The 72089-nt window shown below is 39.4% G+C and overlaps 1 long non-coding RNA gene across 1 annotated transcript; it reads left to right on the top strand.

Moving 5' to 3' along the window:
* The first annotated feature begins 15694 nt into the window (after window positions 1-15694).
* Window positions 15695-38015, top strand: LOC119526183. The gene is made up of 3 exons (XR_005215139.1): window positions 15695-15821; window positions 17163-17210; window positions 36412-38015. It is a non-coding gene; the product is annotated as an uncharacterized LOC119526183 (long non-coding RNA).
* Window positions 38016-72089: the final 34074 nt, after the last annotated feature.

The following is a 72089-nucleotide window of genomic DNA, read 5'->3' as shown; positions in this document are numbered from 1 at the left end:
TCCAACCTAAACAAGTTCACAAACTTGCCTGAAAGTCATGGGAGCTGGCCAAGACAGTGTGGTGAAAACCCTTCAGGAGCAGGCACTAAGGGACCTTGACTTAGTTGCTGTTTTGCTACCTACAACTGTATGATCTTGAGTAAATCTCTTAACTCATTTAGCCCTCAGTTTCCTTATTTCTAATATGAAGGGCTTGAACCGGGCCAGTGTTTGTCAGCACCAATGACTACACAGATGGTTCAGACTTAATGCAAATGCCTGATTGATTTCATGCAGGCCTTTGATCTTTATTGATAATTATTCTTTTTTTTTTCTTTTTGATAATTACTCTTAACTCCTGTTCTCAAATTCTTGAAATTCATCTAGATAGCATCTTAATTTGCATATGACATATGTGAACTCAAAAATATTATATATAGTAGGAGATACCAGATCACTATGCAGAACCAATAAAGAGGTATTGAAAACTAGTTTCCCAACTTTTATCCCTCACCCACTTTGGAATGCAAAAAGATTAACATTTAAGAGGTCAAGAATGGATGGTTGGGAATGGAAAGGTTTCCTTAGAGCAAGTTGTCAGTGTGCTGTTAGTAACTTCTATCTGTGGAAGAGAGAAAAGGGGGTGCTTTTCTCTCGCCACATGACTTGTGAAAGGGCTTCAGGGAGACCCACTTGGGGTACTTGATTTCTGTTCCTTACAGTTTGAAGGGGTCTACTTCACCAGTCTCTGACTCCAGTTTGAGAGATCTAAGGAAGAGGCTGGCTGAAGCAGCCTGAGTTGAAGAGTAGATTGTGGTTTGGAAAGTAAATGCTTTCCTTCTGAAAGAAAGGCCAAAGGTGCATGCTTCTTGTGAACCAAATGCAGGCTAAGAAAGAGAAAGAGCTGGTTTGGGGTTGTCTTAGGTTCTATCAAAGAGGGCTACCTAGGAGAGCAAGGAGAACTCAGGAGAAAGAAGCTGGAGGTAGGGGCTAATGGAAGACACATAAATCATCAATCTTAAGATGTTCCTTTACTTTTTCACTGAAACTGCAAGTGAAAGTTTGCAGAGGTGAGAGTCTCCCAAGAACTCATGAAAACACCCCATGAGAAAAAAGAGTTAACTTTACACTTACTAGACCCTGAGAACACCAATGCCGCCTATGACAGCACCTGTATAGTAAGACATCTTTCACTCCCTTTTTTCCTCCTGACCTTTTCATCCCAGAGTTGTCAGAAACTCCATTGATTAGCTTGGGCAAAACAGGCAGAAGAACAAGGTGGGAAGCAAAAGAATAATGCAGCCCAAACCCTCTTTCCCATTGCTGGAGCCCGGCCTGAAGCAGTTTTAACTGGGGAAAAGGAGATGCCTTAACTTTGAAAGAGGTTCAGAGTTTTGGTTACGATGGATTTATCAGAGTAATAAGTGAACTGAGACTGTTTGGAAGAATACAGTGAGCAAAAGACTCCCCCCCCCCCCCATTTTAAAGGAAAAAAGAAAAGGGGAGACCAATCCTAAAGAATGGGTATACAGGAGCAAAGGGGAGAAACAAATAAACTTATTTTCTGTTACATGCCACAGGTCTTGCATGTGAAACACAATGGTTATATCTATGTACTAAAAAAGTAAAACATAAATAAATACTATTTTTCTTCATTCCCAATACATTGATTAGAAAAGAGAGTTCTTCAATTTCAAAAGCTTGAAAACCACTAAAACCTGATGACCTTGAAGGCCTTTTTTTAACACTGGCATCAATACTGGTTATTACACAGTGGAAAAAGAACAGCAGGACTTTTTTTTTTTTTTTTTCTGTCACCATTGTGTTCTCATCCAATTAGATCTTTTGGCATGAAATTGAAGGAAGTGAAATTGTTTACTTCTCCATAAAGAGATGAAAAAACTTTGATCTTGGTCACCCCGTCTGCCCATCCCCCAACGCACAGACAGTAATAAATCTTACACGTTTGGGTGAGGGGGAGAGCAGAAGAGGAAATAAAGAAAATGGGTGGAGGAGGTAATACAAATAAGGTTAAGGAACAGAAAGGGAAAGAGGAAGTGGGGGAAAGGTTACTGTGGGCACAGAGCCGCCTCCTGCTCAGCAGAGGGAAAGGGAGGTGGAGCCTCCCGGGGCAGAGCTGCGGCAGCTCGGCTCACCACGCCGCTTCCCAGCTCTGCCCACTGCTCGCGTCTCCTCAGTGGATGCAGGAACACCCCACCTGAATAAGCCTTCTAGCTTTGCACAAACACTTTGGTACTCATTTACCTCCCCCTTAAGTGTCTCTTTCCTTCCTCATGGGGATCCTGCCTCTTTCCTTAATGCCTTACAAAGCCCCTTACCCCAGACTTCCTTCTTCATCAGGCTGGAGCAGCCACAGGCTATAACGGGTGCATCTTCTTAGAGCATGGATTTTATTACTTGCTGCCCAGTGATTTAAAATAGTTCCACGTTAAAGTAAACTTGGGCATATTATGGTGTAGAATGTAGAATTTGCATGAGTGTTTAAATCCAGCAGGAGACTTGATGTAAATGCTGAGCTTTCTTCTGCTTCAGACTTAGTTCACCCAGCTCTACTATTAGAAGTATTTTCCTGGAAATTTGACCCAATTTCTTTCTCTTCTTGGGAGCATCTGTAATGGGCTCTTGATTACCAAAAAGTATTCAAGAACTAAAGAAATGGCACTCTAGTGGTAGAGATGAAGGCAGTTTGATTGGAGGTGGAACAGATCACTTTTGGTGGGTGTGTGAAGCTACTCTAATTTCATACATTCTGCCAACTGACAGGGCTAGCTCTGTTTATAAATTTGTGTGCGGATCAGGTAATAAAAATAGGAAGCACTTAATGAGAGTTTATTAGACCAGCTTTTCCCACAGTATGTTTCTTGGAATTCTAGTCCTATAAAGTGCCTCAAAGAAGAAGGGTTCCACGGTCAGATAAATTTGGAAGACACCCTATCCCCCTCGTGGAGAGTCATTAAATATAAAGGCCCTGAGAAATTTTGCAGCAAAACAAACAAACAAAAAGTTTGTTTGACCCAGTGTTTCCTAAGTATAGAGGTCCCAGAGGTCTTCTTTTTACAACTCAATTGTAATTCTTTAGAATTAGTGTTCTGGGAACATGCTTAGGAAAACATACTAGATTATATTATAGACCAGAGTCTCTTACAACCTCTTCATCACACAAGACAACTTTTATTGTTTCCCCTTTGTATCTCATGTTTTCAACATTCTTTTTCTAGTAAATAAAACCATATTTATCATGCTCATTTATGGCAAATGAGGCTATGCAAGCATAGCAATGTATAAGTACTTCTCATTGCTACAGATTACTTAATTTTGGTTATCAACCTGTACTTAGCCCTAGGCCCATTCCGCTGTGGGTATTGGGTTTGGAGATTACCACCTGACAACAGGCTGACCCTCCCGTTTCATCAGGGGAATGTCTACGATACCATCAACAGTCAATCAGAACTTTTGACCAGCATAAGCTGATCGGTGTTGCAAGACCGAATTGATATAATTCTAGCCCAAAGCAAAGAAACGTGATGCTATCTCTCTCCTTTAAATAAATGGGCCATGCACAGTTGTTTTTAGAGGTTAAAAAATATTAAAAATAGCCCCAAGATCTCTTGCTAACTTCACAGATCCCTCAGCGTCCAGGTAATCTAGGCTGAGAACTACCCTGTCACCTTTGGGGTGTGCTCAGCTTGGGGGCCCAGAAGCTGGGAAGTCGGAGCAGTCTGGAACTAACTAGAGCCCCTAACCAGCAGCCCTTCCCAGCCGTCCCTGCCTACCCACCTGGATGCTCTTTTAATATGTTTTCCTTCTGTTTAAAATAAAGTTGGAAGAACTGCCCCCCCATGACATTCAACAAATGTCATATTGCATTTATATGACATACATTGCTTTTTTATTCAAGATTCTATCAATCTAAAGATGACTTCATATTAAGTAACCCCCAAGATCACAGAAAAGTGATGACATTAAAACAGGTATGAAAAATGTAAGAAAATTATGAAGTATGACTAACCATTGTACTTTATGTAGAAATTTTTATTCCCTGTTAGTTGAATATAAGGACTTTAGAAGAATCACATCCATGCATCGTGTTTTACAGATGATAAAGCACTTCTGCATTACATATCTCACTTGATTCTCCTCGTCATCTGGTGAGCTTTTTTCAGTACGCAATTTGAGCATTGAAGAATGTCACGTTATATGATTTTTAGGACCTTTTGGTTGCAAATGTTAGAAATCCAATACAAACTACCTAATACAATAGGGGCAATTTACTGTAAGGATACTAGTTCGTTTTTCCATAGAATTCAAGGAAGCATCGAATAGCCAAGACAGGAAGAGCAGAGATGCAGCTAGGTTATGAAAGCTTAGAGCCAGAGACCAGAATGCGGTCTGGATTTTTCTCCATCTCATGTTCCTCTCTGCATGTTGGCTTCACTCTCCCTTATTTCAGACTGGCTTTCTCCGCTTAGTAGAAGACATGCTTGCCAAAAGCACCTGAGTTTTACATCTAAGTATAGAGCCACTAGAGAGTGACTAGCTCAACACACATTTCATCCCAGGACCACAAGCCACAAAGAAATAATGTGGCCCAGCTTCATTCAGGTGATAACTTGTGGATGAATTAACAGGAGCCAGAGAGGAAGGCTTTAAGTTATATGTATGGTTGCTACTGTGGCAAAAATGTAGGTGAGGGGTAGCTGTGAGAGTGGGAGTGGAGGAGGCAACCAATGTTTTGAAGAGATGTTCTGGGCAGATAATTCCCTAGGTAGCCACTCCATATTACACACTGAGGCCCGTCAGCAGAACTCCAAAGCCCATAGTAGCTGAATTTATGCTCAACCATATCAGAAAAATAATCATACATTAATGGAAACTCCATGGGTCATGACCTTCAAGGTGGCCAAATCTTCCCTATCTCATGCCAAAAAGAATGCAGCTGTGGTCTATTCAGGCCTGGGATAAACATGGTAGAAGTTTGCTCTTTAGCTCCTCTTTTGAGGGTAGGACTGCTTAAAAAAGAACTGTGAGGAAATAACTCATGACCCGGAGAAGAGACGGCATCCCTGTGTCTGGACTATATCCTTGTATGACAATCGGCAATGAGATGAGGATGAGGGTTTCGGCTGGACCTTACACTCTGACTACCTAACCTGTTCTTTTCCCAGGAAGCTTGGTCTGCAGATGTTTCAACCCCTCCTTCGAGGGAGACGGTGTAAAAAAAGGTGTGGGAAGGAAAATCAGCAACTCAAGGATTAAAAAGAACTGTGTGTGTAGGCATTGTTTGGTTCCCTGGTAGGTGTGGGGTGTAACCAGGCCTACACACCTATAAACTTGTAGACAATCATAGAACCAGAAATCTGTTCTTTAGAAACTTGGCAACGTGTGATGTTTGGATTTTCTGTAATCATTTCCTTTTATTTCTTTTAGTATTATTCTTGAAAGCAAGAGCCTGTATCCACAGAGCTGAAGGGAATTGCCACCCCAACCATTCCCCCAAACCCTCTGCCCTTCGGTGTCCATATGTTATGGGAGGAGTGTCATATCCACAGGGATAGTTTCGGTAATAGTTCTAGAGCAGAAGTGAGAAAATTCTAAGGGGGGGAGAAACTTCCCCTTTTGTGGTTAGTAATGTTAGCGATAGAAGGAGCCTGAGCTATTCTTACAATCAAACCTTCCATGCAAAGATTGCCCAGACAAGAGTTCTTCTTAAATCATGGAGAGTATAATTTTTTTCCAGGATTTAACAACCTAGCGAGGTAGAATTTGAGAATTTAGGGAGGAGAGGGGAAGAGGGTTCCAGATTAAAAGAACAACCCATAATGGAAGCGTGTGGGAAAGTGAGGAGGGAGTGGGTCAGTTTAGTAGTACCCAGGAAACATAAAGGGAATTTAAAAAATAATTTATTTGATAGACTTGCATGGCCTTGATTGCCAAATTAAAGAGTTAGGCTTTTTATTGTATAGGCAAACTGGAGACAATGAGGATTTTTCAAAAAAGGGGAGAGAGATTTGGAGGGAGAGGAAGCTGGCAATACAACAGAGTGTTTTGGAAGGAAAACATTGGGAGTAAGGAATCCATTTGGGAAGTTGTCGTAATTCCCCCCATATTTATTCCTTTATTCTTTTGTTCACTGAACAGTTATTGAGCCCCTGTAAGTACCAGACATTATTCAGCTTAAAGAAAAGTAAAGCAACAACTGTGCCCCCAAAGAGCTCACCGTTCTGGGGCAAGATCTGTGTGGTGGAAGCAAATGATTGTGGAAGTATTTCCCAGCCTTTAAGTACTTAGGCCTGACTCTGGTCCCCCTTCAGATTTCGATGCAGAACTGAGAGTTGGAATTTTTTGCAGGTCGCTTAATAGAGTGGTACAAAATACTTTTGTACTCTGCTTATGCAGCCTCTCAAAATAACAGAAGACCAAGATCCACAACGAACAGGGAAAACTAATCCCAATTTTTATGGACCTGGTATATACTTGAGACCAGTCAGTGCACAAGGAGGGGACATTTGCCTTGGGATTAGGACCAGAATCAGAGAGGATGCCTTACCCTCGGAGGAACCCAGGGCAGATGACTCCAAGGATGGGCTCCGAGCCTAAGAGTTTGGACTTGGACCTGCAGCCAGAACACAGTGTTTTATTATCTTTTATTTTCACAAAGCTTGTGTTTATTCTTCTCTTACAAAAGCCAAATCTAAGGTGCACTGCCTATTTTATTGAGAGATTTTTCCTCTTTGGACAGCTGGGCACTCTGTACATGCCCTCTGCAGGAGGAGGAGGCCTGGCAGAGGAGAAGAGTGCGCGGCTCTGAGGGCTGGTCTGGAAGGCATTTCTGCTGCCCGGTGATACAAGCAGGTTCAGTGAAGGGAGGTTACGTTTTGGTCATTGGCTCAGCACTATCTCATGAGCCGGGTTTCTGGGAAGTCAGGCAAACTGATTGCACTTTACAACTTGGTAAATGATATACTCCAAGGGCTCATAAAATTAATCCAGACACATGCCACAAAGTTGATACCAGGAAATAATGAGCAGAGGCCACCTCTCTATTTGAGTCCAGGATGGAGCAAGCCGTGTGTGGATCTACAAAGTACTGAGGAGGAGAGAGGCTCCTTCGACTTAACTGTCCTTGTTGGAACTGGCCCAGCTCAAAACGCAGGGGCCCTTTTTCCTGTGCCATAGACAGGAATAATTTATTAGATTGCCATGGAAGCGAGAAAAGCTGCCTTTAGAGAGATTTCTAGCGTGTTCCCCAGTGTGGTGCTCCTTCCAGTCTCTCTTTTCAATTCTGTATAATAATAAATGCTGTTTACCAAGGACCCAATATGTGCCAGTTCTTTAAATGTTTTCGTCTCAGTTTAATCCTATCATATTTCATGTTCAGTGACATTATACCCTGAGAATGAAAAAGAAAAACTTACAAAGTTTACACAACTAGAAAACGAGAGAGTCAGTATTCAAACTTAAGCCTACGTGCTACTGCTGCCCACACTTAATGAAATCTGCCTTATTCAAGGCAATGTCTGGGTCATTTTTACTTATTTACTGTGAAAGTGAGATGCAGGTCCTACACTTGTGTATATTTCTAGTGGAAGGGAGGGAAAGGTCTAATTTTCTTCCTTCTAAAGATTCTCTGTTTGTCTCTGTTGAGAGAGAGTGCAGGAAAGGACTATGAAAGAATTTTGAGTCAGCTGTTGTAAGCACTGTGTCAATTTTTTAGTGGCAAGAAAATATCTAGAGAGTGACTTGATATTATTAGAAATTAAAAATTTATTTAAAAAGAAGTAAAGAACAGTAAGATATATTTTCATTAGAGTCAGCATCTTTGCATATTAGCTTCTAGTATTTTTTAACAGAAATTTTTTTTACTATTTTAAAAAAAATGATATGATCATTAAACTATTGAGGAAAGTAAAAATGAAAAGAGTGAATCACCCAGAACCCCACTACTCAGAAATTGCCATAGTTAACACTGGAGGAGATACATCTTTCTATGCGTATAATCAAATAGAAATACTTCACAAAAATGACATCATTCTATAGGGGCTAATTCACAGTAAAAACCTTTGGATTTTATAGAAGAAAAATCAAATGAAGCCCAACTAGAGGAACTGTCAAACTTCAAGTAAGTGCTTCTTTTCCAGTAGGGATATTACCTAAAATATAAAGTTTATAAAAAAGTTTGTGAAATACATTTAAAAGTACATTTTTTCCCCCAGTTTTAGGTGGTATAAAATGAGAACATGAACTCTGTCACTCTATCATCCCCACGTCACTTATCTCTTAAATACTGTTAGTTATATTTTAGGTTCAAATTATCCAGATTTATAACATTCTGTAATTATAATTTCCATTGTTTTAGTAAAGCTTCTTTGTTTCAATGGAAATGTTGTTCCTCACCAGGCTTTGTGCCATAGCTTCTCAGCTCTTTACTTTGATTGATCTTTTAATTGTTTGGATTTTATTGTCAGGTATTTTTTCGAGGAGGACACATTAGTGCTGTATTCTCTGGTTCTTTCGTGTTTGAAAGTATCTGTTGCTGCCTTTATTTTAGAAAGAGATCATGACTAAATCAGTGCTCCTTGTCACTGTTTCTTTTCATAGGACTTTGTGGGTATTTCTCAAGTCTTCTGCCTTGGTGTGTTGCAGTGGAGACATATGAGGCCAGTCTGATTTTTGCCACCTTTGTAGGTAATATGCTTTCCTGGACATATGAAGAATTTTTTCTTTGTTCTTGATGTTCAGTAGCTAAAAGGGGTAGTGTCATTTTCTAGAGCCTGCTGCAGCAAATTTTCTTGGAACTGAAATTTAAATTTTTTCCTTCATTTGAAGTGGGGGTGTGAAGATATTTTTTCCACTATAACTTTCACCTCAGCTTCTGCTTCATTTGTAAGTTTAGTAGCACACAGACACCAATTAACATTATGTTGGATTTTTTTCTTTTTTATCTAATATTCTGTATTTATTGTTATTCTGATTCAATTCATATTTTGCCTTTTTCATCTGCATTCTATATCAATAATTTCATTTTCTGTTTTGGTTTGCTAAAGCTCCTGGAATGTAATATACCAGAAATGGGTTGGCTTTTACATTGGGGATTTATTAACTTACAATTTATAGTTTTAGGCTATGAAAATGTCCAATTCAAGGCATCAACAGGACGATACCTGGACTCTGAAGACAGGCTGGCAGCTGGGATGCCTCTGTCACGTGGGAAGGCACAAGGCTGGCATCTGCTGGTCCTTCTCTCCTGGGTTTTGTTGCGTTCAGCTTCTGGCTTCAGTGACTTCCTCTCTGCTTTCTGTGAGTCCTCTTTTAGCTTCTCCAGGGCTTTTCTCTAAACTGAATTTCATCCCTTAGTTTCTGTATATGTTTTATTCTCTTATAAAGGACTCCATTAACAGGATTAAGACACACCTTGAATGAAGTGACCTAATCAAAAAGTCCCACCTACAGTAGGTCTACACCCACAGGAATGGATTGAAAGAACATGGCCTTTTCTGGGGTACATACAACTCCAAACTACCACATTTTTAGTGGGGTCTATTCTTTCTTTGCCATTCCTAATTCGTCTATTAGCTTTGTAGTGATATTTGTTTCAGTCAACTCTCCCTCTTAATCTCATTCTTATGAGGTTTTTTTTATCAACTTATCTATGAGTTCATATTTTATTGAATTTATATTCTCATCAGTTTATTCTATGTCATGAAGCAAATGTTAGCAATTTCCTTCTGGTTCTCAAGTTTTTTTTTCTTCTATATTGGTTTCTTTGTCCTGTTTCTCCCTCCCTCCTTCCCTCTCTCCCTTCCTTCCTTCCTTCCTTCCTTCTTTTCCTGTAGTGTGTTTTCAGAGTTGCCATTATATTCATTTCTGTTTTGTTCTTGTTTGGTCAGTTCTGTACTGGCCTTTTAGTGACTCTGTTATGGTGTGGAAGACTTCTTGACTGTCTTTCCACTGTATCTAATGTAATTTCCTGTCTGGACAGGAGTTTGAAGCTGAGCTACTTCATCTTCTATTTGTTTTCTGAAGTTAGTATGACTTCTGGGACCTAAGCTTAGAGTTAATAGCTGAGCTAGGCCAGCTCTTTCTTGTTTCTTTTAGAATCTTCTCTTTCTTTCCTGGCCGACAATTTTTGAAATATGGTATTGGGTTATACCCCTTTCCTTGTTTGGTGGACTTTGGTGTATCTATGCTTAAGGGTGTTCCTAAATCTGTATTTTGCTCATATTTTATGTTTGGGGGGGGGTTATTTAGTATTTCCTTTCCCCTCCCCTCTCCCCTTCTTCCCCCCCACCTCTCCCCTCCCCTTCTCTTTCTTTCCCTTTTCTTCCCACTGTATTTTCAGATGTCTTAACTCAGAAGGTGGAAGTGTGTGAGAAGGAACTAAATGAAGAAATTGTCTTTGCATTTAAGTCAAAGCAACATTTTTTTTTTTTTTTTTTTTTTTTAATATAGGGAGTACAGTCTCATTATTATACACGGAGACTGCTGTAGAGGGAGAAAGAACTGAACTGAGCATCAGAAAATCTTAAAATTTAGCCCCCAGCTCTAGTATACAATCGAAATTAGGAAAGCCCTTCTTTGACTCTCATTTTCCTCAACTGTAAAATTGGGTAATCGTATCTACTATGACTACTTCACAGAGCTTTTGTGACACTCAAATTAGATGATTAAATAAAAGGGCTTTGTAAGTAGCAAAATGACATTTAATACAAGATGTCTTTATCTTATTATTATCATCATTATCATTGTTGAAGCTGTATTTGTAGAGATCATAGTAAAGATAGTTAAACTAGAAGTTCTTAGGAAGTGGTTTTAACAGGATGAGGGGGGTTTACTACCTGATTAAGCTAAGGAGTTTTTCTAAGGTTTCACATTTCCCCAGCCCCTATTTTGATAAGGAGGTATGAGCATAGTTTTAAAAATGTCTTTAGCTTATTCTATATTCCATCTCTTATTACCATTGAGAAATAATAGGTTTAGAGCTTCACCCACCTGAGTATAGGTGACAAAGTTTTCTCTTACAATTCTGTGCTATTGTAAATATTGGTAAAATGACCAAGCATTCAATCAGATTTAGTAGAATTAACCACATTTAAATAATTTTCAGTTCCCTTTGTATTTTGAGAGATTTGATGCTGTTGTTTTTAATTTTAAGATTTTTTTCAAAACATAGGTGTGATGGTTATGTTTATGTGTCAACTTGGTCATGTGATGGTGCCCAGTTGTCTGGTCAAGCAAGCACTGTCCTATCTGTTGCTGCAAGGACATTTTGTGGACTTAAATCATCAGTATGTTGATTACATCTATGGCTGATTACATCTGCAGTTGGCCAGGGAGATTGACTTCTGCAATGAGAGACATTTAATCTAATCAGTTGAAGGCTTTTAAGGGGGCGGGTGATGAGTTCAGCAGTGAGAAGAGAGAACTTTCATCTCTATTTCAGCTAGCCAGCCTCTCCTGGGGAATTCATCAAAGACCTTCATCAGAGCGCCAACTTGCAGCCTGCCCTCCGGAATTTGGACTCATGCATCTCTACAGTTGTGTGAGACATTTTTGTAAAATCTCATACTATTCACAAATATCTCCTGTTGGTTCTGTTTCCCTAGAGAACCCTGGCTAATGCAATAGTCATGAAAAATATGCCTCTCCTAACTTGAAGAAGAGCTGTGAAAGCTTTTAGCAGTAACTGAAAAATGAACCTTGTTTGTAATAATACTAAACTTGAAGCACGCAAACCAAATTAATTTGCTTATTAGTTTACTTTGCAAACTAAAGTTTTATTTATTCAATGTACAGCATTATTGAGTTTTTTTTACACTTCCCTTTTAAATATGCATATTGTTAAGCCTAATTGATACACTAGACTACACATTTCATACCTTCACACATGTTGAAAGCTCATGGCCATCATTGGTTTTGCATTCCACTTCACTTGTGATTTCAAAAAAAAATCTTGTTCTGGGTAGAGTTAGTATTGGATTGAAGAGTTTTTAAAAAGAAACCATTTAAATAGGGTTTATAATTTTCCATTTTAGTTTAAAAATTGATAAGCTGCTTTGCCTTCATTTAGCCTACTCTAATAAAAAATCTATACAGGCATAATTTTTTTTATTGTGCTTCACTTTACTGCATTTTTCAGATATTGTGTTTTTTACAAATTGAAGGTTTGTAGCAACCCTGTATCAAATAAGTCAACCCAGTGCCATTTTTCCAACAGCGTGTGCTCACTTCGTGTCTCTGTCACATTTTGGTAATACTTGCAATATTTCAAGATTTTTCATTATTATTATATCTGTTATGGTGATCTGCGGTCTCTGATGTTAGTACTGTTCTTGTTTTGTGACACCATGGACTATAACCATAAAAGATAGTGAACTTAATTGATGAATGTCGTGTGCGTTATGCCTGCTCCACCAACTGGCTGTCCCCCGTCTCTCCCTTGCCTCAGGCCTCCCTATTCCCTGAGACACAACAAGATTGAAATTAGGCCAATTAATAACCCTATAGTGGTCTCTAAGTGTTGAAGTGAAAGTAAGAGTTGCACTGTCTCACTTTAAATCAAAGCTAGAAATGATTAAGCTTAGTGAGGAAGGCATGTCGAAAGCCAAGATATACTGAAAGCTAGGCCTTTGTGCCAAACAGTTAGCCAAGTTGTGAATGCAAAGGAAAAGTTCTTGAAAGAAATTAAAAGTGTTACTCCATTGGACACACGATGGATAAGAAAGCCTTATTGGTTATTAAGTGGTCTGGCTAGAAGACCAAACCAGCCACGATATTCCCTTAAACCAAAGCCTAATCCAGAGTAAAGCTCTCTCTTCAATTCTATGAAGGCTGAGAGAGGTGAGGAAGCTGCAGAAGAAAAGTTTGAAGCAAGCAGAGGTTGGTTTATGAAGTTTATAGAAAGAAGCTGTCTCCATAACATAAAAGTGCAGGGTGAAGCAGCAAGTGCTGATTTAGAAGCTGCAGCAAGTTATCCAGAAGATCTGGCTAAGATCATTGATGAAGGTAGCTACACTAAACAGATTTTTAGTGTAGAAAAAAACATCTATCTATTGGAAGAAGATGCCATCTAGGACTTTCATAGCTAGAGAGGAGAAGTCAATGTCTAGCTTCAAAGCTTCAAAGGACAGGCTTTCTTGGTAGGGGCTAATGATGCTGGTGACTTTAAGTTGAAGCCAATGCAAATTTACCATTCTGAAAATCCTAGGGCCCTTAAGTATTATGCTAAATCTACTCTGTCTGTGCTCTCTAAATGGAACAGCAAAGCCTGGATGATGGCATATTTGTTTACAACATGGTTTGCTGAATATTTTAAGCCCACTGTTGAGAACTATTGCCCAGAAAAAAAGATTCCTTTCAAAATGTTACAGCTCACTGGCAATGTACCTGGTCATTCTGATGGAAATGTGCAAAATGATTATATTGTTTTCATGCCTGCTAACACAACCTCCATTCTGTAGCCCATGGATCAGGGAGTTATTTTGACATTCAAGTATTACTATTTAAGAAATACATTTTATAAGGCTATAGCTGCCATAGATAGCAATTCCTCTGATGGTTCTGGGCAAAGTAAATTGAAAACCTTTTGGAAAGGATTCACCATTCTGTATGCCATTTAGAATATTCGCGATTCACTGGAAGAGGTTAAAATATCAAATTGATTCCATACCTCATGGAAGATTTTGAGGGGCCCAAGACTTCAGTGGAGGAAGTAACTGCAGATGTGGAAATAGCAAGAGAACTAGAATTAGAAGTGGAACCTGAAGATGCAATCTCATGACAAAACTTTAATGGATAAGGAGTTGCTTCTTATGGATAAGCAAAGAAAGAAGTTTCTTCAGATGAAAACTACTCCTGGTAAAGATGCTATGGACATTGTGGAAATGACAACAGAGGATTTAGAGTATTACACAAATTTAGTTGATAAAACAGTAGCAGGGTTTATGAGGATTGACTCCAATTTTGAAAGAAGTTCTGCTGTGGGTAAAATGCTATCAATCAGCATCACATGTTACAGGGAAATCTTCTGTGAAAGGAAGAGTCAACTGATGTGGCAAACTTCATTGTTGTCTTATTCTAAGAAATTGCCACAACCACCCCAACCTTCACCACCCACCACCTTGACCAGTCGGCAGCCATGAACATTGAGGTAAGAGCCTCCACCAGCAAAAAGATCATGACTTGCTGAAGGCTCATATGATGGTTAGCATTTTTTAGCAATAAAGTATTTTTTAAATTAAGGTCTATACATTGTTTTTTAGACATAATGCTTTTGCAAACTTAGTAGACTACAGTATAATATAAGCATAATTTTTATATGCACTGGGAAACCAACAAATTCATGAGTCACTCTATTCACTTTATTGCCGTGTTCTGGAACTGAACCCACAGTATCTCTGAGGTGTGCCTGTACAATAATTCTTGCTATGTAATCTTGGAACTCAATGGAAGCTACAAAAATGGAGTAGTAATATTCCAAGTAGGGGACTGAACATTTGTAAATATCGGCTTGAAATGCAATGCTGAAGATGGTCAGAACCTAAGACTATACTTGCACTTAGAGAATGGCAGCTTCAACATATATACAGGTTTGGCTCTGCTGCCATCCTAAGCCCTACTTGTGTTAATGAAATGGTCCTCTCAACTCAATGTTAAGCAAGGCTTAAATGTTTATTACAGTAACATTATTCCTAGTGCTGTAGTAGCTCAGGGAGCCATTCACTGAAATTTATAGCTGAGATTTATAGTATATTTTTGCTGTGTTTGTTTTTAGGACTTAGGTTATTTTGAAATAAATCCATCATATTATTTGGAAGGGTGTCTCTTATAGATATGTTTTCTTTACTACTTATCAGCATAATCGTTTCAAATCTGAAGTAGAGATTGAAAATGGGGCATTTGATTTCAGTATACCATAAGGAAGGCCATTATTACAGAATTTATTACACCATCTTTGTGCCATTAGAACAAAAAGAAATAAAAAGCCTTCCTCCTTTTTTCTGAGAGGCCTCTTCAGAAGAATTAGATATTCTCTCAGCCTTCAGCTGATTTGGCAGGACACACAGGGTGTGGCATTTTGATTCAGTGAAGCCAATAAATTGTTTTTGTTTCAGATTCAGCATATCTGAAGTTCATTCCCTGGGTTGTCTTCATGTATCACAAATATGAAAAAGGCTGTAGGCAATACAGATTGAGGAAAACAAGTACTAATGGACACTAGTGGAAATATCAGATCAAATACTCAATGAGTGCTTTCATCATGGGTAAAAAATGTGATTTGTGGTCAGGTCTGTCAAGATATACATATTGTGCCTTTTGACATTGCTTCACTCTTTTATTCTGAGTTAACAATATTTTTTTATAAGCCTTCCCACATTCTTCTCTTTTTAGCAGCACGATGGAGCCACTGTGAGTGAAGAAACCTAGGGTTTGGTCACTGTGGTAGGCGGTAGTCTTAGCAGAGTGTATGGCCTTTCCCGGAGTCCCACAAATGCAGCCTGTGCTCAGGACCAGGTGTGTCAGCCTGGTGAGATAAAACACACAACCCTGGTAGACAAGGGGCCTGCTGGTACATTCCTTCCCCTATTGTCCTGAGCATATGTAAACATTCACAGGAGACAGTCTGACTCTGGTGGACATGTTTTATGACATGCAGCTCACACCCTGTTGTGGGGGGAGCTGGGTTCCTCCACTGTGGCAGCAAATGAATACAAGAGATGGGTGCTGTGCGTATATCTCCCAGCATTGGCCCTGGATTAAGACTCACTGGCTATGGGGGACAGACACCCACCAGTGAAGCTGACCTTGCTCTGTCTCTTCTCTATGTGAGTAAAATATTTTTCCATTAGAGCCTGTGAGTTGTGCTTTTGCTGGCGAACCAGACACCTGTATTGGAATCTCTTTAGGTGTCTCTCCTTCTGACCTACAGTCACAGATCAGCAACTTGTGTGGGTCATTTAGCCTTTTTTGCCTTCAGTTCTCCATCTAGGAAGGAGAAATTCTGGGACAGGAGTGTGTCTCATGAGGGTTTTCTTGGAATCACTTTTGCCTCAAGAACCACTCAAAGGGGCAGAGCAGGTAGGAATCGAGGCTCTCCCACTCCTTCTTTAACCAGAGCAGTTTTATTTTTATCTGTTTATTATATTGGGCTTAACTATAAGATTCTGTATATAAAAGGAGTTCTGTTGAGAAAAAAAATTTAACCAAACTCTGACATCCACTCTTCTGTCACTATAAATTAGATTGAATTTTCTAGAATTTTCTAGAGTTTTATATAAATGAAATCATACAGTAAGTACTTCTCAATTTGGATGTCTTTTATTTTTTCTTCTTGTCTTAAACCTTTAGCTAAGACATCTAGTGTAATAAACAAAAGCGAGAAGGGAAGATATTCTTGCTTTGTCCCTTATTTTAGGGGAAAATAATCTTTCACTATTAAGATTATTAGCTACAGGCTTTTTTACAGATGCTCTTATCAGATTGAGAAAGATCTATTCCTATTTAGCTAAGAATTTTGTTTTTATCATGAATGGATATTAGGTTTTGTCAAATGCTCTTTCCACATTTATTGAGATATCCAGATTTTTTCTATTAATATGTTGGTTTCACTGATTTTCTAATGTTAAATCAACCTTGTATTTCTGGGATAAACCCCACATGGTCATGATGTATTATCCTTTTTGAACATTTTTTGTTTCAGTTTGCTAAATTTTGTTTAAAATTGTTGTTCATAAAGGATATTGGTCCATAGATTTCTTTTCTTGAAATGTCTTTTTGTTTGTTTTGGTTTTAGCACCAGAGTCAAGCTGGCTTCATACAATGAATTGGGAAGCATTTTCTCTTCTTCAGTTTTCTGGGAGATTTTGTGTAGTTTTATCATTTATTCCTTAAATGTTTGCTAGAACTCACTATGAGGCCATCTGGGCCTGGAGCTTTCTTTAGGGGAAGATTTTTAACTAAAAATTCAATACCTTTCATAGACATAGGAATATTCAGGTTCTCTGCTTCTTCTAGAGTGAGCTTTCAGTTTGTGTCTTTCAAAGAAATTTTCCAGATCTTCTAAACTGTCAAATTTATTGACATAAAATTGTTCAAATATTCCCTTTTTTAATCTTTTAAATATTTATTCAGTGACATCACTTTTCTTATTCCTGATATTGGTACAGGCATACCTCAGAGATACTGGAGGTTGGGTTCCAGACTACTGCAATAAGGTAAATATCACAATAAAGCAAGTTACATGAGATTTTTGGTTTCCTGGTGCATATGGAAGTTTTGTTTACATTATACTGTAGTAAATTAAGTGAGCAATAGCATTTTGTCTAAAAAACAATGTACAGGCCTTAATGAAAATGTGGCACAGAGACATGAAGTGAGCACCTGCTGTTGGAAAAATGGCAACAATAGACTTGCTCAACACAGTTTTGCCACATACTTTCAACTTGTAAAAAACACAATATCTGCGAAGTGCAATAAAGTGAAGTGCAATAAAATGAGATATGCCTGTAATTTGTTTTGCCTTTCTTTTTTTCCTGAACAGTTTTGCTAGATGTTTATAAATTTTATGGATCTCCGCAAAGAGCCATCTTTGGTTTCATTGATTTTCTCTCTTGTTTTTCTGTTTTCTATTTCATTGATTTCCACTTCGATCTTTATTATTCCCTCCTTCCTTCTGGTTAATTTGGGTTTAACTTGATTTTTATTTTTATTTTATTCATTTTTTGCAGTTTCTTAAAGGAAAGCTGAGGTCATTGTTTTGAGACCCTTCTTGTTTATTAATATATGTGTCCAGTGATAGAAATGTTCTTCTAAATACTGCTCTAGCAGCATCTGCATATTTGTGACATGTTTTTTCATTGTTTTAGTTCAAAATAATTGCTAATTCTCCCTTTGATATCTTTTTTGAGTCACGGGATTTTTACTGGTGTATTTAGTTTCACAATTTGGAGGGATTTCCCGTATATTTTTCAGTAGTTGATTTCTTATTTAATTCCATTATAGTCAGAAAACATACTTTGTCTGATGAATTCTTTTAAATCCACCAAGACTTGTTTAATGATTTAGAATATTGACGATGGCAAAAATTCATGTGCACTTGTAAAGAATGTGTATGATTTTGTTGTTGGGTGGAGGATTGTATAAATGTCAATTAAGTTAAGTTGACTGATAATATTACATAAATATTCTTTTTCCTCTTTATTTTCTATCTACATCTTTTATCAATTATTGAAAGAGGGGTATTTAAATCTCTAACTGTAATTGTGTGTTTGTCCTTTACTCATTGCAGTTTTATAAGTTTCTGCTTGATGTATTTTGAAGCTCTGTTTTTAGTTGCATATAAATTTAGTAGTTATGTCCTTTTGTTGAATTGACCATTTTAACATAATGAAGTAACTCTGTTTATCCCTGGGAATATTCTTTGCTCTGTCTAATATTAATATAGATACTCCAGTTTTCTTTTAATTAGCATTAGCATTTTCTGTTTCCGTATTTACTTTTAACCTATGTTAAAAGTGTGTCTTTATATTTAAAATTGGTTTCTTTTAGTCAGTATATAGTTTGGTTTTGCTTTACATCTAATCTGACAATCTCTCTCTTTTATTGGTGAGTTCAGACCATTTACTTGTTTTTAAATTAAATTCTGTTTTATTGAGATATATTCACACATCATACAATCATACATGGTATACAATCAACTGTTCATAATACCGTCATATAGTTATACATTCATCACCCCAATCTAATTTTTAATTAAATTCAGTTTTATTGAAATATATTCATATACCATACAATCATCCATGGTGTACAATCAGTTGTTCACGGTACCATCATATAGTTATGCATTCATCACCCCAATAAATTTTTGAACATTTTTGTTACACCAGAAAGAATCAGAATCAGAATAAAAAATAAAAGTAAAAAAGAACACCCAAATCATCCCACCCTATTTTTCATTTAGTTTTTGCCCCCATTTTTCTACTCATCCATCCATACACTGGATAACAGGAGTGCCATCCGCAAGGTTTTCACAATCACAGTGTCACCACTCATAATCTACATTGTTATACAACTGTCTTCAAGAGTCAAGGCTACTGGGTTGGAGTTTGACAGTTTCAGGCATTTACTTCTAGCTGTTCCAGTACATGAAAACCTAAAAAGGGTTATCTATATAGTGTATAAGAATGTCCACCAGAGTGACCTCTCAACTCCATTTGAAATCTCTCAGCCAGTGAAACTTTATTTTGTTTCATTTCTTATCCCCTTTCTGGTCCAAAAGATGTTCTCAATCCCATGATGCCAGGTCCAGATTCATCCCCAGAAGTCATATCCTGCATTGCCAGGGAGATTTACACCCCTAGGAGTCAGATCCCACGTAGTGGGGAGGGCAGTGAGTCCACCTGCCAAGTTGGCTTAGCTAGAGAGAGAGGGCCACATCTGAGCAACAAAGAGGCACTTGGAGGAGACTCTTAGGCACAATTATAAGCAGGTTTAGTCTCTCCTTTGCAGTACTGAGCTTCATAAGTGCAAGCCCCAAGATAGAGGTCTTGGCATACCAAACTGTCAGTCCTCAATGTTTGTGAGAACATCAGCAACAATCCAGGTAAGGAAGTCCAACACTTCCATATTTTCCCCCAGCTCTTCAGGGGTCCCTGCATATATATTTTTATTCTCTGTCCAAATTACTTTGGAATGTGTCGCTATTTCACTCTAACTTATGCAAACCTACAAGGTCTCACTTCCTATTCAAAGTTCCATGTAAATATGGTGTTTGAACAAACTGACTGTAGAAGTTATATTGTTTAGAAAATACAGATCCTGCACCAAATAAATATCTCTTCCCTTGGTCTCATATCGAAGTTGATGTTTTAAAACATAGTCAGTTTTGATCTTTATCCTTTGACCCAATTTGCCCTAGTCTTAACCAGATCTGCTTCATTCATATCTCTAATTGAAGTCTGGGCTCTTTTTCAGCTTTTTTTTAAACAGTTGCTGTATGCACTAATGCTGACATTCATATCTGCCAAGCTCTAGCTCTGAGTTTCAGGTGTTTCAGAGATATGCATTGTTCCAGAGACCAATCAGGTTATACACTAAGGGATCAGCATCTCAAAGTTTAGAGATAGGCATTACAATTCAGGAACAAATCCCTAGTACCTGTACATGTGATCTTATTTGGAAATAAGGTCTTTACAGATGTAATCAAGTTAAGATGAGGTCATATTGAATGGGCCCCTAATCTAATACTCTGGTGTCCTTATAAGAAGAGGAGAAGAGACACAGAGGCACAGGGAGAAGACAGCCATGTGAAGATAGCGGCAGAGACTGGAGTGATGCATCTCGGAGTCAAGGAACATCAAGGATTGCTGATAAACACCAGAAACTAGGAGGAGATAAGGAGTGATCTTCTCCTAGAGGTTTCAGAAGGAGCCTGGCTCTTTGACACCTTGATTTGGCCTTCTAGCTTCAAGAACTGTAAAGAGCAAATTTCTGTTCTTTTAAGCCACCCAATCTGTGGTAATTTGTTACAGAAGCCCAAGGAAACTAATACAGAGGGTAAATTGTGCTACTGCTGTTTTGTCTTGGCCAGAAACAGAAGTCTGTTAGGAATCTTTCAAAATGTTACTCTTGAGAGCAAAGGATGACTTTAATAGGACAAAGCCATTGGTAATATAATTGAATATATATATGTTTGTGAGATGTTTCATAGGCTGTATGGGATTTTGTGCCAAATAAAGCATGGGGAGTGAGAGAAAATCTCCAGTCCTCATAGTGTGGCTTAGAGCTATGAACCCAAGAAAAACATATTCTTAATCTTACTCCATTCTTGTGGGTGTGAACCCATTGCAAATAGGACCTTTTGATGAGTTAAAGTGTGGCCCAGATGAAATCAGGATGGTTCTTAATCTTATTACTGGATTCCTTTATAAAGAGAGTGAAATTCAGACACTTCTCATTCTCTATGTCCTGGCTTCACCATCTCAGAATACTCCTTCTGGATAGTCAAGCCCACTAGTGTATGCTATTAGAGAGTTTGCAATAAATTATTTATGGTGGAAAAAAAAAAAAGAATGCACTTTACAGAGAGAGAAAGTCGTGGGAAGAAGCTGGAAGTTAATGGAAACCAGAAAAGCCAGGAGAGGCTGCCATGTGCATTGCCATGTGCCAGAAAAGTCAAGGATCAAGGGTCACCAGCAGCCAGCCCCAGAACACCACAGTCTTCTGGGAGAAGGAATCACCTTGATGACACTGACTTTGGACTTCTCCAATATTCAAAACAGTGAGCCAAGAAACCCCTGTTGTGTAAGCCAACCCATTGCATGACATTTGTTTTAGCAGCCAGGAAATTAAATGTCTCACTGCCACATGGCTGTGCGTGATGATGTCATATGCTGCATTAAGGAGTGGAGGTGATGAGATTCAGGTTTGTACATGATCTGTGGGTCATCCAGATGGAGACGTCCAGGAGGCAGGTAGAAATATGGATCTGGAACTCAGGAGAAAGGGCCAGACTAGAACTAAAGACTCTGGAGACATTCTGTAGAAAAGATAATGCCCAGTTGAAAAGAACTATTTACCTCAAATTTTGTGAGTAGTAATTAAATGTGAATAATTTGATAATGGTTACAATTATTCCACTTCAGTTTTTGAGTGTGTGTCCATTTTCTTTTTTTCCCTAATAAATGTTAGAGTGACAGGAAACAAGAAAATACAAAAAGTAAAACCTCAACCCTAAGGACTAAAATTTTATAATGTACTATCATATCAACTAGTATCTACAATTCTACTTTAGAATTTATTATACAATAATGGAAAAGTTGACTAAATGTTCTGCTTTTCTCCCAGTTTCTAAAATTGCATGTCTGAATGCCGATTCAACATACATCAAAAAGTTTATAACAGCAAAGAGAAAAAATGGCAGTTTGTTAAGTTCTTTGCTATCTCATTTAGCTCCTGAATTCACTGGAATTAAGTGAATAAATGAGAGTGTTATTAATATAAGTCTTACAGTATTAGTCAAAACCTGGCTCAAGTTGAAACTTTCAGTATTATAAATTTCTGCTTTCAGTACTATATATTTCTCTAGTCAGTGGTTCGGAACCTGTGTCAAAAAGATGAGGGAACCTAGGGTGAAACCTATTCATTTAAAATAGCAGTTCGTCTATTTAAGCAGAGATTGGACGCATTTAATTTAGATTATATGAGAGCTTGGATCAGTATATTTCCGTTATTTAAAGAAAAATGTAGAGCAAAATATCATCCAGCTGCTGGGTCACACCACTCAAGAACCACCACACATCAAGTCTATCCTGTTTGTATGGAAAATGAGCATTTTGAAGACAGTTCTATATTTTCAAGGAGGCAAAAACACCTTAATGTAGGAGGATCAATTTTCAATGCTAAATAATATTCTTGCATTTCATTTTGCGTGCAGTCCAGCTGACCTTCATCAGACCAAGCTCTCCCTTAATCACAATGGTCTTGGTGCTACTGAGGGGATTTTAGCTCTTAAACTAGGACAGAAACCTGTATATTTCTCCTTTATCACATTTAATAATATCTGTGAAGCTTATTTTAAAAGGTTAATTATAAAATTTTAACTTTTTGTTGGGAATATCCTTTGTAAACAAGTTTGTATTTGCTATGCACATTTAATAATTGAACTGGAGAAAAACCAAATCCATCCATAGAGAGAAGCTCAAATCTGATTTACCGATGGAATTGATGTGGCAGCCTTAGTGAGAGGATTTTGGAAAACATGCCATTCAGGATGATGTTGATTTCTTTTTGGTTTACCTCATTCTTTGTCCTTTCAATACTTTAGAACTATCAGTACATGGTCCATACACCTCTTAACTTAATTCTGTTTCCTAATAATTTGTTTGCTGTTTAGTCAAGAGAAGTATGGGGATGTCTCTCATGCATCCACAGCAAAGTGCATCTCATGAATTACTACATTTTTTGGTGGTAATTGAAGCCACACTTTTCACTGAAATTCTAACCATTTAATTCACTTTAATATAAATTATTCTAAAATGCACTATGGAGTATGTCTTCTTTTATAATACCAATATAAAATGAATAAGGATGAATTCCTGAACCCCTGCCATATGACAACTGATTCCATTTTTGCATTTTCTCAGACTTTCTTCCATATGCATGCAGAGTTGTAAAAAGTTATTATTTAAAAATATGACTGATATAATTTAATTATCTCACAGTGGTTCATGGTCATCAATATTAATTAATGTTTTTCAGAAGGGCCTCTGGTTTTTATTCTGATAAAATTATTATTGAGAACACTGTAAACACTGGATTTTAATTCCAACAAGGCATTTGAAAAGTCTCTTGAAACAGTCTTTTGGACAAAATGGAGAAATGTTGGTAAGATGATAGTTCATTTAGGTGTATTTGTAACAGAAGAAACAACCATAAGTCCGAAGAAAACATTTAAAATAATTTTTAGAATAACATTGTACTTCCCCCTTATTTGAAAAGTAATATGTGCTCTCTGAGATGTTTTGGGAAATACATCCAAATACAAAGAAGAAAATGGAAATCACTAATGCAAACCCACACCCACATCTAACCACTGTTAACATTTCAGTATATATATCCATGTAAAATTAAATTATACCTTACTCTTTTTAGAAACTTTTTTTTTTCCATTTAGTACACCACAAGCATATTTCCATGTCACTAATTATTCTTCCACAACATCCTTTTTATTGGATGCCTGGTATTTTATCATGGGGAGGTACTCTAATACATTTAACAAATCCTCTGTAGTTCTTTCAGTTTTTTTGCTATTAAAACTAGGGCTACATATTGAATTTTTCAAAGGCCTTTTAGCATCAATTAAGTTGATCAAATGATTTTTCCCCTTTAATATATTGTTGTGGTGAAATATTTTTAATGTCAAACCATTTTTGCATTTCTGGAAACCCCCTTATTTGGTCACGGTACTTTTTTAGTTTTACTTCATTTTAGTTAAGGAAATTTTCAAATGTACTCCGAGGTTGAGAGAATAACATAATGAACCCTCATGTGACCTACACCCAAATTCAGTAATTATCAAAATTCATGTTTCATTTATTCCCTCCCCCATCTTTTTGGTGAGTATTTTAAAGCAAATCCTCAAAATCTACCTTTTTATCTATAAATACATTAGTATGGCTCTCCAACAGACAAAGACTTTTTAAACAGCACAATACCATTATCACACATTTTAGTTGCCTAGGATGCTGACGCAAATACCATGAAATGGCTTGGCTTAAACAATGGGGATTTATTAGCTCTTGGTTTGAGTCTGGAAAAATGTCCAAATCAAGGCATCATCAAGGTGATGCTTTCTTCTCCGAAGACCAGCTGCCCATGATCCTTGTCTCTTCTGCCACATGGCAAGGCACATGGTGGCATCTGCTGGTCTCTCCCTTCTCTTCTTGTTGATTTCAACTTCTTGCTTCCGTGGCTTTCTCCTCTCTCTGGGTATTCATTCATTTATTAAGGACTCCAGTGAGAGGATTAAGACTCATCCTGAATGAGGTGGGTCACACCTTTAACTGAGGTAGCCTCAGCAAAACTCCTACTTATAAAGGGTCCACACCCACAGGGGTGGATTAGATCTAAGAACATATTTTTCTGGGGTGCATACAGCTTCAAGCCACCACACACACCTAACAAAACTATCAATTAAGAATCATTTTTTAGAGTCATCTAATTATCTTTCCAAGTTTAAATTTCTCCAGTTGTCTCAAATATTTATTAATTGTTGGCTTGTTTAAATTAGTCTCTTAATCTATGAGAGTTCTCTCTTTTTAATTTTTTCATATTTATTTCTTGAAAAAAATGAGATCATTTGTTGAATCTCCTGCATTCAAGATTTGATTTGATGGCATCCTTGTGGTTGTAGATATAGTCTTTCCCCTGCATTTCTTATTAGCTGGTATTTAGACTTAGAGTCTTGATTAGATTCAAGATCACATTTTAGGTAAGAATATTTCATAGGTGGTGCTGTGTCTTTGATTTTGCATCATATTAGGAGGCACATAATATCTGGTGGCCCTACTTCTTGTGAAGTTGGGATTGATTAGTGGTTTCAGATGTAGTCTGTTTCATCTGTTTTAAAGTTCTCCATCAATCATGTATCTTCTTAATCCAGTGTTGTATTTAATTGGCCATTATTTTATTTAGGCTTTTTCAGGTATAGTTTGTAAGTGAACTATTTCTCTTGCTTTCTTTCTGTGTATTACCTTTGACAGGTGTAGGTAACATGATTTAAGAAAGGGGACATTCGAAGAGGATGGTACTTTGATGTCAGGCAACCTGTTTACCATCTCAGAAGACTCTAACGACCTGTCTGGGCTAGGCACAGAACTCCAGTCCCTCAGGCAGAAACTGGCAAAAATATGGTCAGAAGCAAGGCATTTGCCAGTCCTGAGAAAAGGGCACATAAGTAGGGGTGATTCAGAATGTGCAGACAGTACTTTGGTCTACTATTAGTCAATGAGGTCTTGATTTCCAGATGTAGTCAGTTTCAAGAATTCGTGAGGAAACAATGCGGGGGACCCATCTCCAGCCTGGCTGTGACAGCCTTCACCACATCCAGAAAAAAAAAATCATTTTTTTTCTTTCTATGTAACAAACAGCCAATTGTTTTGAGTTGGGTTATTTCAGGACTTCAACTATTTACCATTTTCCTCACTAATTGTTGCCTGGAGATTTTTTCTTTGCTGCTAGATACTTTAAGAAATATTTCTCATTGCCAGAAGGCCTACCCCTTGACAAGAAAGGTGTTATATTTTGCATTTTGTTGCATTTTGTACAAGTGTGTGTGTGTGCGCATGTGCTTACGAGCATGAATTTGGATTATCTTGGCAGTTGACATCCTAAGTCTCAAGTATCCTAAGGCTCAGAGGGATGTGAGATGGCTTGAAGACATAAGTTCTCTGGGGCTGTGGAAAAGGCACATAAAATCAGCAGGAAGCCCGTCCCACCACCTTTGCCTTCCTTCGTCATGTTCTTGACCTAGGACCTCCAGAATCTTCATCATTCCTTATCTCATAAAATCCTGATGCTTTGGGTCATGTGCTTTAAGAATGTTCCAAACATACTTCTGTTAACAATTTCATCCTGAATATCCAGGCAAGTTCATTACTAGATGTGTTTCAGGTCTGGTTCCTAAGCATGCCTTCCATTTTTGACCATTATTAGATAAATATTTATTGAACCCTTACTTTTATGCCAGGCACTGGCTAATAATACATCACGATTAATAAGACATGCTTACTACTTGCCAGCAAAAAGATAGAATATAAGCAAAATAATTACAACAAATGTGAAGAAGTGAAGAAGGAGACGCTAACTCTCCCTGGAGGAGGTGATGTTTCATCTGGGCTCCAGTGATTCTTTTGGTCTTCCCAACTCTTGTATCTCTACTTCTAGCATTCTCAATGGGCAATTTATTCTGTCCTTGTGGTCTGGGACAAGAACAGGATCTAGGCAAAATACCTCTAGAAAGATTGGCCCCATAGGGAACAATAGAACCCTTTCTCAATATCCTATGATCCAAGCAAAAAAATTCCCCTCTGTTACCTCATATGAAGGGCGATAGACAAAAAGACTGTTCTTGTAATAGGTAGAATGTCACATTCAAACTTATGCCACTGTTCCCCTTTTTGCACTACAAAAAATTTTTAAAAGCTTCTCCACTGTCCCTCCTGTAGCCTGGCACATACAAAAGCTGGTATAATAGAAGGGGACATTGGTAATGTAACTCAAGTTTGGGAAGGATCAGACCCTCTTTTGAAATAATAACCCACAGGAGATATGCTAAGAGGAGGCCCATGATGGCAGTGTGAAAGATCAGATTATCTTGTATTTGTTTTTTGCCTATCCACAGAAGCAAGGATGACACTAAATCCAGTCCCCTATCTCCCAAGTGCAGTGGAAACTTGCCATATCCATGCCTGTGGGATGAACTTAATAAATGATAGTCAAGCATATTTCTAAAAAAACTGCTGTTGCTTGTTTATCAACAACATGGGTATTAAGACTAATACCCATGCAGTGGGATTCCTCATTTTATTCTAAATGCCCTCTTTCACTTCAGCTTACAGTGATGCTCCCAAATGGAAAATCACTTTATGTCCCTATGTACAGATACTAATTTGGAGGGGGGTGGAAGTAAAATGCAAAGCAAAGGAGGGACATCATGCTATGGTTCTGCTCAGCCTCTCATTTTAGAATTATCCTAACTCTACAGAAATTTTAAGAAGCACAGAACTGTCACATTCCCAAGGAAGAATATTTTTCTTGGGAACCAATGCTTTAAAAAGTTTCTTCCAAGTAATATGTCTGTCTAAATCCCTGTTCTGATCTTGACATTTGGTAGTACTAGGAAGTTCACATGCTAGTCTAAATATTGACCCACATGACCCCTTTTTAAAAAGACAGGAAGTGAATCATTTTGTTTTTATACCCAACATGAACTGAGAATTAGAAAGCTTTCTGTGCAATGGGCACACGCTGAGACTGCAATTTTTGAAAAGTCATTGTTTTTGCTTCTCACACTCACAATTATATAATACTTTCAGTCTCAGATCACAGCACTCTGGGAGGGGCTTTATAGCCTGTTTCTGTGTTTGGAGGAGGAAGACTAGAAGCTTGAGAGAATTCCAGTAGGAAGACTGTCATATGATTGTGACCCAGGGGAAATCTGAGGTCTCACACTGTGTAAGGACAGAAAGAGGGTGAATTCTAGAGGAGGTTTAATTCATTGAAATACAAAATAATAAAAGATGTTCATAAGTATTAAATATTTTTATTTTGGCTTTTTTATCACCAACTTTTAAATTATAAACTAGTATCACTCAGAATCCAGTTGAGAAAACAGAAACCACACTAGGCATTTTAAACAGAAGGGATTTTTTTTTTTTTTAATCATCATTTTATTGAGATATATTCACATACCACGCAGTCATACAAAACAAATTGTACTTTCGATTGTTTACAGTACCATTACATAGTTGTACATTCATCACCTAAATCAATCCCTGACACCTTCATTAGCACACACACAAAAATAACAAGAATAATAATTAGAGTGAAAAAGAGCAATTGAAGTAAAAAAGAACACTGGGTACCTTTATCTGTTTGTTTGCTTCCCCTACTTTTCTACACATCCATCCATAAACTAGACAAAGTGGAGTTTGGTCCTTATGGCATTCCCAATCCCACTGTCACCCCTCATAAGCTACATTTTTATACAACTGTCTTCGAGATTCATGGGTTCTGGGTTGTAGTTTAAAAGTTTCAGGTATCCACCACCAGCTACCCCAATTCTTTAGAACCTAAAAAAGGTTGTCTAAAGTGTGCGTAAGAGTGCCCACCAGAGTGATCTCTCGGCTCGTTTTGGAATCTCTCTGCCACTGAAGCTTATTTCATTTCCTTTCACATCCCCCTTTTGGTCAAGAAGATGTTCTCCATCCCACGATGCCGGGTCTACATTCCTCCCCGGGAGTCATATTCCACGTTGCCAGGGAGATTCACTTCCCTGGGTGTCTGATCCCACGTAGGGGGGAGGGCAGTGATTTCACCTTTCAAGTTGGCTTAGCCAGAGAGACAGGGCCACATCTGAGCAACAAAGAGGCATTCAGGAGGAGACTCTTAGGTACAAATACAGGGAGGCCTAGCCTCTCCTTTGCAGCAACCGTCTTCCCAAGGGCAAAACCCATGGTAGAGGGCTCAACCCATCAAACCACCAGTCCCCCATGTCTGCGGCCAAGCCAGCAACCATGGAGGTGGGGTAGGCGAATACCCCCGCATTCTCCACAGGCTCCTCAAGGGGGCACTACATCTTTTTTTTTTTTTTTCTTTGTTTGTCTTTTTTCTTTTTTTTTTTTTTTTTAACTTTCCCTTCTTTTTTAAATCAAGTGTATGAAAAAAAAAGTTAAAAAGAAAACAAACATACAATAAAAGAACATTTCAAAGAGACCATAACAAGGGAGTAAGAAAAAGACAACTAACCTAAGATAACTGCTTAACTTCCAACATGTTCCTACTTTACCCCAAGAAAGTTACATAATATAGCAACATTTCAGTGAACTTGTTCCTACTACATCCATCAGAAATTAACAGACCATAGTCATTTCTGGGCATCCCCAGAACGTTAAATAGCTTATCTGTTCTTCTTGGATTATTGTTCCCCCTTCCTTAATTGCTCTCTACTGCTAGTTCCCCTACATTCTACATTATAAACCATTTGTTTTACATTTTTCAAAGTTCACATTAGTGGTAGCATATAATATTTCTCTTTTTGTGCCTGGCTTATTTCGCTCAGCATTATGTCTTCAAGGTTCATCCATGTTGTCATATGTTTCACCAGATCGTTCCTTCTTACTGCCGCGTAGTATTCCATCGTGTGTATATACCACATTTTATTTATCCACTCATCTGTTGAAGGACATTTGGGTTGTTTCCATCTCTTGGCAATTGTGAATAATGCTGCTATGAACATTGGCGTGCAGATATCTGTTCGTGTCACTGCTTTCCGATCTTCCGGGTATATACCGAGAAGTGCAATCGCTGGATCAAATGGTAGCTCTATATCTAGTTTTCTAAGGAACTGCCAGACTGACTTCCAGAGTGGCTGAACCATTATACAGTCCCACCAACAATGAATAAGAGTTCCAATTTCTCCACATCCCCTCCAGCATTTGTAGTTTCCTGTTTGTTTAATGGCAGCCATTCTAATCGGTGTTAGATGGTATCTCATTGTGGTCTTAATTTGCATCTCTCTAATAGCTAGTGAAGCTGAACATTTTTTCATGTGTTTCTTGGCCATTTGTATTTCCTCTTCAGAGAACTGTCTTTTCATATCTTTTGCCCATTTTATAATTGGGCTGTCTGTACTATTGTCATTGAGTTGTAGGATTTCTTTGTATATGCAAGATATCAGTCTTTTGTCAGATACATGGTTTCCAAAAATTTTTTCCCATTGAGTTGGCTGCCTCTTTACCTTTTTGAGAAATTCCTTTGAGGTGCAGAAACTTCTAAGCTTGAGGAGTTCCCATTTCTCTATTTTCTCTTTTGTTGCTTGTGCTTTGGGTGTAAAGTCTAGGAAGTGGCCTCCTAATACAAGGTCTTGAAGATGTTTTCCTACATTATCTTCTAGGAGTTTTATGGTACTTTCTTTTATATTGAGATCTTTGGTCCATTTTGAGTTAATTTTGTGTAGGGGGTGAGGTAGGGGTCCTCTTTCATTCTTTTGGATATGGATATCCAACTCTCCCAGCCCCATTTGTTGAAAAGACCATTATGACTCAGTTCGGTGACTTTGGGGCCTTACCAAAGATCAGTCGGCCATAGATCTGAGGGTCTATCTCTGAATTCTCAATTCGATTCCATTGATCTATATGTCTATCTTTGTGCCAGTACCATGCTGTTTTGGCAACTGTGGCTTTATAATAAGCTTCAAAGTCAGGGAGTGTAAGTCCTCCCACTTTGTTTTTCTTTTTTAGAGTGTCTTTAGCAATTCAAGGCATCTTCCCTTTCCAAATAAATTTGATAACTAGCTTTTCCAAGTCTGCAAAGTAGGTTGTTGGAATTTTGATTGGGATCGCATTGAATCTGTAGATGAGTTTGGGTAGAATTGACATCTTAATGACATTTAGCTTTCCTATCCATGAACATGGAATATTTTTCCATCTTTTAAAGTCCCCTTCTATTTCTTTTAGTAGAGTTATGTAGTTTTCTTTGTATAGGTCTTTTACATCTTTGGTTAAGTTTATTCCTAGGTACTTGATTTTTTTAGTTGCTATTGAAAATGGTATCTTTTTCTTGAGTGTCTCTTCAGTTTGTTCATTTCTAGCATATAGAAACATTACTGACTTATGTGCATTAATCTTGTATCCCGCTACTTTGCTAAATTTGTTTATTAGCTCTAGTAGGTGTATCGTTGATTTCTCAGGGTTTTCTAGATATAAGATCATATCATCTGCAAACAATGACAGTTTTACTTCTTCTTTTCCAATTTGGATGCCTTTTATTTCTTTGTCTTGCCGGATTGCCCTGGCTAGCACTTCCAGCACAATGTTGAATAACAGTGGTGACAGCGGGCATCCTTGTCTTGTTCCTGATCTTAGAGGGAAGGCTTTCAGTCTCTCACCATTGAGTACTATGCTGGCTGTGGGTTTTTCATATATGCTCTTTATCATGTTGAGGAAGTTTCCTTCAATTCCTACCTTTTGAAGTGTTTTTATCAAAAAGGGATGTTGGATTTTGTCAAATGCTTTTTCAGCATCTATTGAGATGATCAATTGATTTTTCCCTTTCGAGTTTTTAATGTGTTGTAATACATTGATTGTTTTTCTTATGTTGAACCATCCTTGCATGCCTGGAATGAACCCCACTTGGTCATGGTGTATGATTTTTTTAATGTGTCTTTGGATTCGATTTGCAAGTATTTTGTTGAGGATTTTTGCATCTATATTCATTAGGGAGATTGGCCGGTAGTTTTCCTTTTTTGTAGCATCTTTGCCTGGTTTTGGTATTAGATTGATGTTAGCTTCATAAAATGAGTTAGGTAGTGTTCCATTTTTTTCAATGTTTTGAAAGAGTTTGAGTAAGATTCGTGTCAGTTCTTTCTGGAAAGTTTGGTAGAGTTCCCCTGTGAAGCCATCTGGCCCTGGGCATTTATTTGTGGGAAGATTTTTGATGACTGATTGGATCTCTTTGCTTGTGATGGGTTGGTTGAGGTCTTCTATTTCTTCTCTGGTCAGTCTAGGTTGTTCATATGTTTCCAGGAAATTGTCCATTTCTTCTACATTATCCAGTTTGTTGCCATACAGTTGTTCATAATATCCTCTTATAATTTTTTTAATTTCTTCAGGATCTGCAGTTATGTCACCTTTTTCATTCATTATTTTGTTTATATGGGTCTTCTCTCTTTTTGATTTTGTCAGTCTAGCTAGGGGCTTGTCAATCTTGTTGATCTTCTCAAAGAACCAACTTTTGGTGATATTTATCCTTTCTATTGTTTTTTTGTTCTCTATGTCATTTATTTCTGCTTTAATCCTTGTTATTTCTTTTCTTGTACTTCGTTTAGGATTGGTTTGCTGTTCATTTTCTAGCTTCTTCAGTTGATCCATTAGTTCTTTGATTTTGGCTCTTTCTTCCTTTTTAATATATGTGTTTAGTGCTATAAATTTCCCCCTTAGCACTGCTTTTGCTGCATCCCATAGGTTTTGGTATGTTGTGTTCTCATTTTCATTCGTCTCTATATATTTAGCAATTTCTCTTGCTATTTCTTCTTTAACCCACTGATTGTTTAGGAGTGTGTTGTTTAACCTCCAGGTATTTGTGAATTTTCTAAGTCTCTGATGGTTATTGACTTCTAATTGTATTCCATTGTGGTCAGAGAATGTGCTTTGAATAATTTCAATCTTTTTAAATTTATTGAGGCTTGTTTTATGTCCCAGCATATGATCTACTCTGGAGAAAGCTCCGTGAGCACTAGAAAAGTATGTGTATCCTGGTGATTTGGGATGTAATGTCCTGTAGATGTCTGTTAAATCTAATTCATTTATCAGATTGTTTAGGTTTTCAATTTCCTTATTGGTCTTCTGTCTGGTTGATCTATCTATAGGAGAGAGTGATGTGTTGAAGTCTCCCACAATTATTGTGGAAACATCAATTGCTTCCTTTAGTTTTGCCAGTGTTTCTTTCATGTATTTTGTGGCACCTTGATTGGGTGCATAGACATTTACGATTGTTATTTCTTCTTGCTGAATTGCCCCTTTTATTAGTTTGTAGTGGCCTTCTTTGTCTCTCAAAACATCCCTGCATTTGAAGTCTATTTTATCTGAGATTAATATTGCTACACCTGCTTTCTTTTGGCTGTAGCTTGCATGAAATATTTTTTTCCATCCTTTCACTTTCAGTTTCTTTGTGTCCCTGTGTCTAAGATGAGTCTCTTGTATGCAACATATTGATGGTTCATTCTTTTTGATCCATTCTGCGAATCTATATCTTTTAATTGGGGAGTTTAATCCATTTACATTCAACGTTAAAACCGTGAAGGCATTTCTTGAATCGGCCATCTTATCCTTTGGATTATGTTTGCCATATTTTTCCCTCTCTCTATTAATATCCTTTATTGTACCCATACCGAATCTCTTTAGTACTGAACCTTTCTCCAAGTCTCTCTGTCCTGTCTTTGTTTCTCTGTCTGTAGGGCTCCCTTTAGTATCTCCAGTAGGGCAGGTCTCTTGTTAGCAAATTCTCTCAGCATTTCTTTGTCTGTGAAAAATTTAAGCTCTCCCTCAAATTTGAAGGAGAGCTTTGCTGGATAAAGTATTCTTGGCTGGAAATTCCTCTCACTCAGAATTTTAAATATATCGTGCCACTGCCTTCTTGCCTCCATGGTGGCTGCTGAGTAGTCACTACTTAGTCTTATGCTGTTTCCTTTGTATGTGGTGAATTGCTTTTCTCTTGCTGCTTTCAGAACTTGCTCCTTCTCTTCTATGTTTGACAGTGTGATCAGTATATGTCTCGGAGTGGGTTTATTTGGATTTATTCTATTTGGAGTTCGCTGAGCATTTATGATTTGTGTATTTATGTTGTTTAGAAGATTTGGGAAGTTTTCCCCAACAATTTCTTTGAATACTCTTCCTAGACCTTTACCCTTTTCTTCCCCTTCTGGGACACCAATGAGTCTTATATTCGGACGTTTCATATTATCTATCATATCCCTGAGGTCCATTTCGAGTTTTTCAATTTTTTTCCCCATTCTTTCTTTTATGCTTTCATTTTCCATTCTGTCATCTTCCAGGTCACTGATTCGTTGTTCAACTTCCTCTAGTCTTGTACTATGAGTGTCCAGAATCTTTTTAATTTGGTCAACAGTTTCTTTAATTTCCATAAGATCATCCATTTTTTTATTTAGTCTTGCAATGTCTTCTTTATGCTCTTCTAGGGTCTTCTTGATTTCCTTCATATCCCGTACTATGGTCTCATTGTTCATCTTTAGTTCTTTGAGTAGCTGCTCTAGGTGGTGTGTCTCTTCTGGTCTTTTGATTTGGGTGCTTGGGCTTGGGTTATCCATATCGTCTGGTTTTTTCATATGCTTTATAATTTTCTGTTGTTTTTGGCCTCGTGGCATTTGCTGAACTTGATAGGGTTCTTTTAGGGTTTGTAGACCTATTGAAGTCCTTATCTCTAATTTATCAGATCTACAGCTTCGTGGAGTACACTTTCTCTAACTAACCAGCAGGTGGCGTCCACGAGCCACCTGTTCTCCACAAGCCAGATCTCCCCTGCTTAGCCTTTTTGGTGAGTGGGGGAGTGAGTCTTGTGGGGCCCAATTGGTGTACCAAGCTTGCGTGTGTAGTTGGTGTTGCCTGCCCTGTATGTGGGGCGTGTTTCTGGGCAGTCGGGGAGGGGGGTGGCCCTAACAATCAAATCTCCCTGATGATCCTAGAGTTTTAAAGCTGTTGCAATAGTCTAATCCTTCAGTTCAGTCCTGCCACAGTTTGTCTCTGCCACTGACCCACAAGTCTTTGGTATTGGCGTATGGCTCCTGAGACTTGCAAGTGGGCCCCTCTTCCAGGCCGTGCACCCCGGGTCCTCTGTTGAGGGATGACTGTGCTATGTCACAGGTGAGTGCCGTCCCCCCAGGGCAGTTCTGGGCTGCTGGGCTGTGTAGGGAGGCTCCCAGTCTGCTCAAATGATGGCTGAATGGGGCTTTGTTAATTCACACTGCTCCACCTTCCCAGCTCTGGGACATTCAGCTGAGGTTGCAGGGAAGGCTAATGTCCACGCCCAGTTTTGTGGTGTGTGCCTGTTATTTGAAGCACTTCCGTCACACTGGGTTGTCTGGGGCAGCTCTGGGCTATGGGGCTGGAGATGGGCAGGAGTGTTTCCTGTCCACCAGGATGGTGGCTGTGAGCGGACACCCCCCTTTTCTTGGGAAGTTGTGTTGTTTAGTGAATTTTCTCAGCCACTGGATTATTGCCTTTTGTCTCAGAGCTCTCTTAGTTCTGCTCTTGACTTGCCGTGCCCAAATTGCAATTCTTTGAAGCTTTCTGTATTGAGCTTCTTAGAGTAATTGTTTTAGAAAAAGCAAAAAGGATTTAAAAAAAAAAAACAAAAAAAAAACGGCCCTCCTCAGAGATCTAATGGGTTATTGAAATGCTAATAGACAAAGCAACCAGGGCCATTAAGGAAAGGTGCACAGGGCAGAGAGATCAGCTTTGCTTCGGGATTTGCATATGTGCCTCAAGGCCTGAGCTCCGCCCTTCCCCCCTCTGCGTTCACCAGAACTCCAAAAATCCTCCGCTTTTATTTTGGAGTTTTTCGTGTTGTTTTTTTTCTATGCCTGTCTCCTCTCTGCTGGGCTGGCTGCTCTCAGAGTCTCTGGTGTCTGGTCTCAGTCTATCTATGGTTGGAGTTTGAATCAGTAGAATGAGTTTCCGATAAGAGCAGCCACTGCAATTCTCCCTTCTCCTTCCCGGAGCTGACAGCCCCTCCTCCCCCGGGACTGAGCCTGGCAGGGAGGGGCGCGGGTCCCCTGGCCGCAAAAACTTACAGATTTCGCTGATCTCAGCAGTTCCACGTTTTCATGAGTGTTGTATGAAGTATGCCCAACGTCAGATTGCTCTGTGGTGTCCAGTCCACGCAGTTCCTGGTTTTTTACCTACTTTCCTGGAGGAGTAGCTAAAACTTACAGCTCACCAGTCTGCCATCTTGCCCCGCCTCTCAACAGAAGGGATTTAATACAAGGAATTAGTAGCGTGTTGGAGGCCTGAAAGAAGAGTAAGTGATAGTGTGTTGAACCAGAGATTAGTAAATCAAAAGTAGCTACCACCCAAGAGTTGGGAGAACAAAAAAAGGAAGAGATGGCCATATCAGAACCTGGGAGTACAGATGAGGGGCTGCTGCTGGGACTTTGGGGTGATTACTAGATCTTCATTTTAAAAAGCTGAATATTATAATGAGCAAATCTCTGCTCATTATAAAGCACATCTTTTAAGGATCATGCAGAAGAGTATATGAAATAATAAATGGAAAATATTTACACTTTGTGAATGGTACAGGATTATCGCTATTTACTTTTGTATGCATAATAGACTTGTAAAACAGGCTAAAGTTTATTCCCATTTTATAGAAGAGGAAAGTGAGGCTTTTGGTATTTAGGTAACTTGTCTGAGTTCTCACAGCTTATCAGTAATAGAATTTCAAATAAAACCCAGCTCTATTGATTGATGTATAAATACTGATGATATTGTTAAGATGTGTGCATACCTGTGCTTGAGATATTAATTTTTTGTTTGTTTGATTTTTCTCTCTTCCTTCCTCTTATCCAAACCCTATCCCAATGTGAACATGTGAATGCTTTGGATGGGGAAATGGAGACAGAGAGAAGAGGAGAGACTCTTCAAGATGGGGAAGGAATGGTGGTCTTCAGTGTCTTCTTCAAGCAGCAGAGACCCATGCCTAGCTGCCTTGAAGCACCCTAAAAAAGAACTTGGAGCCGAATGATAATGGGGTCTAGCTAGGGAGCCTGGACATTAGGCTCTAGGGCTTTCAGCCCTGGTAAATATTTTTGTGCCAAGCTTTAAGGGATCATGAGAGGTTGGCTAATGAGGACATGTGTGGTAATTGGTGTGGACCGAAGACAAGAGGGCTGGGCCCAATGATGTACTGTGGATAAGTTCCCGGGGGCCTTTGTACAACCCTGCAAAAGCAGTAGGAGGACTTACATGCAAATGTATTTTGATTTTGGAACCGAAGTATTGTGACATGTCATATAAACCCTTGTTAGTGGAGTAAAAGTCATACCTCCTACTTGTGTGTTTGTATTTGGGCAGGGGGTCAGTAATGATGGAACAGTGATTCTGGTTACCAGAAAGCTTGAGAACTTGCTTCTTATCACCAAAGACTTAAAGGGAAATGGAACGCTTTATGTGTATCTTAATATCATTATCAATCCGACATGTTTTCAATTGAATATTGGATGTACCAGCAGCTGATTCACTCAGCTGTTTGGAAGAGAGTGCTAATGAGGCCAGGGTTCTTATTTCCATACAGTCATATACGCTTAGTGAGAGAGAATTTCAGCTCCAAGCACCACAGATTAAATCCCTAACCTGCACCAACTGCTTTACAGATATGTGTGTTGGGTCATGTGAGGCCAGGTGTGAATGAGTCAGCATAAAGCCTCTGTAACTCCAAGGGCAAAAACTCAAAATAGACGTCCTGTTGACATCCCTGTAATCTGTACGAGTGTTTATGAAGGAGAGAGCATGCCGCTGCCATATGAACTAATTCACAAAACAGAAACATATTGAATCAAATTCCTCTAATTTCCAAATGGAGGCTGGTATGGCAAATGGCTTTATCGTCAGTTTAATACTATATCTTATCTGCAACAAATATTTTATCTATAAAATGCGTGTATTGAGGTGTCTTTAAAAAAATACTGAATTTAAGAAGAATCTTTAACAATCTGCAAAATGAAAAGGAGGAAGCTGAGATTGTGTTTTATATAAAAAATCAGAAAGAGAAGTAATATTTAGAACATATACAATGTTCTTAAGATTAATTTTTATTTTTGGTATAATTTACAGACAATGCCCTGGTCTTAAGGTTTCAATTAAATGAATTTTGACAATTGTATACACCCATAAAACCACCACTCAAAGCAAGTTATAGAACATTTCCATCATCCCAGAAAGTTCCTTTCTGCTCTTTCCCAGTCAATTTCCCTTTCCCTCCCCCCAGGCGACCACTGTTCTAATTTTTATCACCATAGATTAGTTTGGCATTTTCTTGAACTTCATATAATATAATCAAACCATACATATTCTTTTGTGTCTGACTTTTATTCCCTCAACATAATGGTTTTGAGATTCATGCATGTCATTATATTATATCGGTATATTCTTTTTTATTTTGGTAGGAAGGTACAATGTGTTCATCCATTATCCTGTTAATGGATATTTGGAATGTTTCTTATTATTATGAACAAGGCTATTTTGAATATTTTCCTAGAATTATTAAAATCCCTGTTTAAATCCTCATTTCCTATTTAATTATTTTAATTCGTGTTTAATTCTGCTCTAAGTCTCCAAGAGCAGAAAATATTCTTTACGGTAACACCTGGTTCCTCTACTTCTTGCTTTGATTTTCTTTAAATGTCATTAAGATTCAGGAGTTGAAAAAGTTAAATTTTCTCAAGGGACTGCAGTTATATGTACAGTATTGAGAAGGACCAAACAAAAAAAGCAGGTTTCCTGTACCCAGTTATCCTGCATCAAGTTCAACTTTCTGAGCTGTGCCCAATAAAATCCAAAACCTGTGGGGTTTTGCATTCTATTTTCCAACACTTCCCCTGTTGGCCAATACTGGTTCACTAAGTAATTTATTATTTGTTTATTCATCAAAAATTCATCAGGCTTCAGTTGTATGTTGGGCTTGTGCTGGGCTCTGGGCGTATCTAATGGCCTGGGTTTCGTTTGTGTCAGCACCCAGGTAATGCTTGCAGTGCCCAACACAGTGTTTAGCACATACGGGGAGCTTAACGATTCATTTTTGAATGAGGGAACTCACAGTTTAGTGTGGAGATTGACCTGGATAAAATAAATTGGTGCTGTGGAAATATGAACTACTCTAAGTATATGTCCCTGTTTTTACCTAAAGCCTACTTGGTCATAAAGCTCTGATGAGAGTTTCTCTGCTGGATTTTAATCTAACTGTGGCTTCCTCCCCCTTTTCAGGGAGAACAAACTGTTTCCTATTAGTCTTTGTACCTCTAGCTCTCCACCCATTGTTTGGCATTGGAAGGAAGGGACTAATTCTGTCTATATTTGCCACAGAAAATTATGCAGGAAAAGCCACACTTGTGATGGGCCTTGGAGAAGAGAGCCAGGTGGTAGGATGATGGGGAGGTAGCCCAGATAACAGGGAACATTTAATTTTTGAGAGCCTTTGGATACTAATTGTGTTCTCTCTTGAAAAATGCTTCTGTTTGATATTCCTGAATCACCATCATGATTTTGAATCCCTTTTAGCAATTCAGTTTTAATTAACTTTTTAAAAGCCCTTACTGTGTACACATCTGCATAGCAAAATGGTCCAGAGCCAAGATTTTTGTCTTATAAAAGATTATGTTCTTGTCATTTCTTTAAATAATTATTCCATTGAATGCCTTCAATACAAAAAGGAATATGACAAAAACAACATAGTTGCTTAACATTTCAACAAAAACTTTTATCCTGAATAGAATGAATACAGCGAATTGTTATTATTATGATTTTTAGCCATTCCAGGTTGAAGAAATATCTATTTTTCAAATAATTAAAAAATTAAACTGTTTCCTCGTTATGATTGATCATCAAATTCAGACAATGCAGTTTATTGTTGTAGAGTATATATCCCATCGGTTTAAAGAGAATATTTTTAATAAAGAAATTAGCATCTCTCTATTTCACATTTATCATACAAATGGAAACTGTATGCAAGGATTCAGGCTTAGGGTATTTTAAGGATGATTTTTTCCCCCCATATGCTTGCAGGCATTGAGTAAATTGCATAGAAACTTCTCTGATTGAATGTTGGAGGTCATTTTTTGGTGAGCAGGGTACACAATGATTTCAGGCATTATGAATTCTAAGATGTAAATTACAGGAGCTTTGAAGATAGGAATAATTCTCCTAGGCAATGCATCACACAAAGGAGCAGAGTGGAAATGTCATCATTTATGTTTTATTTTGGAGAAGATCATCTTCTCAATTCTTTCCTTCCCTACTTTTGCTTTAGCAGACTTTGACATAAAAGAAATCTCATATTCTTTGTAGCTATAATGCGGAAGTCTAGCATTTCTGAATTCAGAATAAAACTTTCCATTCCTTTAATAAGATCTTAAAGCCTTTAAAAAGCATTAATTAAGATTTACAAAGCAACTCTAAGATTATTTGATCAATTCAAAAACATAGATGTAAAGTCTGCACTCAACTTCAATTATTCTATGTCCCAGTGGAGAAAAGGCACAGATAATACAAACCACAGATAATGCCTAAACCATATCTCTTCAATGAACAGTCACACATAATTTAAAAAATGCAACTCATCCAAAATAATTTATATTTGATCTTAGAATGCATTACACATTTTTTTCCCATGAAATCATATGAAGACTTGCTATCATAATTTTGCTCTGTTTACACAGAAGCTACCATTAATTCAATCTCCTTGTATATATGCTGAATAGTGAAGGAAGAAATATTCAAAAATCATGGGCTCTGTGTCAGAGAGAAGTGATCCAGGAAAGTGTATTTTGGTCTGTCTACAACCCCTCAAGGTGAAATCACCCACATAAAGTTGCATTTCACAGAACTGTAGAGGTGGGAGAAGTCTCCTCATAGATAAACTACATCAGCCCAGCTCATTTGACAGGTAACATGAGGCCCACTATAGTGAGAAACGACTTGCCAGGGCTGGTTAACCAGAGCACTATTTATAATAGAAAGAGAGAGTGTGAGTGCTAGGGAAACAACCTAAATTTCCCACAATTGAAGAATGTTTGAGTAAATTATAGCCCATTAACTTCAGTCCATTCAACTGACATTAAAAAAATGTAACCAGGTGGCAACAACCTCAACTGAGGCATCCATTCTTCCAGGCCCTTATCTACCTGGCATGTCTGGGTAGGGTGCCCCTTCTGGATTCTGCCACTGAGATTGAATTTACCCTACTGTAATTGTATGCTTCATTGTATTTTCTCTGGGAAATTCTAAGTTCTCTGAGGACTAAGACCATGGCAATCTTGTTCCTTGTTTCATTTCTTGATTCTAGCCTGGCATCTGGCACATGGTTATCATTCATTAAATATTAATTTCAACGGAACTAACTGTTATTATTATAAAAATGGAAAATCGAGGAAAAAAATGTATTTACAGTCACAGACACAGTCACATATTCTCTGGCTCTCTCCCTTTCTACACCCACCCCCTTCCATATTTAGTCCTGACTCTTTCCTATCTGGTTTCCCTGCTCGTTATCCAAAAACCAGAGTGAGTGACTCGAGTGGCAAGATGCTGGCCTGTCACAGATAATGCACAAATTGTACATGGCATTTAGAAGAAGCAGTTTTGACAGGGAAGGGACATTTTGACACAACCTAAAAAGCAAACTGTTAAACTTTCAGCTTTTAAAAAAGAACCATGTATTCTGCCACAATTAAAAAACACTAAAGAAAAAAAAAAAGAGAACCAATTAGTGTGCTCTACAGACACCCCCATCCCACCGCTGAGCTTCCCTTAATGACTTCTAGAGTCCCACAAAGTCTTCAAGGCTAGTCAGGAGCCTTGAGCCCAGGTTTCCTGACCCTCAGAGCAGTGCTTTCTTATTTCAAAGGAGAGAGTGGAAAGGAGGAACCTACCAAGCATTAGCCCTGGGCTGCAACAGATCTCTCCTTTCCTCAGACACTTCTGTTTCATTTCTACACATTTCAGACTAGTTGAAAATATTTAAAACTTTTTCTTTGAAAAAGAATAAAAACTTCCCCTTCTACTGGGGCCAACTGCTAAGAGCTTAAGTGTCAGAGTCTCATAACTGAGTTCAGGTGAGGTCACTGTGGCCCCATGGAGCCGGGGTGGGGGTGTAACAAAGATGGAGCCAGCATGTGGGTGGGAGATGGCCCAGTGAGATTCTGCAAGGAGGCCTAGTTCTAGAGCAGGAGCTCCTCAGAGGCGGAGGAATCTGGGAATGGAGATACTGAGATGGTAATGGTCACCAGTCCAGGAAGTCCTGCTCCAGGCCCCAGGGCTCTTACAGCACCCTGTTCTTTTCCTTCTAGCACTTACCACAGTTGTAATTGCAGTCCTTATTTGTGTGATTGGTGGGGGGAGGGATGTTAGGGAGGGGAGGGGCTGCTTCCCATTAGACAATGATCATGCATTTTTGCTTTGTTTTGTTTTGTTGATGCCATTGTATCCTCAGGCTTGATGCACTGTTTGGCCCATAATAAGCATGCATGTATATTTCTTGAGTGGATGAATATTGAATAAATGGATTAATTCACATTCATTGCAGACATTCCCAGAGGGACTGAGTTAGTAGGTAGAGTAGTCAAGACAGGACTTCATTGATGGGGAAGGCAAAAGCGCAGTTATCAAACGAAGGTGGGTTTGGGCCAGAAAAATAAGCCATAGATGCTGAGACTCAGAATCCAGGGCCAAAATTATTTGCCTCTCCTGCCTAAGGTGATAGCAGGTCCTAGAATTTTGGATTAGGACTGAGCATAGGTGTCCATAGTACTCTAAGCAGTGTGGAAAGGCCTTGAGTCTTTGCTGTCTGGGAGCAAGGCAGGGCCAACACAATGGGTTTTGAACACATTTGAATCAATTTATCGCTTTTAGCTCACAAGGCTATTATAGATCATTCTTGGAGTTACAGGGTCCACAGATTTTTTTCTACTCTTTCCTCCCTAAATTCTTTGGTTCATCCTGAATTATGATATCTGAAGTCAAGGAAACACCAGTGATCATCTGGAAACATCCTTCCCTCCCCTCAATCCTTACTGCTCCAAACAACTTGGGTGTTTTTTAGGCCAGACACACATACACACAGAGACACACAGACACACTCACACTGACTAGATGGAGACCTGTAGGTTTGAGCTCATACCCTGCAGCCTATTGGGAAAGCAAAACCCGGGGTCCTTCCACCGTCCTTGCCTAGGCTTTCTCAAAGGAGTGCCTTCCATTCCCACTGGAGAACGTGGTGAAGGGAGTCGTAATAGGTTTCTTCGGCAATGTCCCCAGCAGAGGGGCAAATCCTACACATTATCATACCAACCCTTAGATTCAGTGGCGGAGGGGATCTCACATTGACCTCTGTATTCCCACCCTCAGCTAACACTCAACTGTGTTGCTCACCATCACTCATTCACAGGAAAGCCAGCGCTGCTTCGGGCTCGCCCTTGTGTGATAAAACTGTGGCAGGGCTAATAATAGACACCACAAATCCTGCTTGCCAATCCTGCATTCTAACCTCTAATCCACTTGTAGCAAGGACAAATGTTTTCAGGAAAATAAAATGACACGATATAGAACACAGTTAACATAACTGCTCCCATTGTCAGAACTTCCACTCTAAAAGCAAGTAAACAAGGGAAGAAATTCCACCCTCCACACCTCAGTGGCTGTATAACTAGTGTCAACCTTCTAATTTCTATTACAACCTGAGTTACAAAAGCAAGGGGGGAAAAAACGAAAAGAGAACACAAAGCAGGAGAGGGAGAGATATACATTTCATCATTGTTACAACTTTCTTAACGATGGGAATTTGTCTTTCGTGTTTCTGTATAATGCAAAGGGTTTAACAGAAGTTCAATATTAGCTAAATAGGATTCTCACGTTTCTCAAATGGAAAGTTGGATAAGTGGATGAATTCCTCAATCAAGCAATTGGATTTGAGGACCAGAGCACTCTGCTCAGTGGAGAGTACCCTCAGAAAACCTGAGAGTGAGCCCCACCTTGCTACTCGCATCTGTTTCACAAGGGGCAAACTACCTCAATGCCTGGAGCCTTCAAGTTCTTATTTATAAAACAGCATAACAGCATTGAAAGTGCAGCAGTGTTTGCTGCAATGAACTGTTTGAGGCTCACTGAGGGAGAATATATGGGAAAAGCTGTATAAACTTAAACCTATAACTATGAGGAATTATTATCACAGGAATACAGTTCCATTTATAGTTCTTGATTGGCTGCACACATAATTCAAATTCCCCAGAAAGTAGCTTAGCCTTTAGTTTCCCACTTCCAGCTGTGTGGTATGCAGCATCTAAACATTTTTTTTCCTGAAACCTTGCCTCTTAACCTTTTGTCTTAGGGTCTGTACAGAGATCAGGTACTCAATTAACTCTTACTTTCCCAGCTGGCAGCAGGAGGTGAATTCTTGATTTAATTTGTGTTTTAATAGGCCCAGCCCTTCTGTGTTTTGGCCATGGTGTGCATTCACAAAAATACAAACCAGATTGGAATCAAACACAGACTTTGGTGAGAGATGAGTTTGGGGAGGAATCTGAGATATGTAAACAGGTCTCAGGAAGCTGTGGCTCCAGACTTCTCACATGAGGCTTTAACTTTCTCAGTTCTGAAATGCGATGTTTACTGGGTGGTGAATGTAAGTGAATCAACAATGCACATTGAGATTTCTCAGCTGGTAGTGCAATAGAATTTAAATTTCACTCTTGTTCGATATCCTTTTGTAATCTTCACGACACTAAGGAGAAACAACCTTATTTTGTTGGAGATGAGTGCGTTTTCAGTCCTAGTTTTGGGGTGGTTCAGTCCTCCCTAATTAAATGCATGACAGTAATAGATTTATTATTGAAGAAATAAAGAGATCAAGGAAAACCAGCAATCAAAATCAGTGGAAGTTACTCAGTCATCCGCTATTTTTTGAAGCTTATAGCCATGTTTTAATATTAAAACATAGTGGAAAAGAGTTAGATGTTGTAGGCAGGACTTTCACTAGTGAGTATCATCTGAATGTGAGAGCCTAGTGGTTATACATTAATACATGTCTTGCTGCAGTAGTTGCTAGTCAATTTTTCCTTGGTGCCTATATTCTGCCAAATTACATACAGCTGCCTTATTAATCACCCTGGACTGCAGTGACAAAATGAGAAGAGAAAGAAGAAGATATGAAGCGGAACACTGTGGTTGGGAAATTCCCAGGCCTTTACCCTTTAAAAACATACACACACACACATACCCACACACACACACACACACACACACACACACACACAAAACTCTCTTGTAAGTAAGGCTAAAGCGAATATTAAATGAATAAACTATGAGTCAAAGAAAATAGTATTAACATTTATTCACCAAAGCAGCTCCTCAGTCTTGGCTACATATGTGAGATTTAAGGGTGGCAGCCTGGACTCTTTCTTTTAGTGTTTTTGTATCAAACTACAGGTGTCTTGATTCTTGTTGCTTCAGTTCCCATTTCCTAGGATGCTTTTATTTTGGGCACCAGAATATCTACAGAATGAATTTGTTAATAAAAACTATGAGTAGCCAACCAATGGAGAAAAACCAAGCATGCTGCTCCAGGTTTCAAGACAAGATTTAAATATTTTCTGGTTTTCCTTTTTCCAAACAGATTCAACTTGGAAGTATGACCAAGAAAAATTACGACATCACGTTCTGGCCTGCTTGCCGCAAATAATAGCTTGTGTGACCAATGGAAGTCATGGAGGAAGGGAAATTTAGAGAGCAACGAGGAACTTCTCTGTCATCTCAGAGTTTCACAATACACACAGGAAACGTTTGTAGCTCGCCCTCCGTTAGCCCGAAAGATTAGCTAATCCCTTGCTTCACCATAAAATGCATTTTCAGTACAAGGTCCTGAACTGCAAGCAAAGAATTAGCATGGCAGGCTCATAGTCCTTCTGGATTACAGTTGAGAGATGCTTTGCATCGTCCCTGATGACTAGAATGATCAGGAAACTGGGAGGGTTCCTGGTGATGTACTGGGCCGACGGGAGCCACACTATACCCCACTGATAGAGTGCATATTCCCATGCTCAGCCTGCCATGTGAATTCTGCAACGCTGTTCTTAGGGTAGTATCAGATTTCCGAAGCCAAGCAATGGATTAACTGTCCAGGTGCCCCAGCCAAATTCCATCTCAAATTAATACATCCTGTCTCTACAACCTTTGACCTCTCTAGAACTAAACTGACCTCGTGCTGTTCATAGAGGAAAGATAAGCAGCTACATTTTACCACAGTGGTTCCTGAACACCTTTATTACTAGCCTGGTTCACCCATGTATGGATTACCCCCCAGCTCTCTTTCTCTAGATATAATCATTTATTTTTAAAGCCTTGAGGGAATTTTTGAAATTATAATTATTTTAATTTGTATGAAGAATTCCTCACAAGCTGACCATGTTGCAAGAGGCTTTAAAGATTATTTAGTCTGTTGCCTTTATTTTACAGTTGAAGTCATGAGAGGCCCAGAAAGATGAGTGCTTTGCTCAAGGTCACTCAGCTAGTTAGCCTAGGTTGGGCAGCCATGTGAACACATGGTTAATTCCTAAACTATTCCCACGGGTCCCATGTTTTCACAGTTCCTCATTAAGCCATGGCCCTAACTGAGAGAGCAGTTTTGTCTACACATTCTACATCTAGCTCTTTTCACATTTAAGACATTCTAGAGAAACCACCAAGAACACCATCATGCTGAGATCAGCTTAGAGAGTCAGTCGCCCGTGGGGTTTCCTGTGGTTGAGCACTGAGGCGGGGTGAGAGCTGGGGAGCACCTAGCACATTTGTCTTTCTGAAGAACCCCTATATCTGAGCTGGAATTTAGCATAGAGTCCAAAACATGAAAATGACCAAATTCGTGTGCTTTACTGCTTAGATATGTGAGATTATTTACTTTATGCCCATTGTGTGCCACAATGGTTTTGATGTTCTCTCTCTATATAAAATACTAAATTATAAAATAAATAAATAAATAATAGAGGTAATTAATACGAAGAAAAAACTTTTTTTTTTGGATAGGAAAATAATTTGTACCCAGAAATAAATATTATAAAATTTCAGTTTCTAGAGAAGAGTAACTTGGGTTCTCAGTTTCCTAGTGGCCTTAGCAAAGTAGGAAAAGTGATCTATTATAAGATGCATAATGTTTGTAAGATTAAAAAAATCAATTCAAGAGCAGTGTATTTACTCATACTAAGACCTGTGGGAAACGTCTTCTTTAATAACATCCTCTCCAAAGATAAAACAGTGAATTTCATACAGCTATTATGCATTATATTCCTCAGTGCATGTTAAAGGCATGATAACTAAAGCATCACAAAAGGTGATTCCAGTATATTGAGTGTGGGAGAAAAAAAATGGGTGCAAATACACAACCCAATATTTAGAAATAAGTAGATTGTATGTCCTTCTGGAGATTTTCTGAAGATACAATTTCTTAAAACTGTTTTTCAAATAATTGTTGGGCAGCAGAGAGATATGGAATTAGAGAGTCCATTTAAGATATTGGTTTTGAAGCACAGGCTGCTAAAGCTCCCAAATCCATGTTCTCCACTACTTTTCAAGACTCAGCTAGACTACCTTTCCCAGCCTCCTTTGCAGTTATGTGTGACCATGTGACTGAATTTGGGCTAAATGGAATATGATCAGACCTGGCCCACAAAATCCCCCATGCATAGTTCTCACTCTGCTTTTCCGGTCCACCCTCTGAATTGAGAGGACTCCAAGAATCAAGAGGAGAATGGAGCTACAAGATGGAAGGAGTTTGGGACCCAGAATAACTGTGCAGAAAGGAGGTTACCACTGATCTGCAATGGACTGTGATATGAGCGAGAAATAAGCTTTTATTATATTTATTGAGATGTGGGGGGTTCTTTGTTTTATCAGTTATTATTATCTTAAATAATATAATCCTTAAACTTTTCAAACTGAAACCCACATTTCCTCAATTGCTACATAATCCAATCTTCCCTTTTTACATTTTAAAAAAAACAACAAACAAAATTACTACTTTTTCAAGGCCATATTCTTTGTCTTCCACTAGTCCTAAGGAATTGATAAGTACAGGGAGTCAGACTGCCTGGGCTCAAACCCTAACTTCACCGTCACTGCGCCCCAGGCAAATTACCTCACCTCCCTGAGCCTTAGATCCTCCGTCACTAAAGGAGGAGAATAGGAGGACCTACTCTTAGAGTTGTTGTAAGGAGAAATGAGGTACTCCACATGAAGGTCTCAGCATAGGATTTGGTGTGTGGCAAGCACACGATAAAGGTTGGTTAACAGTGTTGCTATTCTTTACAAATGCATCCTCATTTTTTGGAGCTTAGGATATGGAAGTACCAAGGCAGGATGAGCTGAGAATGTGCAGAGCTTGCTGAATTTCTAGCAGCAAGGCAGTTCACAGTAGCCTGGCTCTCCTCCTTTCCAAACTCTCTCTGCTCTCCTCCTTTCCCTCCTTTGCTAATTCAGGCAATAGCCCATTCAACCCTCACATTTTGAACCAAGCCACAACAACCGAACACCTACCTGATCCACTCCATCTAAAATTTTTGCAAAACTGTCATAAGATCCTTCTGGAAAGAGGATGAAATAACAATAATAGCAAGAACAATAATTTCTCATAATAAGTACACTGCTTACAAGCTTATGAAATGTTTTCTTTCATGTAAAAAAGTTGTGATGTTTCTACCAGAGAGTTTTTTTGATGTTGGAAAATCTTACAATATTCTCTGATAAGGCATGTTTTTGTAAAGATCCTTTCACTGAAATAGACATTTTTGCATTGAAACTGTTAATAACTAAATTTCTGAGTGAAAGACTATGCACTAGGTAAATTTTTCTTGAAGAATTTAGTGTCTTTTTGTTCCTTGCACCTGACGGTAGACAGCTAGAGCCTTGGCTAATAATGTGATCAGAATGTGTACAGATCTGGCATTCCTCGACAGCCTGCTGAGTTATTTGTGTCAGAAAGGATTTAATCATAAGTACTTTTCTTCTCTCAATATCACATGATGCACCGCTGAATTTCCCATCACAGGAACTTTCTAATCTGCTTTACAGTCACAGAGGTTGAAAATAGATAATTAATCAGCATTTAAGTACTTTACAGTAATCTGTAAAGGAAAACAGATATGGCAAGGCTGGATGCAGTGTGGAGAATGTAGACTGGGGGACCCACTACTAATCAGCCGTTAGGGAGTTCTGTGACCTCCCACGAGCCCTTGATCTCTTTGTGACTCAGTTTCCATAGGTGCAAATCGAGTCCATTTCTTTTAGTATCTCTTCTTCAATCCTCGCATGGGCAAATGAGCATCATTGTTCTAAGCCTAAGTTACAACATTATCCTCATTCATAATGCAAGACACACCAGGGCCACATACAGGAGAGCTGTGCCTTATTCTCAGCCTCAGAGGTCTGCCAGTTTCCTTGGTTTTATCCCTCTTCAATTCCAACAAATGCCCTCAGGGTGACAGTTGTGTAAGCGTTGACCTGGATGCTTTTCTGCCATTCTTTTTTTTTTTTTTAATTAAAAATATTTCACATTTAAATCCCATAGCACGAAAAGAAACTTCTCTTCTGAGGTTCTGTTAGGCACTTAGTGAACTAACCAATGTAACTAACCAAGTTATATTTAACTTTAAGACCTGACTTTGCTTGAGCGCGTCATCAGTTCCCTAAAGCAATTTATTATTTAGCTACTCAGTTCATCTAGCTGGTTGACAATTGATTCAATAATAGCTATCATTTGCCATAGGATTTCCCCTTCCAACCTCAAAAAAAAAAAAGGACACTTGAGAATGGCTTTAGGGAACTGTAGGTGCATTCAGATTTGCAAAATGCTGACAAACAGAAGAATGCAAATTGAAAAAGAATAGGGTGTTAAGAAAAGCCGCACTTCTTTGACTCAAAGAAGATAGAAAGTAGAGGGTGGAGTTGTGTTTCCTGTTGAAGTGCTGGCTGAATAGGGTCGTCTACGTGCCATTTGAGAGACTGTTTCATAACAGCGGGAGCCTGCACAGCCGTGGGTGACCCACCCGGAGGGTACAGCACGCCCCCTGGACTCGAATGCAGCTCTATCCAGACCTCACTCGTAACTGTGACTTCCATCCAGTGTTACTCAGAGTGATACGCTATTGGTTAATTTTATTATTTTCAGAGAAGGGAAAGTGAATTGAGAGTCAAATGCTAAAAAAAGCAGCCCTCCCCCACTCAGTTCTGTGTGTACAGAAAGGCTCTTAGCGTGCTGAAGAAGCAACAAAACAGCAGGGGTCTGATACTTAAAACATGCTTGTTCTCCAGATTTCATTGTTGCTGCTGATATCGTTGTCCTTATTTCCGTTTTGCCATCAGCGGTGGCAGTTATGAGATGGACCTTGGCCAGGTCTTTAGGGCTGCTGCTTTGCCCAGCGACTGTATCTTTCCTGTTAGCATGCTGATCATACTTGGAAATTATGAGTCAGTGAAATGTAGCCGTGAGCAGTGGGGGTGGGTAGATTATAAGGGAGAGTTCAGCCAAGACTTCCTGTACCAACTCAGGGTCATTATCTCTGGGGGAAGGCAGGAACTCACTCTGGCAATAGGTACGCCCACACCTGACATTTGCTGTGCACAAAATTGATTTAGAGAGGGCAAATGAAAAAGGAAACAGAATTAAATCTTTTGTAGACACTGGGGTGGAGCTAGCCCTAATATTGACACTTTCAAATTGCTGTTAGTTGGGGAGACTCATTAACTATTCATATTTGTCTGCCCTCATTCAATTCCTAGCAACTCCAGTTACAGTCCTATTTAAAATAATAGAGTGAGATTGGTAACATTACTGATTTAGCAGGAAATTAGAAGACTTACAATCACAGAGCTTAGGTAATTGACACCAACAGCACTTTTCTTGTAATTTATGCACTATGATTGATTTCACTCTCCAGCTAGCCCTAAAAGAATCTCTGAAGCATATTCAGCCGTCAGATTACCGTGCAAAGGAATTAAATGAATATTTAGCCTGCTATCTGTTCCAGAACTGGCAAAAAGTTACTACATGGTTCTGAGATCAGGAGTCAGTCTAAAATTGTAATGCTACTGTAAAAGAGCTCAACCTAAGCATTTCTTTGAAAGTGACAACTATGAATTCTTATGAAGAAGGCTTTGTTAAGGGTAACAAGAATATAATTACAAGTGGGATATTTGTTCATCATATTAAGGACATTTTTTTTAAAACTATATGTAGATAGGTGTTCCCTCGCATACCCAAACACACATGCACAAACATGCTGCATTCACTTACCTATTAGAGTGCTACTAAAATTTACCCTTTTCCAGCTGTTTATTCAGTGTGGTATTTGCATCATAGTATTTGATCATGCTTTATGCCCACCTCCACAAGATAATTAATAATGCTGAGTACAAAAATTTGATCAACCAAGAAGAAATATATTACCAATCCTTGCATTCCAGCCCAGAAATCTCATGAAACAATGACAAGGAAGAGGCAGTAAATCTAGTGTTCAAGTAAATCATCATCATGGTTGTAGTAGTCATCATCGTCATCATCATCATCATCATCATTATTTTCGGGGCTATTTATTCAGTACAATGGGCGTGGCCTGCCCTCTACCTGCCCATTTCTCTAACTCCATATATCACCTTGTTCCCTTGCACATCTTTTATTCAACCATTTGGAGCAATCCAGTCACTCCACTCATCACCCTGCTTCACACACCTCTGCTGCAGTGCCGGCTTTTTCTTCTGCCTGGAATGAAGTTCCTCTGCTTCCTCACCTATTAATTACTACTCTTTCTTCAAAACCCAGTTCAAGGGTCACTGCCTCCAAAATTCTTCCATGATTCCACACTCTGATTCAGGTTCTCCTCCTTCCTGTTCTATTAGCAGTCGGTGATTAAAACCATCTTGGCTTCTGTCCCACAATATTATGATGTTGCTTTACTGGTTTATCACTCCATCAGGCTGTCAGCAGAGGACCATGAACTAATTAACTGCAAACTGCAGCATCTATAACACCTGCTGCAGAATGGTGGTTAGCAAATGTTTCCCAAATGATTTGGGAATGTAGAATGCAGCTCTCAGAAAGGCCAAGTTTATATCTTACTACCATTTTCAAATTAAAACTAAAATTCAATTTTAAACATTTTTGCTACATATATGCATGAATGATTATGGATGAGTGTGCAGTTTTATTAGTGACCATATCTACACAGTCAAACTGGTCAAAATTCTCTGAGAGAACCTCTTCTGTTGCTCAGATGTGGCCTTTCTCTCTCTAAGCCAACTCTGCAAACAAATTCATTACCCTCCTCCCCACGAGGGACATGACTCCCTGGAGAGTGAGTCTCCCTGGTGACTCCCAGGAATGAGCCTTACCCTGGCATTGTGGGATTGAGAATGCCTTCTTGGACCAAAAGAGGGAAAAGAAAGGTAACAAAATAAGGTATCATTGGCTAAGAGATTTCAGATAGAGTTGAGAGGCTGTCCTGGAGGTTACTCTTATGCAAGCTCCAGCTAGATATTCCAAATGCCCACAGTATGCCAAGCCCTAATCAATAGGAGTCTGAAAATGCTACAGAATAGCTAGATCCCTGTCTGAGACTCTATAGAAGTTTCACCCACTAAGTTTATTTTTCAGAAACTTAAATCCTCCAGAGTGTTCTTATGCCAAAGTCCCAAAACTCAGAGGCCAAAGCCTCTCCAAGAACATCGACCAGATGCACCCCTTCCTTCCCCATAATGTCAACACCCCTTTTCAATACGAACAAATTAGGGTGGTCACTGCCCAGATATCCCTGAAGATTGAGAAAGTGATCATGTGATCAAATGAGAGAGAGGTAGCAACAGACAAGATAGGATCTAAAAAAGGATTATGAATACCGAATTTTCATACAATTTTTTTTAATTTTTTAAATTTAAATTTAAATTTTTTTTAGTTTCTAGAGTACTAGAATAGCTAGAAGGAAGTAACTGACATAGTGGAACTGTAACATATAACATGCTTTTAAATTTGCTCTATAGCTACTTGCTAAATTATACTTTGAAAATTATCACATTCTATATATATGCTGTATTTCACAATAAGGAAAAAACTGAAATGGTAGAACTGTAACCCATAACATTCTGTGAAATTTGCTATATAACTACCTGTTAAATTATACTTTGAAAGTTACCACATTTCTGTATATATGTTATATTTCACAATAAGGAAAAAACCGAAATGGTACAACTGTAACCCATAACATTCTTTGAAATTTTCTAACTACTTGTTAAATCATACTTTGAAGGTCATCACTTTTCTGTATATATATATGTTTATTTCACAACAAAAAAAAGAAAAAAAAAAACTACCTCAGAAATTTTACCTCAGTGTGTTCAGCGCATCCCAGGTAAAAGTATGGTCAGGGTCACAGTCTTGGATTCCCAGAAGTGCAGGGACCCTGCAGATAGCCTGGGCTTGAGATTTCTTATTGATCAGAGTGTGCTTGTGGTCTAGGAATGTCTCCAGAATGGAATGGGCACCCTCAAACCTGAAGAAGGACTGGCTCGCTCAGTAACATTTATTCATTCTTATTCTAAAACCCTTACGCCTGGGTGAGGCTAGAAAGCTAAAAATACATTTCTTGGAGTTTCTTGCAGCTAGGGATCCATTGATCAGAAAAACTGCGGTGAGACTTTAATTTGGAACTGGGAGATAACAGCTTTGTAGCTGAGGTAGCAAGGTTCTGGAGCCAGCAGCTAAGCAGTGGCTCCCTAATGTGGCAGGAGACCTCCCGAATCAGCAGCTTCTGCACAAATGAAGACAAGTTTCACCATGATGGCAGAGGGAGTGTGGTTCTAGGATCTGAGAGCTGTTCCTGGTCACTCAGCCTATGGAAGTGTTTTTCAAACTATGGGTAATGAACAATTAGTGGGTCTTGAAATTGATTTAGAGCATTGTAACAAGCATTTAAAAAAGAGAAATAGAATAGAATAAAATAAAATGGGATCAAAATATCAAGACTGCATTGCACCTAGCAAGGGTTAACATTGCTTTATGCACCTTGTATTTCAGTTTTATGTGTGTGAGTACATACATTCAAGTATGTGTATTCTGAGTCATGATGTTAAAGGCATCTCTATGAGTTTCAGTCACAATTGTTCAAGAAAATCTGGCCTCGAGCTTTACCTTCAGCATTTTCAATAATCTTCTTAAATCCCTTCTGGTTTAAACTATCTAGAGGGATCTTTTCTTTTCTTTTTTTTAATGTACAGAACATCTAATCTCCTGCCCTTCAGACAGCATAAAGTTACATAGATTTTTTTTTTTTTAAGTTGTGAGTTGCAGAGAGAGGTACCTGCCATTTTCTTGCAACTGGCAGCCTCCTCCTACGGTTTCCTCAGTTACTCTTCAATACCTTCTTTCTTGACGACAAGACATGATGTAAGTCATAAGTGTATGTTTGGAGTTTCCTGACTTTTTCTGGTTCCTCAGCATGTTTTGGAGCCTACAAGGGGAAACTTATATTTGAACCACCCTAACATGCCCCGGTGAGCCCTTCCATGCTCTTTCCACCCTCCATGGTGAAAGGTGACTGGGGCTGGGCCTGGGGAGACCGGTCTACACCCACACACTTCCAGGACCCTGTGGGTCTTCCTGCACACAGCTCAGAGGCGACAGGCCCAGAGATGGGTTGAGCTCCCGGGTTGTCTTAGGAGGGATTGACCCTAGGTGTTCACAAATCAGTGAAGTGGTCCTGCAAAATATTTATAATATTTTAAAGAAGCAGAGTAAGGATAAGAGACCCATCCTTGGAAAAGTAAAATTCTGCTGAGATCAGGACAGGAACAGATTTAAACACTCTCTTCATCACTGCTCTGACTAAAAAGCCAATTGAAAGTTCAGGATCTGAAAATTAGGTGCCCCAAAAAGTCTTCTGATTTTTCTTAATTAACTTAATGCTCTCTTCATGCCTCTCTTCTATTCTGAGGCCTCCCTGAAAAGGTAGCCTTAATTGTCTCCAGGGAGGGGAAAGCAGGGAACTGGTAGACAGAGCTAGGACAGAGATTTTTCTCTCTCTGTCCTTTCACACCATTTGGATTTCTTACCATATACAAGTATTACTTATTCAAATTAAATTAAATAACCCCAATACTTATTCTCCAATTCATATTCTCAGCTGATGAACTTTTCTTTTACTTCAGTGAGAAAACTGAACAATCAAAGGAGACTGTCTTCAGATTCCCATGGTCAGCCAAGGCCTAGAACAGTGCCTGGAGCTTAGTGGTCAATTCGCTCAATGTCTGCTGAATAGCAAGCAGGCTTTCCCAGGGGCCCAGTGTTCAGTCCTTAGCCTGTTAATGTAAGACCTTCTAGCCAGTCTCCAAGTAAGACCTCCTAGCCAGTCTCCAAGCGTTCTTCTGACTATAAATTGTCCATTTCTACCCCTGGGCTCTTGCTTTTCTTCTGGCCTGAGATCCCCTCCCAACTCACTTGCCATCTGTGTCCTAACCATTCTTCAGTACAGCTCATTTCTCATCTCTCTGTGAAGACATTTCGGTCCCTTCCAACTTTTCCTCTTAACACCTAGGTATTATTTAGGACTTTGTAGCGACTTCAATAAATGAATGAGAGTTAGAACTTTGTTTCATATGATTTTGTAGCTCCCTCAACCCTTACACTGTGCGTTACACATAACAGATGCTCAATAAATATCTTCTGATTGCCTGATGACATTTTTGTAAATTCATGTCAAATTCAGAGACTGGGAATACTGTGGTAACAGTGGGGCTTAAATGCCCCCTTCCCCCAACCACCTCCATGGAAATCTGAATTTCTTAAATGAAATTTAAGAGAGCCTCAGGCTCACTCTCCTCATTTCTGCCAAGTGTTAATTATGTGTGGAATCTAAGGGGACTTCCACGCCTGGATTACAAGGGACATGATGAGGGCACATTAGAAAGACAGCTATGTGATAGGAAGAACATTCTTTTCTAAACTTTCAAAGGCTTGTTCTTCTCTAATTTGCTTTTGGGGGAGAAACCTTTTCCCCAATACCTTTTGTTTGTGCTTATTGAAAAAGGAGAGGGGGCTTCACTTCCAAGAAAAATGCATCATCTGATTAAAAAAATAATGGAAAACTCTCAGTCATTTTCTCTGAAGTTCAACTGCTAAGATATTATAGCTCCTGATGTTGTTGTTTAGATCATCTGGCCACAACTAAACAGTGAGTGTGCAAGAGTATCTCTTTCCAAAATATTTCTAAAAACATTGATTATTTTTAAAACAACCTTAGCGTATAGAGTGAGTGACTATAAAGTAACAGGATAAACCAGACAGTTTATTGTCTGTCCTGAGCAGTCACTTGATAGGCTACTTTTCCCAACTCAAATATTTATTCCAATTTTTTGCTGTCATTGCTCAAAATGGCATTGCCCTTTGAAGCCACTTTTCTAGGTATATAAAGAAATTCTTTTATTCTTTTATAGTCACACCTCTTTTTTTTTTTTAAATCTTAATCTAAACGACATTAGCTTGATCATGTGCCTCCTTCACCAGATTTGGCACCAGATGGTTTTGGCTGTTTCCCAAAAATCGAATCAAACAATGAAACTTTGCTAACCTTAAAACTATTTAGGAAAAGGAAGTGATACAGGACCTGAAGGCAATTTCAAAAGAGGAGCCACAAAAGAGTTTGGAGTAATGGAATGAGTGTATTGTTGCCTGGGTAGTAACTTTTTCCTTCAGAACACCTATTTTGATGTGGAAGAGTTCAGATATTTCTTTAAAACAGTTTCCTTATCTTCTATTCACAACTGACATTCAAAAACTCACTTTAAACTGATGTAATGGTCTTAGCGGATGAAGACAATGGGCCACCTCTCAACCCAGATGGCGGGAAGTGTTAGGATCATGTAGACCTAGAATCAAATCCCAGCCTGAGCTGATCACTTGAGTATTGTTTGCTACTTTGGTCTTGTTATTTAACTTTCCTAAGGTTGTATTTCCTGTGCTATACTATGGTGGTCTGTAAAATGGGCATTTGTGCAAAATCATTTAGTACAGAGCCCTGCAAATATTGGGATATTAGGCACCCCAATTATGTTATTTTTCTTCTTTTCCTCAGAGAATGAAAGAATTTAGTAGTAGAAAGAACACCCTGTGGGACGTAAAAGTCCAAATTTCTAGTCCCAGCTAATCGGCTAGGTAATCTTGACGAAACCATTCAAACTTTCTGGGACTCAGTTTTCAAGCCCCATTTGTGAAATTACAATATTATCTACCTCAGAGATAATGAATAAACGAAATTTTGTATGGAGTTCTGTGGGCCCCAGGCCTGGAACTGCTCAATAAGTGTCACTGTTATCTCCTTTTTCCTTCTCTGTGGCTTGTTGAGCCTCAGTTTTCTCACCTGGAAAATGAAGAGGTTAGACTCACAAGATAATTCCTAAAGCCGCTTCCAGCTATGAGAGTTTCTGCATCTATATGAAACTTCAATTGTTTGGGCTGTACCATTCAAAGTCAGTCATGGCTAAATTGGGTTTCTGCTAAGGAAGAAAGGCATGTCAGGGGTATAAAGACTATTTATGGAGGAACAACACCTTTTTCAGCAGTGTGCAAAGTGTTAGGGGAACTAAAGGGGAACTCCTGGTGGCCCTAAAAATATTCTTATAAGCCTGAATGCTTTCTCAGTGGCGGGGGGAAGCAAAGTGCAATCTCTTACTTTATGCAGAAGTAGCTACTGGGGAAAGTACCTACTTTACCTGTCAGTGCCTTTATGTGTGTCTCTGTCACATATTTGAGTGATTAAACTGTAGAGTGGAGAGTCATTTGATGGATTCTAAAGAATCTCTGGGACTAGGTCAAACAACACTAACATTCAGTCTCTGAAAACTGAAGGTCCAACATGATGTTTGTCAGAAGAAGAAAAGTAGGACCCCAGATGGTGTTGTAATGATATTCTTAGCAATTCACCAGAAGAATTTCCTAGTATATTTCAAGATATAAGTGGGATTTCCTTTCTTAACCAGTGAAGTAGCTAGATACTTAAACATACTGACTAGAATACTTTGGGTCTTTGTGTCTTTAGAAGAAATATTTGGAAAAATCCTTTGTAAGCTCTATGGTGATTATAAGGGTAAGTGATTATTATTCTTACAATAAATCCTCACGTGATCCCCACAGTTTGATGCTCAGATGAAGGAAGTCTGGCTAAGACAGCCTCCTTCCCAACATCTGAGTTTTACATATTCTTTCTGGCACGCACTTGTCAGGTAGGTCAATGAGCAAAATAACAACTCTTGAGACAGTGTGAATTGAGAGCCTCAGTCATGGCTGCCTGCCTCAGCAACCTACCTGCCCACCACCTGACCCCTGGGCTCTGGTCCACCAGGCCCTATCCTTCTCTTCTGCACGGTGTTCATAGACCATCTAAGGCATAAGGATCATCACGACAGTCTGCTGCGTAAAAAAACTCCATGCTCCCCATTATCTGTAGGATAAAATCCAAACACCTTGAAAAATATGGCTTCCTCTTATTTCCCCAGTTCCATCTTTGCTCTGATTATCGCCCATCCTTCTATGACACAATCCAAGTCCAGTCTGTCAACGTTCATTCTCAAATTCGATATGTATTCAGCAAATATTTAATGCATGTCTACTAACAAATGTCAGTCACTGCTCTTAGTACTGGGACTAGATCAGTAAATAAAATGGAGCCTTCATTACAGAGGGAGAACTCAGATTATAAAGAATATTAGAAAGTGAGATGAACTATGGGATAAAAGAATTGAGCAGACAGGGAGTGTTAGTAGTGTTGGGAATGGGAATAGGGCTGCATTTTCTACAGGGTGGTTGGGTGGGCATCTCTGAGAAGTTAAGGCAAGGTTTCAGTTATGCAGCAGTATTGTAACAAAAGCTAGCTGATACAGGGAGCAAGCCCTACAGACATCTGGGAAAATAGCTTTCTGAGCAGAGGTGACAGCTATCTCAAAGGCCCTGGGACAGGAAGTGGCTATTGTGCCTAAGAAACAGCAAAGAGGCTGGCATGGCTAGAATGGAGTGAAAAAGCAAGAAATTAAAAGGCAATTGAGGGTGGAGGGGTGAGGCAGTGGGACCAGATCCAGTAGGGTCTTGAAGGCCACCGTAAGGACTTTGGCTTTGACTCTAAGTGAAATGGAGAGCCATTGGAGGGTTTTGTGCAGTGGAATGACATGACCTGCCTTATATTTTCAAAGGACCCCTCTGGCTGCTGTATTGTGAACAGACTAAAGTGTAAAAGTTTGAAGACCAGTGTGAAAACTTACAATAATCAGAAGAGAGAGGATTATGGTTTAGACCAGTGTAACAGCATGGTAGAGGTACAAAGTGGAAAGTTTAGGGATCTATTTTAAAAGTAGAGCCTACAGGATTTGATGTGGGGTGCTCCAATGTTCAGAGGAAGATGGGTAGAAGCAAAGGAATCAACAAGGAGATTGGGAAGGTAGTCAGTAAGGGATGAGAAAAAGCACTAGAGGTAGCATCCCAGAAAACAAGTGAAGCAAGTGTTTCCAGAAGGAACTAGTGATGAATTATATCAAGAGCTGCTGATAAGTTAACCAAGATAAGCCTGAAAACTAACAGTTGGATTTAGCAAACAGAGCCATTGACAATCTTGAGAAGGGCAGTTTTGTTCCAGTGGTTGGGGCAAATACCTGATTGGCAACAAGCAACAGAGAATGGGAGAAGACGAATTGAAGGCATGGAATCTAGACAACCCTACTAAAGGCTGTTTAGCTCTAAAAGGAGCAGAGTAATGGAGAAGTAGGTAGAAAGGTAAGTGGGGTCAAGAAAGGCTTCTTTGAACCCACAGGATAGTCTTACACCTCCTTGTCCTTCCGACACACCTTTTTCTTCCAGTTCACCTGGTGAACTTCCACTTTTCCTAGAAAAGCTAACTTAGGTATTGTTTACACTGAGCCTTCTCTCCTGTCTGCATTCATTTATCAAAAAGGACTGACTTATTGTATGCCTACAAAGAAATAGGCACTGGTCATTGAACACATCAATTGAACTATGAATAAGCTGATAAGATCTCTGCCTTCCTGGAGGTTATATTCTGATGGGGAGGAAGACAATATAGAAGTAAACAAATAAAGAAATAAAGTGATTGATTTACAGGTTGTGATAAATGTGCAGGCCACAAACCGGGTGGTATGACAGATTGTGAGACTTGGTCATGGAAGGCCTCTCTTGGGAGGTGAAAACCTGAAAGATAAGGAGGAGGCAGTCCCAGGGAGGGCTGGAGGTGTCTTCCAAGTAGAAGGAACTAACTCTAAAAGCAGAGGTGTTAAGGTAAGAAAGAGCTGGTTTGGTGGAAGAAGAGAAGCGTTTCAGGATGGCTGGAGTAGCGTGGGCTGGGGGAAGGTGGTGTGAATGCATCAAGGGGCCAGATTTTGTCAAGCCTAGGGGGCTGTGGCAGGAGTCTGAATTTTTAGCAAGGATTACTGCCATAAAGAATTGGAGAGATGACAATGATGGCAGCAGTGTGAAGGGCAAGAAGTGGACATCTGTTGGATGTAAACAGACTGATGGATTGGATCTGGTGAATAAGAGAAAATAATCTATTATGCATTGCTTCTTTGGCTTGAGCAACCTGGTGGATGTGACAGCATTATCATTTAGAAGGGAAAGCTCTCTAAAAGAGGGGGCATTTAGGACCCCTTAGGACAAGGGGTGTGAGAGGAAGTGGGGGTAGGGAGTGGAAAAGTGGTATGAAAACAAGAGAGTCCAAAAAGCCTTAACTGGAGAAAGTGTTTCAATAACTTGGTCAACAAGTTAAAATGCTGCTGAGATGGCATGGACTGGGGACGAGAAAGCATTAGTGCTTAGCACGTACTTCTCTTTGGCCCTCAGAGAGTTGTCTAGCAATGATTCTTTTCTGTCTTTCTCCTTCATTATTTGACAAGTTGCTGGAGAGTTTGGGTTTCCTTTTATATACCTTTATATCCCAGTGTTCCACCAGTTGCTTTAGGAATAGTGATGATGGCATAAAGAGTCCCTGATTGAAAAGCAAACTATCTTGGGAAGGGAAGGCTCCTAGGTGCTATCGGTTCAGACATCAGCTGTCAGGTGCCAGAAAACTACTCCCTAAGAGCCCTACCCAGAATTAGTGTGTAACAGGTTCCACTTGAGTGTCTCATCGGTTGAAAATTATTCTGTCTTCTTGGAGCTAGAAAGGGTGTTCATGATAAGGCAGGGTGGGACCCTGACTCACTGACATACAATTAGCCGGTTTTTGTCTTTGAAGCTGACTGGAAGTGACTCATGGGCTGGGAAAAAACCTTTTGGAAACAAATGAGGGGGAAAAAGGAGGTTAAGCCACTACTGCATTTTATTTTCAGATAAAATCAGATCTGCTGTCCTGTAAATGTTGAATACTGTTTATTTCCTCAGCCTTCCTCCAACAAAAACCCAAGGGGAGTTACTAAGCCTGACAATTCACTCATTTTCTCCAAGATTTTTATTAAGTGCAATTTAGAGGGGATAAAGTGTCTTCCTTTTGTTCTCTTTTTCTAGTCACTCAAATAAACCCTAATTATCACTAGGGCAGAAAAAATAGGTTTCTAGCAGTCTGAAGCAATGTTTCCCCTTTAAATTAACCAGTTGAAGGCTCTTGTTCCAACAGTCAACAAAGCACTTCCTGCTCTCAAAGCTTCCTTAATTCAATTTTAAGGGTGTTTATTGCACACATGCTGTCAGGGGACAAAACGTATAGACCTTCCCTTGGGTATAGTCCAGAACTCAAAGAAGTTACTATATAATTTAGACCAACAAATTGTTGGTTATGTTGGTGTATTAAATAGGATGCTTTTGGTTGCAAGTAACAGAAATGCAAATTAAGTTAAACAATAAGGAAAATTGGTTGTAAAAATACTGGGGTGGTGGAGGGGTGCCACAGGGAGGAATCTGGGGCAGGGCTGACCCTACCAGGGCTGCCAGTATCAGACCTTTCCTGATCTCTCATCTCTGCCCTGCAAAGCTGCTCCCCCCATCCCGTTTGCCATCTTGTGTCCTCTTGTCCATAAGCTGGAAAACATGGTCATGCAGAGATATCCCCAACTTTATAATATCTTGCAGTTTTAGCCCTGAGGAGAGATTGACTTTCTCACTTCCAGTTTCAAAATTCACCAAGAAGTGTTCTGACTGGAGTAGCGTGGGTGAGCTCTTCATTTCTGGACCAATCTCATGTGGCAACGGGGGAGAGCTGGGAGCAGGGTGTGAGCATTCCAGCTTGGGTCTGAGGTACAACTCCCTGCTGGCAACGAAATGATTCTTCTGTGGGTGGGAGTGGGTAAGGAGAGGCAGTTGGCTCCACAAAGCTGGGGGGTGGGGTGGGTAGAGGGAAAGGCTGAGTTTAGGAAACAACAGTTGCAGCACTTCTGCAGACGGTTTTCAAAAACAAGCATAGGGGCTCTGGCCTGAAACGTGTAACTTGACAAATGGAGGCAAAAAACGAATACATGAAAAAGGTAGTCCCTTGTGAAATGTGGATTTCATTGACTCTTCAATTATTGAGGGAAATAATGCTACCCCCATTTTACAGATGAGGGATACAGAGAGGTTAGTCGAGGCCACGTGAGTCCAAAGCCTCGGTGCTGTGTGCACCACACCATGCTTCCAGAAACACAGTTCCTCAGGCAGGAAACAACCGATCTCTGAGGAAGAGAAGTTAATCACAGCGGGGGTGGGGTAGAACTCTGAGCTGGGCCTTGAATTACTGGTAGGATTTCAACAGGCCTTGCAGAGGGAGAAAGGGAGCTAGCTCCTCAGGCGGGGAGAGCTGTGGGCCCCTACTCTAAAAGATGCCAACAGCAAAGCGGTGTGAGCAGAGGGAGGGGGTGGCGAGAGCTCTGAAAAAGAGGTCCAGGCCTGGTGGGGGAAAGCCACGCCCCAGCTTGGAATTCTTCCCTCCAGAAACCCGGCCTTTAAATACAATTCCATTTAAGGGCAATCCAGCCCTGTTCACACCTTGCCTTGAAGAAGTCATTACCCTGTGGTCAATCTGCAGGGTGAAAAGGGGGGACTACAACTCCACCTGCGGTGCCAGCTCCATAAACGAAGCAAATCATGGCTCATAAAATGTCACCACTGCTGAAGTGCAATTTCAAAGGGGTCTTCTGCAGAAAGACACCAGGAAAACGATCCCCGGATCTGCAAATTCACTGCAGCCCAGGAGGAAGGCTCCGGACCCGGCTCTGGTGCAGGGTGGGGGAGGGAGCAGGGAGGCCTCCCCCTTCCTGCCTCTGCTCCCCGCTTTGTAACCCAGCTCTGCCACGTGGTGAATGCTTCCGGGGGGCGGGGGACTGCATCAGTTATTTCTGCAGGAGGAGTTTTTGACAAAACGTAAACATCGGGGGAGCTGGAGCCCGAGCCTCGCGGAGCCCACCCTGGGTTCCGCTGCAGCGACCCCGTCGCTGGCCTGGCGGAGTCTTAGCTGCGAGCAGTGCGGCGGTGCTGAGCCGCCCCTCCCCCGCCGAGCCCGAGAGCCCATTTTCGCTTGGCCGGTCTCCGCACTGCCGGATGGATAGCGCCCCACCCCCCGCTCCTCTGCTCAGTCATTCAGACTTGGAAAGTCAATAACACGCTGACATCATCTGGGGTTTGTGTATTATTACACGGCTACTTTCCAGAGTACCTGGCATTATCTAAGAGAGGAGCACTCCGGCTGCCTAAGTAAGGGCCCGAAACTGAGAGCTGGGGCGCCTCGGGAGGGGCGGCTGCTCTGAGCAAAACCTTTTCTTCTGTGGGGAGCATCTTCAAGGCACCAATTAGAAAGAGATTATGTGCTTTTGCTGCACTAAATGCAGATGCACTTTAGATATCGATATATGCCTCATTCCGGCTTGGGGTGCATTTATAAATCACCCTTAAGTGACCTCTGTTTCTACCGAAGATAGCCACTTGGTTTTTTAAGAAGTGTTTTTAGTGATCCTCACAAAGAAAAAAAAAAAAAAAGGCATTTTAAATGACTGGAAGCCAAGGCCTGATTCTTTCGAGACTCTTGGGTATGTGTGTGCAATTCTCTATTATGCAATCGCCATCACGGGTGATTAGGTCTTCTCTTTTCCCTCCAGGGCTGGGCCTGGTGGCTTGGCTGCTGTGTTTTTCTTAAGCCTCATACAGGTCAAACACACACATAAAAACATGTTAGATCTATGGCACAAAATTGCCTTCCCAGCAAATTGCCTTAGAAGAGTGTCTCAGTTTTGCAGGAGAGATATAGTTGAATTTGTTGTTAATTAAAATTATTTATTTTACTACTCTGGCATTTCCTCTTTCTAGAATGAGTTTTTAAAAATATTTTGATGTATTTTATATGTTCTCTCCTTCCCTCAGCTGTAATGGTATTTAGAATAGCTTAAATAACGAATTCGTTATTATAGATATTGCACTTTTGTGATTTCAATACACCTGCACGCACATGCACCCCAGTTAAAACACTCAACAACATCATACCTTTTCTGTTTTGTCAAACATGCTGTTTCTTTATTTACACACACAGGGTTGATCTCCTTTAAATTCTCTTAGTATCTTAAATTGCAAGAAGAATAACAGCCAGCCCCAAACTGGCTACCTGGAGAATTTTACATGGGAGGGTGAGAGCTCTTCTTCCTGGCCTGATCTTCTCCCTCTATGTCAGGCAGGGAATGATCACTTACTAATATAAGTCTTTAGAGTTCCCCCGGGGAAGCAAAGCAGGCAACAGTGTGACAATTTTCCTGTGTGTACTTGATCATTTCAGGAGAATTTGTAATAGATTATGACTACTTCCCTCCAGATGGTCTGAAGGAAAATCTCACCCACCAGTCTAGCACTTCAGAAATCACCACCCCAGGCCTGCCCTCAATCTCCTGCCCCCAAGCCCAGGAATTCCCCCTCTGAGTTGCACGTGGCGGAGAAGGTCCAGTACACCAGCTCCCCAAGCTGGCTCAGCTGGTGTTTCAGCCCATGGAGCTTGAAGCTGCTGAAGTGGGGAAAGGAAAATGGGACACTCAACAGCAACCTTGGACTGTTTCACTTTGGGGGTTTCTCTCAGCTCATTAGAGAGGCGCGTGCACGCAGGGAGTTTACACCTTTGCTTCACTGAATGAAGAGGCTCTTAAATCTCTAAGCACTTCTGTTTTCCAGCCGAGCGACGCTCTGACCTTTGCCTAAGCCTGTCCAAGACACAACTACTCATCCCCGGGTTCCGGCTGGGGCAGAACCTCCAGGACAGGAAGTTGGTTGCCAGGTGTCAGAGCTCAGCCCCCAGAGCTAGGTGGCTCACGCCTTTGCCTAACAAGAACCCCTACACTGGTCAGGAGGAGGAGGGAATTCAGTAGGAGGGAACCTTGCTGGGGAGACAGAGAAGCAGGAATCTGGACCCTGGAGGAGCTCAGTGTCGGGAGAGGTAGATACACAAACCACAGCATGGGAGCGTGCCCTCCGGCCTGCAGTGAAGGCGCAGGGCCTCCCCTGGTTGGTCCTACTGTGCTGGTGGCGGGAGGAAGAACTCGAGGCTGCCTCTGGCATCAGGACACTCCTCTCAGAGCTGGCCCTGGAGGAACCGCAGCGGCCTAATCCACCTAGGCGTCGTCGGCCAGGAGTGACACTGACTTTTCCCCCTCTTCTGGGCAAACCACTCACTTCTGGGCCTTTCCTGCAAATATTTGTCAGCTGGTCAGAACTGGGTGCGTTTTGATCCTCTGGCTTGTCTCTTTTCAGGTACCTCTTTGTGGTCAATGTGAAGATTTCACAGAGATTGACATTTAGTTATCAAATCCTAATCTTGAATTAGAAAAGACAGCATTTTCAAATGGGCTCTTTACCCTCATGAAGACCATGGCCTTGCTTTTAAAGTTATCTGTGGCCAAGGACCAGTTTATTTATTTTTTTCCTATGTTTCCAATCCATCACTGACTAGTTTTGGAGGAAAAAAAAAAAAGAAAAGAAAAGAAATATAAAAACAGATCTATAAAATGTTAGCTCAGTTTTTTTATTATTAGATTCAACAAACACAAAATTACTCTGTCAACCTGCTATGAATGTTTCAAAATGCTTGTGCTCAGTGGGGACAGCATCTCATGGTGGACTGTAACCAGTTCTTGGCCCTGGGATCCACTTGGAGCAATACAGAAGCAGAGGTTGCAAACTGGAGGTCTAAGGGCTGAATTCAGCTCACATTTGTGCCTACTTTGGCCTGGATAATTTTTAAAATTCAATTAAATATCCAGAGATTTCACATAAAAATCCAGATTTTCCTGAAAATTGGAAAGCTTCTGACAGCACAGGCCATGTCAACAATTGGTTGGGTTGGTGCTGAGTAGCAGCTACTCCTCCCCTTTTTTTTTAAATGCAATTTTATTGCGATATACTCACATACAATATAATCCATCAAAAGTATGCAATCATTGGCTCACAGTATCATCACATAGTTGTGCATTCATTGCTACAATTTTCAAACATTTTCATTACTCCAAAATAAAGAAAAAATATAAAAAAGAAAAAAAGAAAAAAGAACACCCAAACCATCCCATACCCCTTATCACCTCCTCCATTATTTTTAAATTTTTTGTCATTATTTTATTACTCATCTGCCCATACACTGGTTAAAGGGAGTGTCAGTCACCGGGTTTTCACTATCACACAGTCACACGATAACAGCTATATAGCTATACAATTATCACCAAGAATCAAGTCTTCTGGATTACTGTTCAATGGATTCAGGTATTTCCTTTTAGCTATTCTAATAGACTAGAAACTAAACAGGAATATGTATATAATGTGTAAGAATAACCTCCAGAATGACCTCTTGACTCTATTTGAGATCCCTCAGCCACTGAAGCTTTATTTTCTTTCATTTCTTTTCCCCCTTTTGGTCATGACAGCATTCTTGATTCCATGATGCCAGGGCCAGGCCCATCCCTGTGGGTCATGTCCCTCATTGCCAGGGAGACTTATACACTTGAGTCATGTCCCACATAGGGGGCAGGTAGTGAGTTTATTAACAGAGTTGGCTGCTGAGAGAAAGAAGCTGCCCCTTTTCAACCGAGCATACAACCTCCAGGTGGTCACGGCTCCAGACCCTCCTCTGATCTTACCTCTAGGCAGATTCACTCATGTGACCTAACTGCCTGACTCCAAAAGGTGCTTGAATCTGTGTACCCCTTCTCAGATGTTCTCTTGAAATGGGCTTCTTGGGTATTTTCCTAGCTTTACCACAGTGAAAGACCACTTTGCAAAGGTCAGAGGAACCCGGTCAGGGCAGGGCAGTTCTATGACCGAGGATGTGGTGTCCCTACAAAGTGTTTCTGGGAATCCCTGGGTGCCCCAAACACTTCCTAGGTGAATGGCTGTCACTTCAAATTTCTATGGGTTAAAATCTTTAGGTACATATAGATGTTATTTGGATGAACATAAAATTCATTTTCTTATTTAAAAGTGTTACTGGATACCTACTAGCTTTTTCTTTTTCATTTTAAATTTTGAAAAATAATTTCAGTCACAAGAAAGTTGCAAAAATAATACAAAACCCATAGAGAGAGTGCCAGTATACCCCCCAACCACATACCCAGATTTACAGCTTTTAACATTTTGCCACACTTTTCATCTTCCTTCCTCCCTCCCTCCCTTCCTTCTTTCTTTCCAATCCATCTATCATCTATCAATCATCTAACTAGTTATCTATCTGATGTATTTTCTAAACATTTGAGAGTAGGGTTAGAGTTAGGGTTAGGGTTAGGGTTAGGGTTAGGGTAGGGTTAGCGTCATGTTCGTTGAATACTTAATGCTTCCATGTATATTTCCCAAGAACAAAGATATTCATTTATTTAACCTTGTTAAGTACAGTTATCAAGTTCAAGACCTGTTAGCTTTATGTTACTTAATTTTTCTTGGTCAATAGATATACAAAATCAAACTGCTCCTGTCCATCCCCCCCCTTATTTTTATTTTAACATTCAGGAGGTTTGCTTCCACATAAAAAGATTAGGGGACTGCTGTTGTGTAACAGCTGTCATTTTCAGACTGTTTTGTGCATATACACCTAAAAGAATCTTGAAAAGCCATGTATCCCCATCTCTGTTTAAAATGACATTTTCAGTTTTGCATCAGAATTTAAAATTTTTGCAAAGGGTGAAATATCTAGTGTATTGCAAAAATTGACCATTTTTTTTTAAAAAGCGGTTACATTATTCTCTTAAACGTATTTGATGGGATCCAATTATCATAGGAATCAGACATCTGCTATCATTCATTTAAAAAAATACATGAACAAACTCTTCTTTTACACTAACAGGTTTTATACCATTTTTTTTTTCTTTTTGAATTTATATGGCCATCATTCTCATGATTCATCAACAAAAATAAATATGAATTTTAATTTTAATTTAAAAATTCTGTGTGATTATCAGTGCTAAGTGTTAAAATTTTTATTGATAATATATATCTCAGTGAGGTGACTATGGTTTTTCTTTTGATTAATTCATGTATCCATGGATGATTACTACCATATCTGAAACCAGTCTCCATTAATTTTATTTCTGATTTTCTGTTCACACATACACACAGGAAATATCATTATGTAAACAGGTAGATGGAAAGGAAGTAGTTTTTTTAGTAGCAATATCATCCCCAAATTCTTTAAACTCCTTCTGTTTCATTCGCCAAAGATCTCATGGCTTGCCAAAAATCAAAGGTAATTAGGTCTTACTTCAATCTTATGGAAAGCAAAGAGTAAGAAGCCACTTAACTAGCAAAAGTATTTATTTCAAATCTTTAAAGTTGTTTGCTTTCTCTGTAGCCATTCTAAGACTTCCAATTATTTCTTCACTAGAGTCCTGGAGGTATTTATGTCCTGGGGCAGCGTGCCCGGAAGATTTGGAATGTGTATAAGGCATGCATTTGTTTCGTAAATTAGGGGACAGAAGATAGAGAAAGAGGTCGCCTTGACTTCAAGCTCTTCCTCAGATAGCTAGTACTCGTAGAAGTTGAGGAAATTGATTCCCTTAAAACTATCCTTTTCTGTGTACCCTTTGAAAGTTGTCCGTACCCGCAGTGTGTACCCCAGTTTGAAGATGGCTGCCCTAGAAACCAGCCAGGCCTGAGTTCTTGGAGTAAAGGGGAGACACCTGGAGGTCAACACTGCGGTGCTTGTGTTACCAGCATATTCATTATGTTTGAAACTGTAGGTCCAGTTATATCTTGTGGCTTGTTCCCTGTGAGTTTCCTATCAGGGCTCCACTAAGGAATTGTGAAGGTTTTTATGGGCCTTTGGCTCCTTGTGAAGCTGGTGGTGGTCGGTAGCTGTACCAGCCCCTGCAGCATGGGCTCTTCCCACAGTGGTAACGTGGCCCAGGATATCATTAGCATGGTTCTTCCCTTTTCACTGGGATTCTAGTGAAAATAATCTGGGCACAATGGTGCTCCCCTTCACACACACACAAACCCCGACCGAGTTAAAGAACAATTTCTGTTCCTTCCTAGGTGTGGTCAGCTACACAGATATGTTCTCCCCTCATTCACCCTCTCTTCCTGTGGCCTAACCTCTCTCTCCAGTTCGTTGTTTGAAGAAGGTGGCTAAAAAACAAAACAAAACAAAGCAAAAAAAAAAAAAAAAAAACTTTAGAGCAAGAATTTCTAGAGCTGATAATATTTTAAAAAGTGTCTTTTGTTCTCCACTTCCTCTTTCTTCTCCTTCTTAGTTCTGGGGCTTTGGAAGAATTTCATATATGGGTTAAAACTTCATTGGGAGAGTAAACCAGTTTTCAGTGGTCCTTTCATCTAATCTAATCCACCAATGACAATTTTGAAGGCTTCAAGAAGTCAGGTTCATTCTGCAGTTGCCCTAGGGGTTGGAACCCCTGTAGAGTACATTTGAGAAATTCAGTCAGGACATTTGAAATAATTTTAAGCCAAATTTAATTTCTTGTAGGCCTACTGGAACAATTCTGATCTGGAATCCTACTGGATTTTTCCAAACATACTTCATTCAGCATCAGAAGGCCTCAGAATTGGGGGAAGGGAAAGAGAAAGGTGGGAAATTAAAAAAAAGTAAGTTTTTATTGAATTTCTTGAGCACCTAGCATGTGCCAGACAGTTTGAACACATTGTCTCATTAAATCCTCTAACATCCACGTAATGTAGGTGCCAATACACCATTTTTCAGGTGAAGAAAGTCTCAGAAAACATGCAAGTTGAACACTTGAGCCATTGTTTGTTCTGTGTTTGTCTGATTGACTATTGCATTATATATTGCTCAAGCTCAATTTCCCAACATATTAGGAAAAGCAGAAATTGGGCATAGATCTACTTTATAAAACAATGTGTATATAATTACATGTAAGTTAATTTTTCTAGGGTAATACCAAGGTACACCAAACAGTGTCCGGATAGTCCTTCTAGTTCCAAGAAGATACTTTTGGATCTGCTAGTTGCACTTTAGCAAGAGTTTGAAGATTGAATGATGTTTCTTAAACTATTTAGTTTCCTATTTTAAAAACTATTTAGATTTGCCATATATCTTTCAAAGTGATAAATGAGACATTTTATTTTTCTCATGTGATTGAGTTTCAAACTTACGTGAACAGTAGGATGAAAAGAATGAATCTGGACCAACTGGAGCACCACAGAGGTAAATAATCAAGTACAACTTTAAAGATATCAAAACGCTTTGCCTATATTGGCACTAGTGCCTCTCAGTGTGGCAAAGCTAGTTGAATTAAGGTATTATTCAACAAGATGATGAACCCAGGGCAGAGTACAGGTTTGGGCAGAGAGATGATGAGTTTGGATTTGGACATGCGGAGCTTGAGGAGCTTCTGGAACAGACAAATGGTGATGCCCATTGGATTTGTGATTCTGAAACTTAGAAAGGAAGATGGACTATGATGGTCATTTGCGTATAGATGGTGATTGAATCTGTCAGAGAGGACAAGAAGAGAGCTGAATAACAATAATCAAAGATCAAGTTAAAGTAACGCTTAAAGGATGCACATGCAAGAGATTGAGAAGAATAGCCAGAGAAGAAGAGTCCAAATGAGAAGAATATTTTTTTGTTTGTTTATTTGCTTTTTGGTTTTGTTTCTTTGCAAGCAAGTTAAGGGTCATGGGACAGTTTAACAGTATTACAAGTAAGTGAGACATCAACAGTATTAAAAGACCATTGGATTTGGCGTAAGGAGATCACTAGCCATCTTGGCAAGAGCAGTTTCTGGGGAGAAGTGGGCGTGGATGGGAGACTGCAGTGGGTGAGAAGGGAGTGGGTGGTGACTCCAAGGAGACAATGATTAGACATGAACTTTGAGTTGTGAAGGGCAATGGTTGTAGGAGGAACTTTTTTTTTGTTTATAAGAAGAGTCCTACCTCAGCATGTTTAAATGCTGGTGATGACAATGAGCCAGTTGAGAGGCAGAGGCTGAAAATACATGAAGAGAGTGGGACAAAAAATAGATTGAGGTGGAAGAGAATGTCAGGAAGGATGTGATCTAGAAGGCAGTAAAATTTATGATGCATTGAAGGCCTCACCCTCTTCTTTTTACATTCTGATGCAATAATTGAACACAGAAACTACTGTGTCTCTATCATTGCATTTACAGGCTGTCTAATTTACTCACTATTTTTGGAAGTGTCTCAGGAAGGCACTGCACATATTTACCTTTGTATTTCCACTTTTTAACTCACTTTCTGTGCTTAGTATGCATTTTGATTACTAAGTGAAATTTTAGTACTAATTTATGCAGTCAAAAAAATTAACATTTTTTTGAGACCAAAGAATAGAGCATTAGAAATCATTTGTAAGAGGGAAAAAAAAAAAAAAAAAACCCAAGCCAGGGTATGGGGGATGAAGGAGAGCAGTACCTACCAAGTTTCAAGCCTGGCTATTAATCTACCTGGTGGAGTGTAGTCAAATCTATCAATCAGGAAACAACCCAGGTGAATCATTAACTGGCTTCACTTTCCAGTTCAGCCCTGCTGGTATTGCCACATACAAACATGATTTTCAATTTCTTGTTTCCCCAGAGAAATTCAAAGACTGACAGTTTATGTATTCAGAATCCCCAAGTTACATATACACAACCCAAAATACGCTGAAGAAATATTAAAAATACAGGCCCAGAAGAGCAATAGGAAATATATATTTTTCACAAAATACAGCCTGATTCTTTAGCTAGGTGTTTTTACTTTTTTCCAAATGGCTTTACTAAGGTAGAACCATTTTGTTTTGTACCTCCTCCGACGGAATGGAGACTAATAATCAATCTGCCACAATAAGAATATGGGCAGCGGTATAAAATGTGTCTAAGTAAGAACTCCCTGATCAAAAGGACTGTCATGGGTCTTAATTGAATCCATTTATTAGCCTCTCTCATCAGCACAAACTCCGGAAGACTATGTATGAAAGTAGAAATACATATTCAGGGCTAGAAGATCCATGATTTTGTTTATTATAAGAAAGTTGATTGTTTTAAAACTTGCCAATAGAATTCCATCCATAAATATTTGGCTGGCAGGATGAGGTCCTTTAAATTGGTATT

This window comes from Choloepus didactylus, chromosome 1 (genome assembly GCF_015220235.1).
Source record: "Choloepus didactylus isolate mChoDid1 chromosome 1, mChoDid1.pri, whole genome shotgun sequence".
NCBI classification, from domain to species: Eukaryota; Metazoa; Chordata; class Mammalia; order Pilosa; family Megalonychidae; genus Choloepus; species Choloepus didactylus.
The sequence above is the reverse complement of the archived record's forward strand: the minus strand, read 5'-3'. Positions and strand labels throughout refer to the sequence as shown.